Source organism: Cetorhinus maximus, unplaced genomic scaffold, assembly GCF_964194155.1.
Source record: "Cetorhinus maximus unplaced genomic scaffold, sCetMax3.hap1.1 HAP1_SCAFFOLD_1709, whole genome shotgun sequence".
Lineage (NCBI taxonomy): Eukaryota > Metazoa > Chordata > Chondrichthyes > Lamniformes > Cetorhinidae > Cetorhinus > Cetorhinus maximus.
The window spans coordinates 4,538-71,250 of NW_027597649.1; the positions used below are offsets into that span (position 1 = coordinate 4,538).

The window sequence follows — 66,713 nt, forward strand, 5'->3', positions numbered from 1 at the left end:
GGTCTACTCCTGCTCCTATTTCTTGTGAGTCCTTACAGGAAGTGGGGTGTGAAGTATAGTCAAGGTAGCTGTGGGAGTCAGTGGGCTTATAGTGAATATTAGTTGATAGCCTATCCCCTGAAATGAAGATAGAGAAATCCAGTAGCGAAGGGATGCGTCAGAGATTGAACACGTGAAAGTGAAAGAGGGGTGAAAATTGGAAATGGATGAAATTTTCCAGTTCCAGGCGACAGCTGGAAATGGTACAATGCAGTCATTAATGAGAGGTGAGGGAAGGGGTCTTAGTATGACTGGAAGAAAAAATGTTTCGACATTCCCACAAAAAGACAGATTGGTAGGACCCATGTGGGTGCTTGTAGCAAGACCTTCTATTATGGAAGAAGAGAGTGAATATAAAGGAGAAGTTGCTCAATGTGGGAAGAGATTCAGGATGGTGTTGATGGGGATTGGTTGGGCCTCCATTCAAGGAAGAAGTGGAGAGCCCTTCTGTCCTGGTGATGGATGGAGGTGCAGAGGTATTGGATGTCCATGGTGAAAAGGAGATTATTAGCGTCAGGAAACGGGAAACTGTGAAAGTGGCGGAAGGCATTGGAACAGTCACGAATGTAGGTGGGAAGAGACTGGACAAGGGGAAAATAATTGAAGTAGGAAGAAATCAGTTTAATGTGGCAGGAACTTGCTGAAATGATAGATCCACCAGGGGAGTCCTGTTTTTGGCTCTTGGAAAGGAGGTAGAAGTGGACTATTGGGGTTGGGGAACTATGAGGTTGGAGGCTGTGTAGGGAAAATCTCCAGAGGAAATTAGGTTAGTAACAGTATTAGAAATGATGGCTTGATGATTGGCGGTGTGGTCCTGATTCAGGGAGAGGTAGGAGGAAGTACCAGAGAGTTGGCATTTGGCCTCTGCTAGGTAGAGGTCAGTTCACCAGACAACAGTAGAATCACCCTTGTCAGCAGGTTTAATGACAATGTTAGCATTGGACCTGAAAGAACAGAATGCAGCAGGTTCAGAGGGAGTCAGGTTAGAGTAAGCGAGGGAGCAGAGAAATTAAGACAGCCGATGTCATGTTGGCAATTCTCAATGAAAAGGTGGAGAGTAAGAGGCCAGTGGGGGCGGTCCAGGTGTGGGGAGAATACTGGTGATGGGTTAAATGATCCAAATTGGGGGGAAGATTCTCATCCAAAGAGGAGGAAGCTGTAGCAAAGGGAACAGAAAAGGAGCTCAGCATCAGGCTGAGCTCAAAATTCATTGAGTTAGAGGCTAAGGGAATGAATCTGAGGTCTTTGTTGAGGGCAGCTCCTCAGGGTTGGAGCGGGAAAGGTCAAAGTGTATCGTGAATACTTGGCAAAAGATTAGATTCAAAGAGGGCATACGATCGGAAGGGAGGAAGGATCCATGAATTGTTGCTTGCAATCTTACCCATCTGAAAAGAAGATAAAATGTTTTTTTGTTAAAGCGCTGGATGAGCCAAAGGATGAAATGAAACTGCAGGCCAGGACAGCTTAGAGATTATGAGCTGCTTGAGAGAGAGGTCAAGCATGTACATGTGGCAGTGCTTGGTGTTGAGTGTAGATTTCAGGATGCACAGAGAACACTGGTTCAAGACATGCTGAAGGTTGATGAGATATCTGTAATTGTGGGTAGATCCAAAGCATGAAGGGTGGAGTTTCAGTTGGAACCTGAGTCAGCTGCTAAGGATGGAGATGTAGCTGTGGAAGCGAATTTTGGTAGATACCTGATCAAACGCGAGAAGGGAAATAGAAAGTAATGAAGGTGAACAAGGTAGAAGAGACAAACAGAAATTACAATGGGGAGGAGGGCAGAATTTCTTCAAAGCGGGTGTTCCCGGAAGAGGAGTGGCAATCACTTAAACACTAATACAAAAACAAAATACTACGGATGCTGGAAACCTGAAATAAAAACAGAAAATACTGGAAATGCTCAGCAGGTCTGACAGCATCTGTGGATGGAGAAGTGTTTTGTCTTGGGTTTGGGATCTAGGCGAGGTTTCTTTAGGGTTTGCCTGTTACCCTAAGAATGTTGCCATAGACTGCTATTTGTAAAAACCATTCTTGCTTATTTACAGATCTATTTACATCTCAGTGCTCTACACGAGGTTGTTCTTCCGCTTCCCACCAGCTCTATCTCTTAGTCATATGACATTGCTTCAGCAGTTACATAGTGTCAGGCACTCCTGATATGAGCCCTTTACTCTAAATCTCCCCCCAAGTCTTTATCCAACTATATACATACTCCTACGTCTCCCAACAAAGTTTCAGACTTCACAAAGTTAGTCTCTGTGGTGCCTTGACCAGTCTTCTTGATCTGGTCCTGGTTTCATTTTGAGGTTGAGGATGAACTGCACTCTCTCGTTCTGTGATAGGAGTGTCTTCCACCTGGGTGTTTGTAGAGTTTCTACTTATTTCTGGTCCCTTGTCTCCATCTGGATCCAAATAGTATATCCAACGTTCCATTGGTTTCCATCCCAATGGTATCAAGGCTCCTTGGTTCCTACTGATATTTCCCTGGTCCATAAGACCCCAGTAGTGGTGCACTTTCTATTACAATGCCTTCTTTCTGTTGACCTTGTATCCACACTCTCTCCCTGGGCTATAGCACTTTCGAGTCTCGTGCTCTGTTTCTGAAGTTGAAATTACAAATGTGACTGTCTCTTTGTTGCTCCTCATGCTTCCTAACTCTCTCACGATCATCTGAGGTAATGTTAGGTTGCAGTGTTTGTTGTAAATCTGGAAGTTTTGTTCACAGCCATCTTCCCATCAATAGTTCTGATGGCGAGAACCCTTTTTTTAAAGGTGAGATTCTGTATTTCTGAAGGGTTAATTTAATATCTTTGTTATTTTTTATCAATTCCTCGATTGTTCAAACTCCTCTTTCTGCTTTTCCATTTGACTGAGGATATCTAGTCACATGCACAAAACCACATTCCTGCACAAAGTTATGGAACAGCTCACTAGCAAACTGAGGACCGTTGTTTGACGCCACAACGTCTGGGATGCCATGTGTTGTGCAGATTCTTCTTAGCGATGTAATGACTGCCTCCACCATGGTGCTATGCAGTCTACTCATGTCAAATCACCTGAGTAATAATCGATGACGATGGTGAAAACTTTGTATTTGAACTCAAATCCCCAGGCTCTCCCCTGCCTTTGTAGGAAAGGTAAATGGTGCCAGTGGTTTGCTCTGCTGCTCCCTATGCACTGCACACGTAAGGCAATTTGTGACTAACTCTTCAATAGAATGGCTGATGCCTGGGCACCAGACTGACTGTTGGGCTCTTGTTTTGCATTTTGGTATTTCCAAGTGACCTTGATGGATTTTCTGAAAAATGTCCAGTCAAAGTGTTTTGGGGGTGGCCAATCTGTCATGACGAACTAAGAAATCATCGATGATTGTGAAATGTTTTCTCTGTTTTGTTACAATCCCAGCTGAGTTTACCACTGGACAAGCCTGATCCCAGGGTGGAACCCAGCTTGATAGATCCTAACTTTTATTTGTTTGTAAATACGTGGAGAGTAGCTACTGAACAGAGTCACAGGAGTCAGCTGATGAACTTTTAACAAAAGAATAAAACATTTATTAAACAAGAAAAGAGGAACTATATTACAATACTACTTCACCCACAACTATACCTTTACAGATATGTACAGAATTGTAAGGATAACACAAGTTACAAAAGCTATCTCATGTTTTAATGTTCACAGTAAGCATACGGCCCATGTAAACCAATAGGCACCCTGTGGTCAGACACAGCACACTCTGAAACCAAGTGAGAGATGCCACTTCAACCAAATGCTATGGATCTCTCTGCAACTCTCCCCAGATGCTTGTCACGCTGTGAGCCAACCAATCTCACTGCACTCTGTCTTTCACACAAGGGTTTCCAATCTCCACTCTCCTAGACCTCACCTTGGAATCTTCTCCCAAACCGACACTTCCCCTCAGATGCCTTCCACAAGGGTTCACCTCCAGGGTTTCGAACTCTCCTTCTGATGTTCCTCTTCCCTGGGTCGCCACATGCATTCAAACTGCCTTCCACACACTCTCTCTCACCAACGCAGCCGTCAAAAGTACCACTGCTTCACATGCCCATAGCAGAGTTACAGACCTTCAGTTGTCTTGTTGGACCTTCTTGCCTCTTGCAAGCCATTCTTGCTTTAAATCTGCTTGCTTTAAATCTGAAGCTTGGAGCCTTTCTCTTTGCCCTTCACTCTTAACTTCATTGAACAGGGCCTTTTCCAGGTTCCTGTCCTTCCTTTGACTAGAAAGTCTGCTTGAGACTTTCTTCTGTTTCTGTCTCACTCCTTTGGCATTGGGGCCTTTTGGTTCTTTTGGGAAATTTGCATCTCCCACTTCCAGTGACCAGTCTCTCTGGGGTCTTGGCTTCAAACTGAACTTAAAACTGCTGTTTCTTTAGTCTTTGTGTGTGTGTCTATAGGAGGAATCTACCTCTCTGGACCCCTGTTGCTAGGCAGCCCAATTCTCTGCTCTTGTTTGTTTAGACTAGCTGCAAGAGTCGTAAAAAACTTCATTAGAAATGAAGGCACCTTTTTAACATGAAACTAAAACTCCATTTGACCTTTCTTAATACACAGATACAGAAATACAAATCAAACTTAAACTTTAAAGCTAAAATTCATTCCTAGCACTTAAAAATACCAATATAACTTACTTAAACTATCTCTATTTCCTAACAGTTTGAAGTATTGACAAAGTACTGGGTTGTTAGGAGTGTACACTGGCCATTTGTTTTGGCAATACAGGTCGAGTGTCCTTTATCTGTATATCCAAAAACCGAACATATCCAAAAGTCGCACTTTTTTAAAACCTCATTGACCTTTAGTGCAGGAAGCCTGTGACCCAAGCCGACAAAAAGCTCGCTGACCGCACCTGACCTTTAGTGAGGGAAGCCTAGTTGTTTGTCTGCATTGTTTACCTCGTGAATTTAATCTGTACTGTTTACTTTGTGAACCCTCTCCTACAAACAGAATCGCAGATATGCTGTGTGTGGGAACATGTTACAGATATCCTGTATTTATTATTCAGTGATGCATCTTACTTTTCTAACCATTTTATTTACTTTAGATTATAGCTAGCCTAGGCTTCGGCCATTGTAATGTGAGTAGGACTAGGCCTATATGCGGTATCTGAAAACAGAAATTATCTGAAATCTCAATTGCAATTTGCCCTGAACCTTTTGGTTAAAGGATAGTCGACCTGTACTCTTAATTTTGATGCATTCATCATCCTGCTGTTGTGCTTACTTAATTTCTTGTCATCTCTTCTCAGTGGTTGGTAAGTATTTGGTAATGAGTGAAGTATATGCTTCCATTTCCTTAATAAAATTTAAATCTTTTAGCATTGACTTCTTCCACTCGCTTTCTTGATAATGCATCCGCTATCGCCTGGTACTTCCCTTGAGCATACGCAGTGAATGAATCATATCTCATGAATCTCAATTAAAACATTGAATTCTCGGTGCCATTTTTGCAATTTCCTTTAGGTTAAGAGTAATCAAAGGTTTGTGATCGGTTTCAATTTGAAACCTTAATCCCAATCAGAGAGCTTCTCATGCCCATGAGGCTGGTAATGCTTCTTTCTCAATGGTTGTATACTTCTCTGTGTCCATGAGAGACCCCAAGGTGTAATAAACTGGTCTTTTTTTTTTGAACCTGAAACAGCACTGCACCCAAGCCTGTAGATGATGTGCCTGCTGCTACAATTTTTGGCAACTCTGGATCATAGTGCGCTAGAACTTCAGGCGAAATCAAGAGATTTTTGATTTTGTCAAAAACATTTTGCTGGTCCTCATTCTAACACCACTGTTCACCTTGTCTCAACAGCTGTTGTAATGGCTCGTTGATTTCCATCAAGTTTGGTAGGAGCTTGCCTGCTTGATTGACCATCCTAAGGAATCTTTGTAATTCTGTGATGTATTTAGGTTGTGGGAACTCTCTAATGACCTTGGCTTTCTATGGATCAGCCGTAATTCCTGAAGTTTGCATAATGTTCCCTGAGAATTTTATCGTAGGCTTTGCAAATTCACATTTATCATTTAATGTCAAACCTGCTTGTAGGACTTTGAGGATGGTTCTTACACGACAGTCATGTTTTTCCTTTGATGAGTTGTGAATGAGAATGTCATCCATATTGCATATTACTCTTTCCATGCCTCCAGGATCTGAGACATCATTCGTTGGAGGATGTCAGGTGCAGAAGCAATTCTGAATGATAACCTGTCAACACGATAATGACCAAATGGGGTGATAAAGGTAGTTAACAATCTGGATTCTTTGTCCACAGGCAACTGCTGAAAGTCACTGTTTGTGTCTAATTTTGTGAAGAGGGTGCTTTTTAAAATTTGGTGAGACTTTCACGACTGATGCCATTGGATGGATCTCACGCTCTATTGAGTTGTTTAATTGAGTCAGGTCCATGCAGTTTCTAATTAAACCATTAGCTTTGGTATTGTCACCATTCCAGAACACCACTTCATTGGTATGGTTACTGAAGAGATCATTCATTGTTATAACATGTGTTCAATGTCGCTCTTGACTTTGTCTAAGAGTGGATGAGGATCTTCCTTGCTGTGAAGGGACATATAGGCTTAGCATCTGCCATTAGGGTTATGCGATATTCTGTTTTCAGCTTTCCTAAGCCAGAAAACAAGGATGGAAATTTATTTCTGAATACATCACTAGACTGCTAGTCAACAATTTCATCAACCTTGTAAATGAGCCTCAGCTGCAAACATGTTTTTGTGCTCAGTAATGATGACACCTGGTTCTTTATCACATACAGGGGTTCCACAATTTCTTTATCCCTGTAACTTAATCTTGCCTTTCACTTTTAGCGTAGTTCCTCCTAGACCTTGTAACTGGATGGAGGATGGTTGTAATGTGATATTTTTAATCCAGTTAACTTCATCAGATAATACTGAAACACCTGTCCCAGTATCTAGCTCGAGTTCTGTAGGGTGCCCATCAACTTCTAATTTAATGCTCCAATAATTATTTTCTGTTTTGTTAACTTCTCCTAAGAAGGTTATTTGTTTCTTCCATGGCTGTTTCGCTTGTTGGATTTTACTTGTTTTCTTTGTTATTTTCTCATTCTTCCTATGAGTAGTATGAATTTTGGATTTCATACTATTTTAAAATGTCCTAACTTCCCACAATTGTGGCAGTCAGCTCCCCCTGCTGGGCATTCCTCCTGCTTCAGTTGGGTTTTCCCGCCAACTGAGCGCATCTCAAGATGGCGGTTGGCGCATTTTTTCCCGATTTCATGGGGTTTTGGTTCATTGCACTCTCTTTTCTGTCTGACATATTGAATGGCTTCACTCATTTTTCTCCAAGGGTCATCACTTTTCCCATGAACAACCATTCTGTTTGCTTCCTAAGCTTAGTCTGTTGCACTATTTGAGAGAGTTAAATCTTCCCTCGTTTGCAAAAGATCTTTCATCCAAGACCCCAGCCACCATATGATTGCATATTAATTCATCTCTGAGAATCCAATAGTCGCAATTCTCCATGAGTCTGTAGAGGTCATTGAAAATTAGTCCATAGATTCGTCTGGTTTTTGCTTCCGCCGTGAAGCAGCTTACGGAAGGCGGAAAGTCACCATTGAGGGCCTGTTCACAATGGATGATCATTGAGGGAGTGGAGAGGAAGGTCCAGCTGTGTTTGGGAGAGGAAGATGTACTGGGGGGTCGGAGAGGAAGAATTGACTGGGAGAGGAAAGTGTGTTGGGCGGTGAGGTTGGGAGGGGGGAAATGAAGGTGTCCTGGGGGGGAAAGAAAGTGCAAGATGGGGTGAGGTTGGGCAGGGGGGAACTAAGATGTCGAGTTGGGACAAGGCTGTGGGGGGAACAAAGGTGTCGGGGGTGAGGTTGGGAGAGGGGAGAGAGTACGGGAGAAGGAGGGGGTAAAAGGGGAGAAGACAACAACTGGGGAAGTAGGTGTAAGGGGGGAGGAAAGTGTAAGGGAAGGAGTTCTGAGGGGGGAAGGAGTCCAGAGAAGAGGAAGGAGCCCAGGGGAAGGAAGGAGCCCAGGTGGAACAAGGAGTCCAGAGAGGGGAAGGAGTCCAGTGGGAGTAAGGAGTCTGGGTGGAGGATGGAGTCCAGGAGGAGGAAGGAGTCCAGAGAGAGTAAGGAGTAAGAGTGGAAAAAGAAGTAAGGGTGGAGGAAGGAGTCGGGAACGGGGATGGAGTAAGACTGGAGGAAGGAGTAAGACTGGGGGAAGAAGTAAGGGTGGAGGGAGAAGTACGGGTGGAGGAAGGAGTCCAGAGAAGGGAAGGCGTAAGGGTGGCAGAATAAGTAAGGGTGGAAGGAGTCAGGAAGGGGAAAGGACTAAGGGGGAGGTGGGGGAGTCTGGTTGGGGGGAGCAGTTCCAAGGGGGGGTGGGGATTCTGGGGAAGGGGGAAGGAGTCCCAAGAGGGGAAGGAGTGAGTCTGGAAGGAGGGACATCCAGGAGAACATGCAAGGAGGGGTCCGTTGAGTCCATGACTGCCTCCCGGGGAGCAAACTGAGGGAGGGTGTGGTAGGAGGGAATGGTGAGAGTAACCGGAGACAGAATGAGGGAGGGTGTGGTAGGAGGGAATGGTGAGAGTAACCGGGGACAGAGTGAGGTATTAGGGTGGGGGAGTGAGGGTGCAATGGTATCGGTAGAAGGGATGGTGAACGTGGTTGGTGGGGACTTGGAGGCAGACATGGACCCTGGGGGTGGGAAGGAGGTCGTCACGGTGGTTAATGTGGATGGGGGTAGGAGTTTCGGGAAGGAGGGGAACATATATATTCACCTGGACATCCCCGAAAGACAAAGGTTGTGGCTGGTATGTCACGGTGGGGAGGTGATGCCAGGGGGGGTTTACAGTAATGGGGAGAGGAACTGGGTGGCTGGGGGAGGGCAAAGGATGAGGGAGGCACGAAAAGCTGTAGCAGGACCATGCTGTCTGAATATAAAGTGAAATGAGAGTTGTGGTGGGTGAGAACAGGTGCTGCATGTGAGTGTGGTCAGTGGATGGGCGGAGATGCAGGTCAGCTCAGATGGACAACTGAAAGCGAACCCCAGCAGACAGCATTGAAAATGCTCAGGACATTGAGATGATTGTGATGCGGGAAGGATCTGCGTGCGTGAGAGAATGCTTGCACAAGGTTCTGAAAAGCCCTGCCAACAAAAGCCACACAGACACTTCTCCCTCTAGAATCAGTCATGGTCTGGCTGCGTGCAGTTGAACTGTTAGTGGGGGGGATGCAGTGGGAGGACTTGCGAAGCCAGTGAAAGAAGCTGAAAGACACCATTACACATTATTCAGTAAATATATTTCCAGGTAGTAAAGTGACAAAATGCGTTCATCCGTGCAACCAACTCAGATCAGAATTTCTTAACTTTTGAACGGTTTAGACTTCTAGTTGCCACCCTGACATCTGCAGCAGGCGTGGGGACAACCTGTGCAATGGTTGGCTATGTTGCTTCTGATGACTTTGGTTGGGTCCTCTGGAGAGCAGGGGCTTTGGGGGCCCTGGTTTGCTTTGGCTCCTGTGGGCCAGCTGCTCCCTCTGTAGTGACAGAGGACGAGGTTGGGGCTCCTTAGTGGATGACCCAGAGGTGTCCAGCAGCTCTTCCCTTTGGGTGCCCGAGGTCCCTGGCCTGACTCCTTGAGGGGAAGGAGCACCAGGGGAGTGTTGAGGTGCCCCGTTTCCCTCTCGCGTTGGCACTGCAGCAACTTGCCCGTGGCAATTGTGATGGAGTGCAGGTCTACCCGTATCTCCGTGTTCTGCTGGGCCAGGGTCTCCATGGCAACTGCCATCCTCCCAGTGGAGACCTCCATACGTGCACCACTTCATCAGAAGGCAGGTGGACACTGTCCTCTGACTTGGAAGCCCTTAACAGAGTGGCATGCAACAGCTCTGCGTAATGTTTCCCCATCTTCTGCTGACTCTTCAGGATGAGTTCGAAGCAAAATCCAGAGGCTCATCATCTGACTCGGACCTCACAGACGCCTCTTTCCCAGCAGTCCTCCGAGTGCCAGGGAGCTCGGCTGAACCTGCCTCCTCCTGCTGTGGACACGTGTTCATGCGGTGAGAACCAGATTGTGAACCTGAGCCTGCTCTAGGTCCCACTGAGGTGTGCGTCTCTGTGCTGGTGGAGGGTGTGGATAAGTGCCGTGACGGGTCTTCCAGGTTGCTTATTTCCAGCTCTTCTATGGAGGAAGGGTATTCATGGCTGGTGGAGAGGATGTAGATGGAGCTGAGGGACTGGCTGGCTGTGCATGTCGGTCACTTGGCAGGGCTCGCTGTGAACCAAAGTAGAGAGAATTTGTGCCTTTCAGCACAGTCAAAAGCAGGAGAGAGAGAGATATTTGTGTTGAGAGAGGGATGATGTGCAGGATCCTCACGAGGGTGTTCTCCGCCAACCTCTCTGTCTCCACAGGCACGGTCCACATCCTCACCAGTTAGCACAATGGCACAGTCCTCAAAGTGGCCTCATGTGGGCCACTCCACCCCTGGTTTGGGACCTCTCCCTGCTGTTTTGAGCCAGCTTCTCCCGCATGAAAACAGATGGAGGGTGTATGAGCAGGACACATGGCACTGCGTGGGATGTTTGTGCGGTGAGTGGAGCCGTGGACAGGATGAGGGTGTGAGCTCCAGAGGATATGAGCCTGATGGAGATGTGAGGGTGTGTGTGAGAGTTAGTGGTGTTGTCCCATGAGGTGTGAGATCCCTGTGGATGTGTGATGGGTTTGTGGGTGTGTGAGTTGAGAATGATGAGAAGAGTGAACTACCTGGTGGGATGGATGAGACCATTCATCCTGTAGCGGCACTGGGTGGCTGTCCTCTTTTGCAGGGCATTGGTGTTGACCAACACTGCCACCGCCTCTTATGCTGGATTAGCGATGTTGCTGCCCATCCTGTGACCATAGGGGACATCGTGGCAGGTTTCCACTGCCTCCAAAAGACGCTCGAGGGACACATCATTAAACCAAGAGGCTGCAGTCTTCTTGCCTTTCAGGGCCATGTCTTCCTTGCAGCAGTCATGGACTGGAAGCACAGAGGTGTGCATGTGGCTGCACTTTAAATATGGTGCCCCCGGCATGGTGAAATGGCAAGGTGACGGTGTGGTGGGCAACTGAGAGCCCGCCCACCATCAAAATGGCATGTTTCCGGAGAATGCATAATTAATGAGGTGGTATTGGGGCGATACAGTGTGAAAAGCCACCACTGAGGCCGGCGGGTAAAACGTTCTTTTTCCGCCCTTAGCCATGTGTCATTGCATCACAATTACATCAGCAGTTTCATCAGTGTCAGGTGCTCCAGATGTTACCCCTTTGCTCTACAAGAGGCCGTGATTTTCCATGACCAGTGGAGTTGGGAGTGTTCTGTGGCATAAGTGGACAATATGGCGAGAAGACCAAAAATCAGTTTCACAACGTCGTGAAACCAGTTTGCGATCGTGCACTCAGCCCATCGATGACAGGCTGCGTTCCCTGCCATTGGATGCCGGGGACCTCACTGTAATACATCAGCATATCATTACCAGGCCAGCCCGCCGGAGTCACCCCCCTTGGCTGGATCATCTGCCCACATCAGCAGGAAAACACGCAGGTGCAGAACACGTCTTAACAATTGTGATGTGCAGAAATTTGGACTTACCACCAGGGCCTTGCTCACATCGCGGGCATCTGAGGAGCAGAGGATGCTCGAGCCTGACAGCAACGGGATCCTGGAGTTACTTCCATGGCATGCTGGGTGGATTCTCATGGACATGGGTCTCCTGCAAAGCAACTCATGGAAGATGAAAAGTCACCGTTGACGCTCACAACGAATGATGGTCGAGGGGGTGGGAGAGGAAGGTCTAGGATCGACTGGGAGAGGAAGAGGTGTTGGAGGAGTGAGGTTGTGAGGGGGGAAATGAAGGTTTCAGGTTGGGGTGAGGTTGGGAGGGGGAAGGGAGTACAGGGGAAGAGGGGGTAATGGGGAGGAAATGGCAACTGGTGAGATGGGTATAAGGCGGGGTAGAATGTGTAAGGGAAGGAGTTTGGAGGGGGAAGGAGTGCGGAGAGAAGAAGTCGTCCAGGGGGAGGAAGGAGTCCAGAGACTGGAGGGAGTGCAGTGGGAGAAAGAAGTGCCAAGAGGGGAGGAATTCCAGGGGAGGAAGGAATGTGGGGTAGTGGGGGTGGAGGGGTAGTCCAGCAGGAGGAAGGCAGAGAATGGAGGGGGTCCAGGGGGAGGAAGGAGTACAAAGGGGAGGGAATAAGGGTGAAGGAAGAATTGAGGGTGTCTGAAGGAGTCAGGAAGGGTGAAGGGGTAAGGCTGGAGGAAGGGGTCGGGAGGGGGCAAGGGTTCAGGGTGGCGGAAGAAGTAAAGGTGTCTGAGGGAGTCAGGAAGGGGAAGGAAGAAGGGAAGGGAGGAAGTGGGGCGTGTCGGGGGGTGGGGTCTGGAGTGGAGGGGAGGATGTCCAAGGTGAACGTGCAAGGGAGGGGTCTGATGGGTCTATGATAGTCGCCTGGGGGGTGAACTAAGGGTAGGTGTGACGTGAATGACCGAGAGCAGAGTGAGGCAGTAGGGTGGGAGGGTGAAGGATCCGTGTGTGTGGGAGTGTGCTCTGAAAGGCCCTGCCACACACATGCTTCTCCCTCTAGAATCACTTGTCAGTCAGCTGCTCCCTCTGCAGTGACAGAGGATGAACTTGAGGGCCTCACAGGCAAAGGGGACTCGGAGGGAGAGGACAGTCTCTGAGATTCTTGAATGGATGACACAGGGTGTCCAGCTGCCGCTCCTCCTCCCTTTAGGTCCCCAGGGGCCTGGCCTGACTCCTTGAGGGGAAGGAGCATCTGGAGTGATGTTGAGGTGCTCTGTTCCCTCTCGCGTTGCCATTGCAGGAACTCACCCATGGCTCCCACGATGGAGTGCAGGTCCGCACACATTTCCGCATACTGCTGGACCAGGGTCTCCATGGCTTCTGCCATCCTTCCCTTGAAGACCTCCACATACATGTGGGCACCACTTCATCAGTGAGCAGGCAGACGCACTCCTCCGACTCACGTGCCACTCTGTTGAGGGCTCCAAACAGCTCTATGTGATGTTTCCATGCCTTCTTCTGACTCTCCACGATGAGTTGGAAGGCCTAATCTAGAGGCTTGTCAGCTGACTCAGACCTCACAGATGCCTGCTTCCCAGCAGTCCTCCGGGTGCTGGGGAGCTCACACGAACCTGCCTCCTGCTGCTGTTGACATGTGTCTGTATGGTGACCACCAGGTTGTGAACTTGAGCCTACTCTAGATCTAGGTAGTGTATGGCAGCAGAGTCAAAAGCAGGAGAGAGGGCACTCACATTTGCATTGACAGAGGGATGGTGTGGTACAAGATCCTTATGAGAGTGTTCACAGCTGATCTCACCCTCACCGCAGGCATGGTCCATGTCTCACCAGTCAGTGCGATGGCACACTTCTCAAAGTGAGTGAATGGGCCTAATGTGGGCTACTCTGCCCCCTCGGTCTGGGACCATTCCCTGATGTGAGCAGGCTTCTCCTGCATGGAAACAGATGGAGAGATTGTGAACAGGATACATGGCATTGCCTGGAATATCTGTGTGGTGAGCAGAGCCATGGACAGGATGAGGGCATGAGCTCGAGAGGGTATGAGCCTGATGGAGATGTGAGGATATGTGAGAGAGAGTTAGTGGTGTTGTCCCTTGAGGTGTGAGATCCCTGTGGATGTGTGATGGGTTTGTGAGTGTGCGAGTTGTGAGTGTTGAGAAGAGTGAATTACCCTGGCGGAATGGATGAGACTATTCTGTAGCAGCACTGAGTGGCTTCCTCTTTTGTGGAGCATTGCTGCTGACCACTGCCTCCCAAGGTTGATTAGTGAGGTTGCTGCCCATCCTGCAGCCAGAGCGGGGGTAGTGGACATCACAACCAGCCTCCACTGCGTCCAAAAGGCATTCGAGGGATGCTTCATTGAACCCAGGGCTGCAGTCTTTTTGGCTTTCATGGCCTTGTCTTCTTTGCAGCAGTCATGGGCTGGAAGCACTGAGAGGTGTGCTGGACTTTAAATATGGCGCCCAGCATTATGAAGCGGCGAGTTGATGGTGTGGCAGGCGAATGAGAGCCCACCCGCTGTGGTTCCCAGGAATGCATAATTAATTCAGTGGGTTTGGGACGATACGGCGTGAAAAGACACCATCACGGCCAGCATGTAAAATATCATTTTACCTGCCCACTATCACACTTAGTGCAGATTTGGGACGATTCTCCCCAGAGTTCATGTATCAAGAAACATGCCACAACCCCTCCCTTTCCTTTGCAAGTGTAGGAGATTCAACACCTGTCCTTTTACCTCCACCATTCTCAATTTCCAAGGTCCCAAACACTCCTTCCATGGAAACAGTAATTTACCAGTATTTCTTTCGATTTAGTATACTGTATTCACTCCTCACAATGTAGTCTCCTCTACATTGGGGGAGACCAAAAACAGGCTGGCTAACTGCTTTGGGGACGACCTCCTTCAGTCCACATGAGTGACGCTGAGCTTCCAGTCATCTGCCATTTTAATTCTCCACCTTGCTTCCACGATGACTTATATCCTTGGCCTGCTATATTGTTTCAATGAAGCTTAACACAAGCTTGAGGAACAATGCCTCATCTTTGCACTGGGTACTTTACAGCCTTCTGGACTCAACAGAGTTCAAAAATTTTAGATCACCAGCTCTGCTCATATTTTGTTTTGTGTTTATTTGCTGGTTTAGTTTTGCTCTCCCTTACTTTGTGATTGGATGGCAGCTATCTTTCCATTTGCAGCTCCTCTAGGCAGCTCTTTAGTTTCTTTACTTCTCCCATTACAACCCTTTGGCCTTGTACCATGCAAATGTCCTGCAATATAACCTCTCCTGCCCTCCACCCTAATTCAGACCTTCCCTTTTGATCTTCTTTCCACCCTCCTCCTTTCACTTGCTCACAACCTATTAGAATTCTAACTATGCTCAGTTCTGATGAAAGGTCACAGAACTGAAATGTTAACTTTGCTTCACCAGACCTGCTGAGCATTTTCTGTTTTAAGGTGGAATCAGATTTATTTTAAGCAGATGCCTCATTTTTTTTATTCATTGGATGTGGGTGTTGCTGGCTAGGCCAGCATTTATTGCCCTTGTTCAGAGGGCACTTAAAAGCCAACCACATTGCTGTGGGTCTGGAGTCACATGTAAGCCAGACCAGGTAAGGACAGCAGATTTCCTTCCCTAAGGGGCATTGGTGGACCAGATGGGTTTTTACAGCAGTTGACGATGGTTTCATGGTCATCATTAGACTTTTAATTACAGATTTCTATTGAATTCACATTCCCCCATCTGCCATGGTGGGATTTGAACCCAGGTCCCCAGAACATTACCCTGGGTCCCTGGATCACTAGTCTAGCGACAATACCACTATGCCATCACCTCCCCCTATCCTGAAGTACTAAAGCACTCTGAAATCACATTACATCAAAAAGATCAACAAAAAAATATCAAAAGTTATTAGTTTCATACATAGGCTTGCATATTTCTTTGTTCAAAGTTTTAAATTCAACTCCAATATTTTACTGGTTTTTAAATAAGTCCAGTAGTGATAGTATCTAACTCCTTGTGATCTTGAAGACATTAGGAATAACTCAAATCATAATGTAATTCACTGGGGGCATGGAGATGGACATTGGTGGGTTAAGGTGACGTGGGCTCTTGTGAGTGAGGCACAATCTTTAACCCAATGGTAGATTTTGTTGGGATGTTTAGAGATGGCACTTCTTTTTGCACAAACGGCCAGGAGCCACTATAGGTTTCTGGAGAGGCCAGTGATTTTCTGCCCACATCCTTTTGTGGTGGATTCCCTAGGAATCCCTCCAAATTTTAAATAATGCTAAGCTTGCTGAATTCAGTGGTGAGAAAGCTGACTAAAAGTTTCCAATGGAGAATTAACAGCAGCTATAGGGAAATCCAAACCGTATGGTCTGAAGAGTTTTTTGTGCTATTGTCTGAAACAGCAGAAACTAAGGGCGTAATTTTCCCAGAATTGCACCAAGTGCAGTAGTGGGCGGGTAAAATGGAGTCCTACCCACCGACGAAAATGGCAGGTTTTCACACTGTACCACCCCGAGCCTGCCTCACTATTTATTCATTCCCGCAAACCACGCCGTTTCCATGATGAGCAGGTTCTCATTCGCCCGCCTGCCATCACCCCGTTGTTGCATCATGCCGGCTGCAGCCCTTAAAAGGCAGTCACCAGAAAAGCGCGCATCGCTACCAGCTCACCACCGTTGCCCGTGAGACATGGCCACCTAAGGAAAAAAGGACTGCAGACCCCCCGCTTCAATGACGGGTCCCTTGAGTGACTGCTGGATACCATGGAGGCCTGATGGGATTTGCTCTCCCCCACTCTGGCCGCAGGATGGGCAGCAAAGTCACCAACCCGGCTTGGGAGGCGGTGGCAGCGGTGGTCAGCGCAAACACCCTTCAGAGGAGGACAGCCACCCAGTGCCACAAAAGGATGAATGATTTCCTTTGTTCCGCCAGGGTAAGTCACTCTCTTCATCACTCCCAACTTACACGCTCACAAACCCATCACACATCCACAGGGCCCTCACATACTGCCAGTGCAAGGGACATCACCATTCACTCTTTCACACACACCATCATTGTCCTTATCCCGTCCATGGGACCACTCACCACCCACACAGGCCAGGCAGGCATCCTGATACACTCCACCCATCTCTATACATGCAGGACAAACTGGCACACAACAGGATGGAAAGGTTGCAGACAGGTGGAGGGATGCCGGAGATCAAAGTTCTGACAGAATTCAAAAACAGCCATCCAGCTGGCCAGCGATCTTACTCCAGCTACCCCTTCTGCTCACGGAGTCAGCCAGGGGCCCTCGGGCACCCATAGGGAGGAGGATCAGTAGGTAAACACTCCGGGGCCATCCACCTGTGAGTCTGGGAGTGACCGGCTCATCTGACTCCCGTCTTCCCGTGACCTCCGCAGCTCCAGTTTCACAGGCCAAGGAGGGTACCACTGCCACACAGCAGGACTCTGAAAGCAGGCCGCGCCCTACCAAATCTCAGCCCTCTAAGAGGACGCCCGCCAAAGTCATCACAGAGCATCACAGTCAACAGGCTGCCTCCACCTTCACTGTGGATGCCCGGGGAGCACCAAGATGTAGCGGCAGGGTTAGGAAAATTAGGTAAAAGTAGTTGCACGGCCCTCCATGTCCCCTTGGCGCCAAGTCCAGCAGTAAGTGGCAGATGTGAGCCACCAGGTCCCTAGACATGCGCAGTCGTCGGTGACACTGGTTCTCAGTCATCTGCAGGAATGCAGGCGGCGTCTATCAACTCTGGTTGTTGCTAGGCACTGACCAGCCACGGCTGGCTGTCACTCCTGGGCAGTGTGCAGGAGCCCCTGCTACCCCTTCCTCATGAGGTTGCTGCTCCTGCCTTTGCATATCCAGGACCCTCAGTCGCTCTCTCCTCCATCTTCTAGTCTCTGTTGGCCATCAGGCATACAGCTAGGTCACCATGATCCTGATGTGGGCCTCTTGCAGTGTGAAAGAGAGAGAGACGTGGCTATCATGGCTGTACTTAGCACCTTTCCTGGCCCTGTGTGACCGCCCCTTAATGCTTTCTGGAGAGTGGAGGTCACCCCTGGATGGCCAGAGATGAGTGGGCTGCATGGCTGCCCTGTCAACCTGCAACCTGGGGGACACTGGTCTAAACTGGGATGCTGAGATTGCAAGGGGCTGTGAGCGCCTCCAACAGTGACTGCTACATGGCTAGCGTTGGCGAGGAGATTGTACAACTTGTGCAGTCCAACTGCTCCATGGTGCAATAAAGTGGTGGCAGAATCAAAGTCTGTGCAGGGGTGTGGGGGCATTTGGGGGGGGGGGGGGGGGGGCGCGAGGTGGTTGAGGTATGGAGCACTCGGTCGCCCTTTGGTGCCACCGCATTGCTTGCATGGGCAGGCAGGCTAGTAGCCCGACCCCAATCATATCACTGTGGCTGCTCATGATCTGTCTCAGTTGCAGAGGCATGGAGAGTTTCTACAGGTGTTGTAAGTATGTGACCACTTCCCTCACTTACCCTGACCCCCCCCACCCCACCTCCATTGGCTGTGTGCGGGGTGCAATGCCAGGGCAACACTTGACCCCCCCTACCCCACCCACCCTGCTCAACAGTCACCTCCGAGGCTGGCCAGCACTTGCCCTGGACACCCCTCCCCTCAGCAGTCACCTCCGAGGCTGGCCAGCACTTGTCCCCAAACACCCCCCCACCCGCCCAGCAGTCACCTCCGAGGCTGGCCAGCACTTGTCCCCAGCCACCCTCCCGCAGCAGTCGTCTCAGAGGCTGGCTAGCACTTGCCCCTGAACACACCCCCCGACCCCACCTCAGCAATCGCCTCCGAAGCTGACCAGTACTTGACCACCACCCCCCAGCACCTGAGGCTGCTAAACAATGGGTGAGCTGTGGAGAACGCTGCTGCTCACTCACCTCAGTTCCCCCAAAGTGAAGGCCGCCTAGTGCACGTCACCTGCGTGCTGTTGTGATACACGCTGGTGTGCTTTCCCGCCAACGTGGATGGAAAATACCGCAGGGTTCCAAGAGCCTGGTGGGATGTCCTTTTAATAATATGCTGATGTATTACAATTAGCTCCCCATCGACCGATGGTGGGAAATGCAGCCCGCCGTTGGTGGGCTGGGCAGACGATCGCGACCTGCCTTCACGCTGTCGTGAAGCAGGTTGCGCCATATTTTCTGCGCAGGCCACCTATCACGCCCGTCACCAGCATGCTTAGAAAATTCCACCCTAAGTTAAGAGAGTTACGAGTTTCCCCATATAGTAGGATATTATATATATTTGGAACAGTAATAAATATACTTCTGACATGACAAATTGCAACATCTTTTATGTACAAAGCAAAATACTGAGAAGCATAAGAGTTTCAAATTTAATGTTCTTTTGAGGAAAGGTAAAGAGACAGAATTGCTCTACAGATTTGTTTCCATTGGCATGTGCGTAAAATAGACATTAATAAAATTGACAAATAATTAAGTTTTGAAATCTTAATTGCAAGTTCTGACATGGTACTCGACTCAGTTGTTACTTTTGATGCTGAGGTCGTGTACAGATTTGCACTCGTCTGATATTTCAGTGGCTCTCAAAAATGTATCAGAGCTATTAAAAAGATAAAAGTGACTTCATCTGGAAATCAACTTTATTTACTTCACTTGGGAAGTACATTCTCAGCTTCACAAAGTTCTCAATATACACAAACCTGCATATCTTAATTATATATGAATTAATCTAATCTCCCAGAAGTTATGAAGATGGAACATATTCATGTATACAATTGCCTCTAGAAATGTCAATGGTTTTATACCATATCAACACTCTGGGGTACAGAGGGAGTCTGTGTTGGCAATTTTTTTCTAAAATATAGCAAGCTCCTGGGAGAAGGAACAAAATGGCTAAGTGTTCTCATAAGGCAGGAATAATCTTGAGACTAAATAAAATTCAGCTACTTTTTATATTTCTTCTGTAATATAAAATTTCAAAATATTGATTGAAGTTTTGCAACATTGCCCAATATACAATGGAGACAGAAAGAAATCTCTTTAGATATACAAATAAACGATTTGTCCCATGATCATTTAAGGATGCACAAAGAAAAGCAGATAATGGGAAGGCATATTACATATTACCACTATTCATACAGAATATGCAGTGATTAGAACATATTGAATGGCCACATTTAAAATATACCAAAACAACACATTAAAGTAAGCATTAGCAATACTTCTGGCCACAACTGATATTTCAATAATTTTGAAGACGTATGGAATGGAAGTGAACAAATAATTCATTAGTGAATTACAGTACTTGTGATATTTATTGGTTTCCCTTTGTGCTTTGACATTTCTCAATACAGTGAGACATTTAACAGTTCTGCAAAATTAAATTATAGCATTTTCCATTTTAATCTTGCTAACACAAAGATTTCCACAAATAGGCATGGTAAGAATAATTTTTATTGCGATATTAAACAGCGCATCTTCAGCCATTACAAATTTTATAGACAACTACATAAATCACAATACATAATATATATTTTACCATATGATATTTACACATGCAGTTAGTGCTGACATCATGCTACGTACCGTTAGTTGTAATATTACACTTCACCTACAAAATAATAATGTTTCCTTGTAGGAAAATACATCTGAATAGCTGGAATGTGCATTATGCTGCACGTCAGCAATTTAAAGTTGACTTAATTCAAGTTCAACTGGTTATACAGACACTCTTAAATGATCCCTTTTCCCCTTAATGAATAGATCACAGAAGATTGAAAACAGATTGAGTGCAAGCCCTATAAGAGCGCATATCTAAATACATCCAGAATTTTCATCATTTCAACAATAACTTTCAGCTTGGCTCCTGTCAGAATTTACTTACAGTATTTTTTCTAGTTTCTTGGTTGGAAGCCATGCACAAGTAAATAGTGTAACTCAGCTGCATTTTCAGCGCTTTAAGTTTGTTTATTTTATATATATATATATATTTATATATGATATGTCAGTGTTTCAAATAAAAACAAGTCTATATATTTCATTTTGAGGAAGATTTTTTTTGTCAAGCTAAGTTTTGTAGCTGAAATGCTAAGAGACCATTTACATTCCTTGGAAAATTCATATCTTATAATTTAAAATGAAAATATTCTGTACATGTTTGTGCCATAAGATTGATTTGGTGAACATATTTTGAAACATAACTTTACATCTACATACAAACTGAAAACTTACTATACATTCCTGAATTGTGCACAAGTAATCTGAAATGTTCCTACTGAAAAAACCAAATTATGTACAAAGTACACAATGTGCAGCAAAGCAAGACTGCTATCATAATTTCCTAGTGATAATACCCAATAACTAAAGGGTCATCTGATTTAAACTAGCCAAATACAGTTGGACAAGAAAATGCTTTTCAAAACAGTAAATATGATTAAAAGTGCAGTAAATATACAGATAAGTAATCAAGTAGGTGCAGGGTAGTTGCATTGTACAACCAAGCATAGATTGCTAAAATATATATTTCGGTAAGCTAAAAATAGAACTCCAGTGTTCTTAATAAAAATAGTTTACAAGGAACAGGTTTTAACTACAAATGGAGTGGTAACACACATTTACTAAATTAGCAAGAGGCAACACATTTGGCTTAAGCAGTAAAATAATAATTAAAAACTCAACATTGACTTATGGCTAGTTTTGAGGAATTAGGAGTGTAACTTTTGTTATGATGTGGTCATTAGGATTTATTAGCTGACCCAGAAGAACGCCGCAATTTCATAGACATACGACTCTTGCTAGCACGAGGTGACATTGGAGAGGCTAAGTCGATCCCGTCCGCCCCCTGTGCTGCAGGACTTTCGGCCTGCTGATTCTCTGGGCATGAGCCTGCAAGACAGTGGAAGGGAAACATTATTTATATATGAGATACAGTTGTGACTTCTTCTGTCAATCATTGCTCTTTGTAAAGAGATTTTATAAAGCTAACTCTCCTGAGGCTTATATTAAATATTTTCAGGATTTTACAAGATTTTTTGTACTGCAAAAAGTACAGAAATGATTGGAGAATTAAATTAATTAGCTCACATATACGTAATTCCATTGATAAAGGAAATAGGATATGCATGCTCCAAAGAAAAGTAGTAAACACACATTATGTTATGTGAGCAATCAAATCAGCCCACACCCAGAAAAATGCAAGAGCAAGAGATTCATTCCATGTTAGAAAGTGACTATGCAGTGTCAAGTGAACCAGTCCTGGTTTAGTAAAACATAAAAGGAGAAACGGGTTTTCTTCTGCAGGGCTCCATACATCAGCAGAATTCATTAATGTATAAAAATCAAACGGCTTGGGCACTACAACACTGAGATTAAACCGGAAAGATATTTTTCCGTTCTGGGTAGAAATAGAAATATAGAAGGTAAAAAAGTAAAAATACATTCAATAAGATAAAACAATGTAGAAAATACCATAGCAAAAATTGCCAACATAAAATTAAAAATAAAAATATAAACTAAACACGCAACAATCTAGAACTACTGGTTTAGCACATTGACACTGAACTGTGCACTTATTGCCACAAATTACAACACATCTGAAGCAATATGGAAGCTTGACTAAATCTGCAACACAACTTATTGCAATTAAGCTTAATTAAACTAAAGTCAAATTAATTTGGACTGATGAGATTCAGCTCAGAAACTGTATTCTAACAATGCCATAGTTGTTAACTACGCTTTACTTAGAGACATTTTAAATTTAGGTTATGCAACACTCGGTGCATGACTCAAAACACATCCAAAATAGGTTTCAAATAAAAAGCAAACACCTCAACTATGCAATTTAATTTCCATCCATTTTAAACAAACAAAAAATAATTTTATTTCAAAGCACCTTAGCAAGAAGAATATTTTATGATCCTCTGCAGTCCAAATTAAAGCATTATTTGGACTGGAAGTGTAATTTAAAGAAACTTATTCAAAATTATAGAAATACATTGCTTGGTTCCCTTTTTAAACAAGATGTAAAATAAATAAAGTATTTATATCAGTTACGAGTATATTTAGGAACTAGAAATGACAGGCTGAAGGAAGTTTTTTTAAATTTTGCACAGCATACCATTCATAGCTAGCGTGAAAGACCTTCCGTTTCAAGCCTTTGCCCTTTACCTTGATGAGGCCAATGTTTTCTAGTGGAGGTTTGGGAAGAAGAAGAAATATCACAGCATTTCTTTCTTTAAAGTGAAGAAAATGAAGCAAAAAAAGTGAATAGGACAAGAAGAGGAGAAAAGGGAAAAAGAGAACAGGTGTGAGAAATGACACAAATACTAAAGTTGAAGGGTATTAATAATTAATGTCCAGAACAGAGATAATGAGCTGATATCCTGATGCCATACCTCACTGGCTTGTACTTGCACACCTAAACAGAAATTATAGCTGACAATTACATTTAGCGATAAAACAAGATATTTTGGGAACCATACTTATCTTGAATATTAAATACTCTTTAAAAAAACAAGAGGTATTTGGTAGAAATGTGCTCCTAGATATTCTTTACTTTTATTTTTCAGTCTATGAAAGATTCAGGTTTAGAATACTAAAATGTTATGGTTGGAGCAAGTGTGGTAGGTCACTACTGACAATATACAGATGATCCATTAAACACAACATCCAAACTAGAAGTCTACACATTCAATTTATTAAAGGGAAACAATAATGGAATAAGTACCGACAGATAGAGCATCGACTCCTGCATGTGTTATACAACAGTTAAGCATATCTGAGCACAGAGCAAAAGACTCAATTATAGATGTTTATTAAAAAAAAAAGCCTTGAATTGGCTCAGGATTCTCATTTTAATCCAGCATTTTCAATCTGGGTTCGCAGATTATGTAGGTTGGTGTCTCCATGGGCTGTGATTCAATAGAAGTCAATGTTGTTAGGATCAAAACACAAAATTCCATGTTATATTTAAACCTTTGCCTGCTGACCTCTACTGAGAAGAGCATATATATATATATATATATATATATATATACACACACATATATATGAAAAGACAAATACAAAATGATGTTTTCAATTTTAAAACTTGTGGGACACAAACTGCATAGACACCACACAAAATAATTTACTGCTGCGCTAATAATTTCCTTACTTATTACTATACAGCTAATACTTGCAAGTAGAGACAAAGATGGGATTACTCAGATACATTCCACACTATTCAAATTAAATTTTGAATTAAATTTAACATACTGGTATGAAAAGGGGAATTGCTATGAATCCTAGTTCATTTAATCAATTCAAGCTAGAATTATCATGCTCCATATCAGAGACACCAACATGATCACATTAGCTCTACAAGGTAGAAGAGGTATAACCAAAGAGATTAATGTGTGCATTTTGATGAACTAAAATTTAACAATCACTACACAACCATTATGGTTAAATCTTGTGTGGTATTGCATCTCTTGGGCTATATAAAATGTACATGACATAATCAGAGGAATATCACAATGCAAAATCAAATGGAAAAAAAAGTCAGTCTGAGATCAAGGTGCTAAAATCTGACATATGGAGGGTATCTTTTGAAGAATGAAGATCACTACACATTAAAAAAATAATCTTCATTCATAATCTTTACATATTGCAAGCAACAAAGGAAAAAAAAGTTTACTCAGAAGAGGAAGGATCAATTTATTTATGAGCCAAGGGAGTTAATACTGAAACTCTGCAAAACTTTGCAGCCAAATCCAAAAGAGTTGTTTGGTGAAAAGTCTGAGAACTTACCTAAGTGACGTCTTACATAAGCCAAATAAGCTCGAAAAAGCTGTTAAACCAGCAACTGCTTTGTGGAGAATGTTAATTTACTTACTGTAGATGAAATCTTCATTATTTTTTGAAGATAGTACATCTCCAAATAGCAGCAGAGCATTCCATACAGCTGCATGGAGAAAATATCCCATTAAATCTCAATAGACCTTGAGCTCTTTCCCTGTCCCCATCTCCAAAATTAGGTGTAGAGATTGTTCAGAATACATTCTCAGTTCCTTCCAGGGGACTTCATTTGAGCATATTTTAAATCCTAACAGTTTCATAATAGGATGGAGAATAAAGCAGGAACCACAGATGGAGTAAAGAAAATGCCTCAAAGCATCTCACAGAAAAGTCTCCAAGCACAGCACTCGATTTTGCTTTGGTAGTGTTGATTGAAGGAGGAATAATAACTGAGACATTAGGGAAACTCTTCCTCCGATAGATCTTTAACATCTACCTGAACCATCAAACTATAGCCTACTCCTGAATTTATTAAAGAATGAACAATACTAGGCATTGAAGACTATGGGTGTAGGTAGCAATTATAACTTGAACATTTTTAATGCTGAAATTGCCACCTCAACTGGGTTAAAATTGGCATCTGCAAAGGTGATAATTCTGTCTTATCTTCTCGTCCTTCTGCAAACACCCAGAGGCTTAGTAGAGAACAACTTGCACTTTTATAGCATGACTAGTACTATCACAGTCGACGGGGATCTTCTGGAAATATTTAGATTGACCAATATTGTGACTGGAGGAACTTCCAGTCTTTAAGGCCCCAATGAATTTTCTATGAATATATGCTGGCTGACTGCTTATCAACACAAATCATGGATAAGCAAGAATGTTATTTAACTTAGAATCTGCCAGGCCAAGTCCAAATATCCCAAAAAAATCTTTACACTCAAACTTAATTTTATTGCTGGCCACTTGATCAGTGAAGCCTAAAATGTACAACTTCGATGTCCTGTTTCTCTCCAACCTGAGCTTCAAACTGATGTATCCTAATCACAATGACAATTTTATTTCCCTTCACAGCATTGCACAGCTTGACTGTTACATCACTGGCACTGTCGTTGAGACCTTCCTCCACACCTTTGTTTGATGGCCCATGTGCTTTTGGGGGAAAAACCTATATTCCATGTTGGGGTAATGGCCCCTTTAAGAACTAGGAGTTGATTTTGGACAAAGCACCTGGCTTCCAGTAAATGATCATGTGACCAAACTGCCCTGGTGATAAACAACAGAATAGCAAAGGGTCAACATGAAGTTAATTATAGGCATGAGTAGATTGTGGGTGTGGCTCTGATCTCAAGCAGGGTTTTCATTTTTAAAATTTAGAACAATCAGGCTGCCGAGCAGAGAACATCTTTTTCCAGCAGAGTTCAGTTGAAATTTTGCGGTTGACTAAAAGAGCTTAAACCGCTTGTTAACTGAAGAACTCCTAACAATGAGTTGAACTTCTAGGGATAGCCCAAGCTGGAATAGCCAAGCTAAGGAGAGAAAGGGAACAGAAAAAGTGTTTTAGATGCAAGAATCCAAGTTAAAGAATATTAGAACCAGGAGAGCTGTGACCCAAGGTGGAAATGCTTAAGACGCTAGCGACTCCAGTGTTTAATGGGGAATCTACAACTGTGGGACGGTTGGGGGAGATCTAAAGGGACAACCTTGCCAGAAGTAAGCGGAAGGCCCAAGAAATCTTGGCCCTTATACGAATCTTTGAAACAGTACTCAGACCAGGAAGTTAATCTTCTGATTTTGGATAAATATCTGACTTGTGTTTCGGGGGTGTAAGTCAAATGGATGTAGAATGAAAGTTGAGGTAGGAAGTTCTGTTTAAAGTACAAGTGTTCATTGTACTTCTAATATCTTTAGCATAACTAACTACTTAAGATAGTGTAGCTATTAGTATTTATGTTCTTTGACTTTTGTGTAGTAAAATACTTTTGATTTAAACCGTGAACCTTGTGGCTTCATTCTTTTAGTAAATACATGGGTTTTTAGATTCTAAAAAACAACTTTTTTTATTCTTTCATGGGGTGAGAGTGTCCCTGGCTAGGCCAGCATTCATTACTCATCCCTATTGCTCGTGATGGGCAATAAATGATGGCCTAGCCAGCGACGCCCACACCTCGTAAAAGAATATCTTTTTTTAAAGAATCCAAAAACTCAGGTATTTACTAAAAGAATTAAGCCATAATAAACATATTGGTCTCTGCTGAGATCATAGCAATTGAGGGCTCTAGCGGGACTGCAAATTCACAGACTGTAATGGGTGTGCTGGCATATCAGCCAAGGTTTAGGCTAACAGGAGTTCACAGTAAATTTTATTATACTAAGTGGACAACAGGATGGATTTGTCAATTGCTAAGGCTTTTCTGGAGAGGGAAGATTTATCCCTGGGTGTTTTGCAACAATTGACCAAGGTAACATTAATAGAATCAGCAGGAGAATTGAAGCTGGAGATGAACCAGGCACTAAGAAAGTCGAAATTGTGGATATTTTGACACAATATTTGGAATTGGAAGAGGCTAAGCCAGTTAAAATGCAATTGCAGATGAGACAACTTGAACCAGATAGAAAAAAGGCAGCAAGAGCATGGCAAATGTAACTTAAAGAACTTGAATTAGAGGCTCAAAGAAAAAAACCAGCAAGGGAGGAAAGAGACAGGGACAGATGGTGGAATTTTCCATCTCCGTTGGATGGGGCGCCATGGTGAGCGTGAGCAGACAATATGGTGGGAAGGCCAAAAATTGATTTCACGCCATCGTGAAACCAGTTTGCAATTGTCCCCTCCGCCCGTCAGTGGTGGACTGCGTTTCCTGCCGCCAGATGTCAGGAACAACATTTTAATACATCTGCATATCATTGTAAGCCCTGCTCGCCGGAATCATCCCCTCACGATGGATCATCCGGGCAGTGTTTCACAAGAGCATTTATAAGGTGTGCACCTGGCAAGCTGCACTTCAAGGGGAGCTTGGAGATGAGTGCACACTAACATTGCACAATAATCTTGAGGGTCGCCCTTTGACTTCAGGGTTGAGATGCTGTGCATTCAGCGAGGGCACAGGCAAGTTGCTTTTTCCTGGCCGGCAGACAGTGCAGTGTCGGGGCAAGGGCTGCACTGCATTGCAGCGAGTTGCGGGGGGCAAGATAGCACGCTGTGAGGCAAGTTGGGGAGGGGTGGTGCAAGGCAGCCTGGTCTGATGGTCGTGCACAAGTACATGGGGGTGTGGTTGGATAGTGAGGGAAGCAGCCACATACTAGAGACACCCGGTACAAAGTGACCATTCCTCTGCAGCTGAGATAGTTCAGGCGCAGCCACATTGACATGCTTGGAGTCAGGCCTCTAGCTTATTTGTCCACTCAAGCGACACAGAGGCATGAAAGTGCCACCAAATGCTCCAGAGTTTTTCACCCCTCTGACACAGACTGCAAACTAATGAATGATTTAGTGGACTGCAGAACAACTGGGCAAGTTCTACAATCTTCTTGTGAAAGCTGGCCATGGAGCAGTCACTGGTGGAGGCACTCCCATCGTTGAAGCTAACAGCGCAGCCTTGCAGTGTGGGTTAGGAGAATGCCTGCGCCTGAGCTGAGAGCACAGTATGCAGTCCAGTGGGCGAAGCTGCCGCCAATCAGTCAAGTGGAGTGGGGTGGGGTTTCGGGCAACCATGCAGCGCACTAAGCTCTGGCCATCTAAGTGGTAGCCAGCATTCTCTGGGATGCGTTAAGACTCCTTCAGACTTAACCAAGAGAGGTTCTTAGTACACCATGCAAAACCATGTGTCTCTCTCTCATCCTGCAGGAGGACAACATCAGGAGCATGGAGTCTGGTGACCTAGCTGTTTTCCTCATGGTTTACAGGGAGTGGAGACGAAGGAGAAGCCTGGCTGGAGAGAGGGAGGAGCAACACCCTCAAGAAGGGGCGGCTGCAGCTCCCGCGCATGCCACTGAAGAGCCAAAGCGAGCCATCATTGGTCAGCACCTAGCTAGACCCAGGGTCCATAGATGGCACTTGTCATTCCTGCAGATGACTGAGAATCAGTGTCGCCAAAGACTGCGCCTGTCCAGGGAGCTGGTCGGTTACATATGCCACTTACTGCTGGATTTGGCACCACAGGACACGCAGGGCATCCAGTGTCAGTGACCGCAGCACTCAATTTCTACACCAACGACTCCTTTCAGGGTTCCACAGGTGACCTCTGTAGGATGTCACAAGATTTCACGCAGAAATACATCCATGAGGCCACAGACGCCATCTTCACGAAGGCACACAACTTTGTGCATTTCGCCTGGGGTCAGGAAAGCCAGGAAGCAAGGGTGCTGGGATTTGCCCAGATTTCAGATTTTCCACAGCCATTGACCGCTCAGATCTCGGTGGCAACAAGTGGTCAACTACGTCAACTGCAAGGGCTTCCACTTGCTGAATGTTCAACAGGTGTGTGACCACCACAAACGCATCCTACAGTTCTGCACACGGTTCCCAGGGAGACTCCTACATTTTCAGTAGGTCTCAGATCTCTGACATCTTCCAGGACCCAGGGAGGCTGCAGGGTTGTCTCCTTGGGGTCAAGGGCAATCCGCAGAGGATGTGGCCGATGATGTCCGTGTGGCAGCCTCAGAGTGCAGCAGAGGGAAGGTAGAATGAGGCTCATGCTGCAACTTGCACTTTGGTGGAGCAAATGGCCGGAATGTTGAAAATGAGTTTCCAATGCCTGGACCGGTCTGGTGGAGCTCTGCAATGCAGTCCACAGAGGGTGTCACGCATCGTCTGCTGCACCCTTCACAACCTGGCACTGAAAGGGGGAGAGAGCTGCCTAAGGGGGAGGTGGAGACAAGCAGGGTGTCGACGGAAATGAGGGTGAGGTCATCAGAGGCCAGGACGATGGTGATGAGGCCATTGCACAGGCGTGCTCTGGAGGCCCTCATAGCTGCTAGTTTCCTGGAGGATGACGACGAAGTGCAGTGAAGAGACACCATTGATCCTCACATTGCATCTGTGAACATTCGACTTCTGTCTGGCTGATGGCAGCGCACACGCCCTCTGTGATAAGGCTCCTGTCATGGAGACACAGCGGATGCCCATAGTCCCTACATTCCAGGAGGATGACGACGAAATGCAGCGGGGACACTCCATAGATCCTCACATAGTTTATGTGAATGTCTGACTCCTGTCTGGCTGATGGCAGATTGCTTGCGCTCTGAACAGGGTCACATCATGGCGATGCAGTAGGGAAACTTTAATTCCTCCTGATCCTATGGCATCCTTCATGAGCTGAATCCTTCAGGCCCACACTGTCACCGGACACAAATACTGATGAGATGGGAGGGCCAGCCGCACCTCAAAGGTGCAAAGAGCGCACAGAGAGAATAAGGGAACTCTGTGCCACTGACCCAGGGTATTCTGGCAGCAATGATAAGCCCCATCGAGGTGCAGGCATGACTGAGAAGGTTGCACAAAGCACAGGGTAGAGGCCCTGGACTGAAACACCTGCCTTTATCTTATGCAGGGTCCAAGGTTCCACATTTGAGTGACACGAACACTGTTCATCATAACCAGGAGACATAGGCAAGGAGAAATTCTTGGGAGTTTATTTACAATAGTGAACATTATGTATAACGCCCATGCTCAGGCTGTGCAATTACATCTTAACTTTCCTAACCCTGCTGCTACATCTTGGTGCTCCCCCGACATCCACAGCAGAGGTGGAGGCAGCTTGGTGACTGATACGCCCTGTCTGTGATGACCATGGCAGGCCTCCTTGGCCTGTGGAGCTGGAACCGCTAGGGTCATAGGAAGACGGGATTCAGATGGGCCGGACACTCCCAGTGTCACCTGGGTGGATGGCCCTGGGTTGTGCACCTGCTGATCCTGCACCCTATGGGTGCTCGAGGGCTCCTGGCTGACTCCTTGAGAAGGAGCTGGAGTGAGATCAAGTTGCCTTGCACCCCTCTTGTGTACACACTGTTGGAGGACAACTATGGTGTCAGCGTTGGAGTTCAGCAGTGTATCAGTGCAGGAGAGATGTCCTGGATCAAGGCCACCATCCTGCCAGTGTTGACTTTGGTGCGTTGGCATGATGGTGCAATCACCTTGGACTGAAGATGGACGGACTCCTCCATCTTGCCTTGCAATCTGAGGAGTGCAGTTGTCATCCTTTCCTGCTGTTCCTGTGATTTACGCTGCAGCTCCAAGAACTGATTGAGGACCGAGTCTAGAAGCTCATCATCTGACTCGGACTCAGCAAATCACTTGCCTCCAGTAGTCTTCCGAGTGCCAGCGACCTCGGGTGCCCCTCCTTCGCCTACTGTGGAACAGATTGTGTGCTGTGCTCACCAGATAATGAACCCAAGCCTGCTGTACACGTAGGTCCCACTGAGGTGTGTCGCTACACTGGTGGAGCACGTGGGTGAGCACTGTGACGGGTCTTCGAGGGTGCTGTCCAATGAGTCCTTAACTGAGGTGCTGGAGCCAGGGCCAAGGTTGTCTGAGGGTAACGTGGCTGATGTGAGGAAGTGGAGATTATTAGTGCATGGCTGTCGCGGTACAGAGAACAGTGGACTCACAGTTGAGTTGCCAGAGGGATGATCTGGTGCATGATCCTCACTTGGATGCTTGGTGCCGACCTTGCCAACGCTGCAGAATGATCCATGTCCTCTCCAGCCAGCTCTAACACACGGTCTTCGAAGGGAGTGAGGACCTTGATGACTGGCACTCCACCCTCGGTCTGGGGCCTCTCCCTTTTACTGTGCGTGATCTTGTCTTGCACAAAGACAGATGACGAGTGAGAGAGCAAGGTGCATGATTGGCCAAATGAGAAGGATGTCAGATGTGCGTGTGTGTGCTGAGTGGAGCCATGCGCAGGATGAGGAGGCGTTCTCCAAAGGAGATGAGGCCAGATGGAGACGAGAGAGTGTGTGAGTGAGTAATGTCCCTTGAGTTAGCAATGAGTGAGATGCCAGTGAATGTGTGAGGGGCTTGAGTGTGAGAGAATTGAGAGTGATGAGATGGTTGACTAACCCTGGTGGCACGGATGAGATCATTCATCCTCTTTCTGCATTGGATGGCCGATCTCTTGTGGGCAACGTTGGCACTGACCACCGCCTCCCAAGCTGGATTGGTGATGTTGCTGCCTTTCCTGCGGCCAGAGAGGGGGATAGAGGACATCACAGTGGGCCTCCATGGCGTCCAAAAGGCATTCCAGGGACGCATCACTGAATCAGGGGGCTGCAATCTTCTTGCCTTTCTGTGCCATTCCTTTTGTGCAGCAGTCCTGAGCTGGAAGCACTGAGAAGTGTGTGCGCGGCTGCACTTTAAATATGGCGCCTGGTGTGAGGAAGCGACGAAGCTGCAACATGGTCAGCAAATCGGAGGCCGCCCGCCAGCAAACAGTGTTTCTCCCAGGAATGCATGATTAATGAGGCGGGATTGGGATGACATGGCTTGAAAACCTGCCATTGTGTCTAGTGGGTAAAACATCCTTTTTGCTGCCTGCTACCGGCACTTAGTGCGAATCTGGGACGATTCTGCCCAAACTTTCAAAGAGAAAAGTCATCAGAATATTTGGTAGATAGAGAAAGGCTTCATTCACTTGGTGAAGGAAGAACTGGTGGTTCGAATCCAACTCAATTTTGATTTGGTGAAGGATTTTCGCCTAGTGCCTAAATTTACTTAAAATGGGGTTGAAAGATATTCTACCTCATTTGAGATGGCAGCTACACAGCTATGGTGGCCCAAGGAGACATGGGCTTTGATTTTGCAAAACATTTTGGTAGGCAAGGCAATTAATGTTTATTCAAGTCTTTCAGAAGAGCAATTTTCCGATTATGCGACTGTTAACAATGTGGCACTTAATGCACATAACTGATACACCTCGGTAACCAGCTTAAGACATTGGACTGTCAGGAAAAAAAGGAACCAGGTATTAGTGGAATATGCTAGAGAGAAAGAGGTGTTGTGGGACTGGTGATATCATTCAATGAAATTACATGAGACTTTTGAAAATGGGAAGAAAGTCATGATCCTAGAAGAATTTAGCAACAGAATTACAGTAGCTATTAGGTCTCATTTGGAGGGCGGGAAAGTTTCCAAAATAAGGGAAGTTACAGTTTTAGCCAATGGGTGATATCTTACAAACAGCTAGGGAGCTTTAAATCTCTATTTATGAACCCATAAGAAAGATGAGGAATCAAATTTGGAAAATATTCTGGCTTTAAGGGAAAGGCTGAGGCTGTTATGGTTCATAAGAATGATGATATTGATAATAAGAATGATGGTAGCAAAAATAAAAGTGATAACGAAATCCATATGTTTTTATTGTTGTAAGATGGGGCATGTAAAAGCAAGTTGTTGGAAGCTTAAAGGAAAACAAGTTGCAGTAGTATGAATATCTAAGGAGTCTTCAGAAGACTATCAGTAAAAGAGTAAAATCAGTAAAAAAAGTAATAAAACCATGGCAATAGTACAGTTGCAAAGTGTTCCCTCAGAACCTACTACAGTGGTGGATGTAATTGGCTAGGATAATCAGGGAGATTCTGCCTTATGTACTGACGAAATGAGTCAGGTTACAGAAGGTTATAAAAGTTTTGTTTCTAAAGGAGAAGCATTTCCTTACTCCTCTAACAAAATAAATATTTTGAGTGATAATGGATCAGTTCAGTCATTGATGGCGGCAGATGATATGATTTATCTTCCAGATAGTCTAGTGATAGGAAAGGTACTGATCGGTGGTATATTAAAGGTACAAAATAACTTAATACAGAGGCACTACTGTAGGACTTGTTCATAGTTTGCCTTTTTCTAATTCATTCAAGGGATGTGGGCTTTACTGGCTAGGCCAGCATTTATTGTCCATTCCTAATTGCCCTTGAGAAGGTGGTGGTGAGCTGCCTTCTTGAACCGTTGCAGTTCATGTGGTGTGGGTATACCCACAGTGCTGTTAGGGAGGGAGTTCCAGGTTTGAAGGATTCAGGTGTTTGGTTCGCCAGGGCTTTTTTTAGGAAACTTGGATGAGAATATAAATCTTAAAGAATGAGGCTGACTTATTTAGTTGATCATCTTTAATTGTAGCCCAGTGGATTGATCCTGGTTTGCAAGGATTATTGCAGACATCATATTCTAAGGAAGAATCAGAAAAGGTTCCTGAATGTTACTACCTGAAAAATAGATTAAAGAAGAAATGGAGACCTCCTCAAAAGACCAGTGGATGAGGAATGGATCACAGTTCATCAAATTGTCGTCTCCCCTGGTTAACGCAGGGAAATTTTAAAAATTGCACGAGATTCCTAAATGACCTGCCCGGAATAGGAAAGACTCAGGGTGGGATTTTCCAGCCCCTCCCGCCGGCAGGATCTTCTGGTCCTGCTGAAGTCAATGGAGATCTGAATGGCTCTCCGCCTCTGCTGCGGGGGAACCTACCACGGTGGGGCCAGAAAATCCCAGCCTCAGGCTAAAATAATGAAATGTTTTTACTGGCCAGGATTGCATAGGAATGTGGTTGACTCCTGAAAGACATGTCACACATAGCAAATGGTTAGAAAACCTCAGCTGTCAATTAAATCAACTCCATTGATCCCTACACCCTCTTTCGATGAATTGTTTGGTAGGGTTCTAGTAAATTGTGTGGGACCTTTACCTAAAACCAAATGGGGTATCAATATTTTTATCTACCATGGATTCGTCTACAAGGATCCCAGAGGCTATTCCTTTAAGAAAGATTATTGCAAAGAGGGTAATTGAAGGCTCAATTCAGTTTTTCACTAGGAATGAATTACCCAGAGAGGTTCAATCTGACCCAGGATCAAATTTTATGTCACAGGTATTCCAGAAAACTATGTGCAGGTTAGGAATAAAACAACTTAGATCAACTGCATATTGCCTACAATTGCAATGGACATTTGAAAATGCCATCAAATCTTAAACATGATGATCAAAGCTTATTGCCTTGAATATCCAGAGGATTGGGATAGAAGCTTGTCATTTTTACTGTTTGCAATTAGGGATGCACTTAATGAATCAACAGGTTTCAGTCCCTTTGAGTTAGTCTATGAACACAAAGTAAGAGGACCACTTAAATTTATTAAAAAGAGAAATTTATGGATCAGGAAGAGGAAATTACTCCCTTAGACTAAGTGCCCAAGTTCCAAGGCAGACTATCACTTCGAGGCTCTGCTACTCTTAATGACCATGCCCCAGAGCTTAAATGTCAATTTGCCCAAAATACCATTTCCTATGTCCTATTCCACACTAAGGGCAGAATCTTAACACAACGGGCCTACATGCAGCTGGGGAATCCATTTGTAATTGAAGTGGGCTTTACTGTGGGTCTTTTAACATAGCCACTGCATTAACATTCCATTTCCAGGCTTCCTGGCCAATCAAAAAGCACGGGTGAGTTGACACCACATTTGTGAAAGGCAAAAATTCCAATCAAAGGGATCCGGACAGGCCAGAATGGCTGAACAGTACATTTGTTCCTAAGGCTTCAGCAACTCCAGGAATGAGAGACTTGGGAACGCTTCCCCTGACCATCACCCACCCACCCCAACTCCCCCCACCACTCACCACCCTCCCGGCCCCTACCTCTCAAACCACAGGTTTCTGATTCTTAGCTGGAGGTCCTGGTGTGGGATCTGAGGGACTGAAGTTTGCAAAAGATGGGGGGAAAAGGTAAGCCTCTCAAACCAGGTGGCCAAGGAAGTGAACAGCAGGAATGTGGCCCCTTGAACCTGGAAACAGTGCACCAAGAGGATCCAGAGCCTTAGAACGGCAGGAAAAACGAGTGGCATAACACTTTTGAGGTGCCAAGCCCCACACACTGACTTTTCCAGCATTCTCCTGCACATTGCTCCTTAGATGAATACGCTTTGTAACACAGTAATGCCTCTGTTACTCTCCACTAATGTCCCTTCCTCCTCCCCATTTAATCTATTTCTCACACATAGTTCTCTGCTTTCTCTCTTTACAGGAGAAAGTGCAGAACTCCAGGGAGAGGCAGAGAACCAGGGCGGGGCACTCCAGTGATAGCTCTTAAGGACCAATGGTAATGCATGCCTACCTGGTCTATTGGAAAGGTGGTCTTGTTTCACGTGGGTGTAGATATCAACAACAACCTGCCATGAAAGCCTAAACTTCCCGAAGGAGTAGTGCTCACCTGTCAAGACACATGAGCCTTTACACCCTGTTTTGGGGTCTTGCCACCTTTGAGCTGTGCTCATCTCCTCTGTCCTGTGGAGTGGCACGTGGCTGAGGAGAAGGCAACTGCTGCTGGTATTACTCCTCTTGTTCTTTATCAAAGGTTCAAGGTAGAACTACATAAGCTTCTCCCATGCCACAGCAAAGCCTGAAAGCAGGGAAGCGCAGATCAAGGTGAGTGAAATCCAAGACAGGTGAAATGACTGAAAAGTTGGAAATCACCTGTCAAGCAGTGAAAGCACATTCTCAGAAGAAGTGCTGTGAGCACCAGCTCTTACCTAGGTCTGCAGCTAGTCAGTTTCATTGTTTGAAGGCTTCCCAGTCTGCAGTTTCACTTAACAAGCACTCCTTGCTGCGCTCTCGCCTGGTTCACCCTGGCATGTTCCGCTGGGGTTTCTGATCTCCTGCAAATCCATCCAGATTAAACCTGGCGGTAAACAGGATCGTGTTGGGCTGAACCCACTCCTCCTTGCCAGTTAAAAAATTCTATCCCAAGTCTCATTGCCCCATCACTTTTGGGCTTTGCCAAATTCTAATGCCTCGCTAACCCAATGCTACAAATTCAAAATTCCTGGGCTTGCCTACAATTTCCACTTAGCTTTTTTTGCTCCATGGCTTTGTAGCTCTTCCAGCCCTACATACCAGTGCCTGCTCATCTTACCCTAGCCTCATTTTGCCTTCTCCCTTCCCATGCTTTTTGTCATAGAAGTTCCAGCTGCCTCTTGGATCCTCCCGAAAACCTACCACTTTGCTCCTCTCTCCTCTCTTTTAAAAGCCTCTTCCAAATCTAGCACATTAAACCTGCCTTCAGTCCATCTCCCTTAGCTCTTCTCCATTCACTGTTCATTAACTGCTTTTGCTCTGTGAAACACTTTGGAACTTATGAATATTTTAAAGATGCTATATAATTGCAAGGTGTTGTAGTATTGTAGGGGTCACTCCTGATCCTTTACTCCAATTTCTTCACTATACAGTGATAGTATCCATTGAGAAACTTTTGAAGGCCAGAGTTTTACTGTGCTGTTAACTTTGAAATCTTCAAAAGAAAACAAATAGCAGCTTGGATTTATATACTGCTTAACATTGTAAGAGGAGTCAAGGCGATTAACAGGAGCATGAACAAACAAAATTTGACACCAAGCCACAAAGAAAGGTTAGGGCAGATGATGAAAAATTTTATCAAAGAGGGAGGTTTTAAGCAGTATCTTAAAGGAGGAAAGAGAGGTAAAGAGGCAGACAGGTTTGGGAAAGAAATTCCGGAGCTTAGGTTTTGGCAACTGAAGGCACAACTGCCAATGGTGGAGTGATTAAAATCAAAATCAGAGGGGTTCATGAAGCCGGAATTGGAGGGGTACAGATATCTCTAACGGTTGCAGGGCTGGAGAAGCTTACAGAGTTAGGGAAGCGCAAGGACATAGAGGAATTTAAAACAAGATGAAAATTTTAAAATTTAGGCATTGCTTAATCGGGAACCAAAGTAGGTCCGCAAACACCAGGGTGATGGGTGAACAGGGTCTTGGAGTTGAGTTAGGACATGTGTAGCAGATCTTTGAAAAACCTGAAGTTTATATAAGATAGAGCATAAGAGGCTGGCCAGGAGTGTGTTGAATAGCCAAGTCTAGAACTAACAAAGGCTTGGATGAGTGTTTCAGCAGCAGGTGAGTTGAGACAGGAGTGGAAACGAGCGATGTTATAAAAGTGGAAATAGGTGTCATAAGGCACTGCTGAGAACTTCTCCAGATGAATCAGGCAAATTTGCTGTTGATAACAGGACAGAAGAACTGCAAACATATTGCAGAATAAGCTACGGAATGAAGTGAGAGAAGTCTTAGATGTAAAGGGACAATATTTTGAGTGCTTTTCCTCAAGCCCATAATATCCTACTTGTAATTGGAATTTTCAAAATTGAGACAGGGCTGTTATTTCACAACTGGGATCGTTCTTCAATATCTCATAGCAATATTACATGCAGCACAATAACTAATTCAATTAAACAAACAAGTTTTACTGCTACATGGATTTGGACTTCTTGTATCCCGATATGAATATAACGTATCAGTTCCTTATTCTATACTTGTGTTGAGCAAGAAAAACTGTTGATAGCAAGAATTTTGCTTATGATTATGGAAATGCCACAGTCTACAATAAATGTGAAAATCAGTGACTACGTATACAATTCACTTAGACTTCTTATGATAGTAAATCCATCAGGATGACAGTTTTTCACACAAGCAGTTTGTATCAATTGTGGTTAATCATGTTTTGCGGTATAATTTAGTGTAGTGATTATTCTGGTTCTCTTCAGAAATGACTTTGAATTGTCTCTTTGAATTACCTCCTCTTAATAAAAAGGAATACAAGGCAGATTATACCTTCTATATGCACAATGATGGAACTAAGTTCCTGATTTACTATTATGTGTAAATAGACTAAAATACTCAGGAGGCAGGGCTTTCCTGCTTGTCCACACACTTCATTTCAATTTTTCCATTTGTTATTATAGATCTGAGTAGCAGGCTTAAAACCCATAATGATGTCAAACACCTGCAGTTATAGTAGCCCTTGGGCACCCCATCTGTTCTTTTCAATAATCAGGCCATCAGCTGAAGGTTGCCTAGGGCAGAATGCCAAATTGAGATTGTAAATCTTTCCTTTGTGGTACAGCAAGTAAAATAATTTTCAGAAGGAGAGGATATCTGATGCATAGCTTCCACAGTCAGTGTGGACCAATTAGAATCAGAGGTTTCTAGTTTCCTCATTTCATAGAATCACAGGAACTTATAACACAGGAGGAGGCCATTTGACCCGTCATGCTGTGCTGGCTTCTGGAAGAGCAGTTATGTTTATGCCCACAGAACAGTAGTCATTCTGAGTCCCATGGCCATGCTTTATGTCTGTAGCCCTGTAAGATCCTCATCCTGAAATCCCTATCCAAATACCTTTCAAAGTTATCTATGGAATTAGCTTTCACCACCTTTTCAGGTATAATGATCTAGATCTCATTAACTTGGGTGAAAATAATTCTCATCTCCCTTCTAGATCTTTTGCCAATTATTTTAAATTTATGACCTGGTACTTGACTGACTCAGCAGAAGGAATGGATTTTTTAAATCTACTTTGGCAAAACTGCTCATCTTAAAGCCTATAATAGGTCACCTCATAACCTTTCCAGTTCTAAGAATAACAGCTCTAATTTTTCCACCTCTCCACATTAGCATCTGATAAATCTACTCTGTATGGTTTCGAAGGCTGTTATTTCTTTCTTAAGGGGACACACGGAGACGAGACTATGCCAGAGTGAGATGTAGACAGTGTGTAGTTGGGAATTTGGTTCAGGTGGTGAGTTCTGGTAAGTTTTTTCTCAAGTTTCAATTTAGATTAAGAGTCAGGCTCTGACATAGAACTTTCAAGCTTCAAATGAGTTGAATAGCCTGGTTAAACAAGGAGCTGTATGGTAGTGGCAGTTATCTGTCAATCAGATGAAGTTAGTTGGTTCAACAGGTGTTAATTACAGTAGCAGGAAGCTAAACTAGCTAGTGACTCATCTGAAGCTCTATATAGGCAGGCAGGTTCTTCAAACTGCATGGAAATGGGGCTATGCCAGAGTGAGATGTACACAGAGTTTGGTGCAGAGGGGTAAAGAGGTGCAACATTTTCTAATTATTTTCAGCCTCCACCTGTTGGGAGAGTTTTCTTCCTCTGTCTCCAAGCTGGTAAGTGCAACTTTCTATTATGTTATCTGTGTAAATTACTAACCAATTGACTAATTAGGCCATAAGATGTAGGAACAGAAGCCATTCAGCCTTTCGAGTCTGCTCCGCCATTCAATGAGATCATGGTTGATCTGATAATCCTCAACTCCACTTTCCTGCCTCTTCCCCAGAAACCTCGATTGCCTTACTGATTAAAAATCTATCTCAGCCTTGAATATACTTAATGGCCCAGCTTCTACAGCCCTCTGCGGTAAAGAATTCCACAGATTAACTATCCTCTGAGAGAAGAAATTCCTCCTCATCTGTCTTAAATGGGTGACCCCTTACTCAGATTATGCCCTCTGGTCCTAGAATCTCCCACAAGAGGAAACAATCTCTCAGCATCTATCCTGTCAAGCTTCCTAAGAATCTTATATGTTTCAATAAGGTTGCCTCTCATTCTCCTAAACTCCAAAGAGTACAGGCCCAACCTACTCAACCCTCTCCTCATAAGAAAATCCCTCCATACCCAAAATCAACCTAGTGAACCTTCTCTGGACTGCCTCCAATATCAGTATATCTTTCCTTAGATAAGGGGACCAATGCTGTTCATAGTATTCTAGGTGTGGTCTAACTGATGCCTTGTATAGTTTTAGCAAGACTTCCTTATTTTTATACTCCATTCCTGTTGAAGTAAATGCCAGCATTCCATCTGCCTTCCTTATTACCCATTGAACTTGTATGTTAGCTTTTTGGGATTCATGCACAAGGACTCCCAAACCTTTTGCGCTGCAGCCTTCTGCAGTCTTTCTCCATTAAAATAATATTTAGCTCCTCTATTCTTCCTGCCAAAGTGCATAACCTCATATTTTCTCCACATTATATTCCATCTGCCACTTTTTTGCCCACTCACTTAACCTATCTATATCCCTCTGTAGGCTCTTTGTGTCATCCTCACCACTTACCTTCCCACCTATTTTTGTATTATCCGCAAATTTGGCGATAGTACATTCACTTCCTTCATATATCAATATATATTGTAAATAATTGAGGTCCCAACACTGATCCCTGTGGCACTCCAGTAGTTACAGATTGCCATCTGAAAACGCCCCCTTATCCCAACTCTCTGTCTCCTATTAGTTAGCCAATCCTCTATCCATGCTAATATACTACCCCCAACACCACAGGCTTTTATCTTATTCAGTAGCCTTATGTGCAGTACCTTATTAAATGCCTTTTGGAAATCCAAATATGTTACATTTACTGGTTCCCTTTTATCTATCCTGCTAATTACCTCCTCTAAGAATTCTAATAAATTTGTCAGGCATGATTTCCCCTTAAATAAGGTTGGACAGAGATGGCAAGACTGATGTTGTGTCATGGCTACGGTATGTGGGGATCCATGGAATGCATTGCAATCCCGGACAACCATATCTCCAGTAAGTGTCTGCAGCTTAAGCAACTTCGGCTCAGAGTTGCGGGGATGGAGACTGAATTGCGGACATTGTGGGGCATCAGGGAGGGGGAGAGTTACTTGGACACTTTGTTCCAGGAGGCTGCCATACCTCTTAGGTTAGGCAGAACTTTAGAGTTGGTCAATGGTCAGGGACAGGAGGGTCTGACTGTGAGTCGGGCGGTAGGAGGAAATTAGCATGTAGAATGGAGAAGCCTCAGCGCCTGACTTTGTTCAACAGGTATGAGGTGTTTGCTACCTGCGTGGATGAGGAAAAGGACTGCAAGACGGATGAGTGGACTTGGCCATGGCACCATGATGAAAGATGACATTCAAGTGGGGGGAGTGAAGAGGAAAGTGGTAGTGATAGGAAACAGTATAGTCAGGGGGATAGATACTGTTCTCTGCAACTGCGACTGGGAGCCCCAAAAGGTTGTGCTGCCTGCCCGGGCCCAGGGTTAGGGGCATCCGCTGGTCATTGGAGAGGGGCTTGATGTGCAAGGGGAAGGATCCAGTTGTCGTGGTCCACATGGGAACCAATGACAGAGCAGATCATCATTCTTGGTTCTACCCAAGAGAATTTTGAGGAGTTAGGACCCAAATTAAAAAGAACATCAAAGGTGTTCTTTGGATTGTTACCTGGGCCATATAGAGTCAAGCAGGTTATAGAGTTAAATGAATAACTCAAAGAGTGGTATGGGAAGGAGTTTTCAAACATGGGGCACTGGCACCAGTGCTCAGGGAAGAGTGAGCTATTCCGTTGACAAGGGCTCCACTTAAATTGGGCGGGACCAGTGTCCTGCCCAATCATATAACTAGGGCTGTGGGCCGGGCTTTAAACTAATGGGTGGCCGGGGGTGGGGGAGAGAGTGGCGGTGGGGTGTGGGGAAGAGGGTTCGATTGAAGGAAGATTTAGAAATCTGAAGGGAAAGGTTGAGGTATCAGAACAGAATAGCAATGTGGGTAAAGACAAGCAGAGTGGGACAGGAAGGAACGGAGTTTAACAAAAATTGTACATCAGCAAATAATTTCATTGCAGCGGATAGATGTAAAAAAAAATGAAATTAAAGGCTCTTTATTTGAATGCAGAAAGCATCTGCAACAAGACGAATAACTCACCTCCTGATTCCCCAAAGCCTGTCCCATCTACAACGCACAAGTCAGGAGTGTGAAGGAATACTCTCCATTTGTCTGGATGAGTGCAGCTCCAACAACACTCAAGAAGGTTGACGTCATCCAGGACAAAGCAACCCATTTGATTGGCACCCCATCCACAAACATTCATTGCCTCCACCACCGGCGCACAGTGGCAGCAGTGTCTACCATCTACAAGGTGCACTGCAGCAACTCACCAAGCCTGTTTAGACAGCACCTTCCAAAACCCACAACCACCACCATCTAGAAGGACAAGGGCAGCCAACACATGGGAACACCACCACCTGGAAGCTCCCCTCCAAGACACTCACCAACCTGACTTGGAACTATATTGCCATTCCTTCACTGTCACTGGGTCAAAATCCTGAAATTCCCTCCCTAACAGCACTGTGAGTGTTCCAATGCCATATAGCCTGCAATGGTTCAAGGCAGCAGCTCAGCATCACCTTCTCAAGGACAATTAGGGATGGGCAATAAATGTTCGCCTAGCCAGTGACACCACATCCCATGAACGAGTAAAAAAAAGGTTGAGCTCATGGCACAAATGGTTATAAAAGTGAAATAAACACTCCAGGCTACACAATATTTCAGAAAAATAGATAGAATGGCAAAGGAGGAGGGGTAGCTTTGTTAGAAAAGGATGATATGAGGATATTAGTACGGGTAGAAATTAGGAATAGCAAGAGTCAGAAAACACTGGTGGGAGTAGGTTATAGCCCCCTAACAGTGGTTATACTGTTGGGCAGAGCATTAAACAAGAAATTATTGGAGCTTGTAACAAAGGATCGTGAGGGACTTTAATCTTCACGTAGATTTCGACAATCAAATTGGCAAAATAAAAGCAAAATACTGTGGATGCTGGAAATCTGAAACAAAAACAGAAAATGCTCCAAAAACTCAGCAGGTCTGACAGCATCTGTGGAGAGAGAAACAGAGTTGACGTTTCGAGTATGACCCTTCTTCAGAGCTACAGAGAAGTAGAAATGTGATGAAATTTATATTGTTTAAGGGGGGTGGAGCAGGTGAAGCTGGATAGGAGGCCAGCGATAGGTAGGGGCAAAGGAGAGGTTGACAAAGATGTCATGAACAAAAGGACAAAGGGAGTGGTAAGGGCTAAAAAAAGTGCTGATAGCAGCATTCAGATAAGGAAGTAGAATGTGATAATAGCAGGACAATGGTAAGCACTCTGAAAAGAACAACATGAACAAGTAATAGATGGCCCTTGTGGGGGTGGGGTGGGTGAGGTGGTGGGGGAAAAAAGGGGATCGAAAATGGGATAAAAAGGGGGTATAAAAAAGGGATAAAACAATTAATAAATGAATGAAAATAAAAATAAGTGGATAAAAAATAAAAATGAATTTTGAAAAAAGGGATAAAAAGGGGTGTAGATAGAGGAGAGAGTTCATGGTCTGATTGGCAAGACTGGTCTAGAAGATGAGCTTATTGAATGTTTTCATAACAGCTTCCTGGAATAATACATTAAGGAACCACCTAGGTATAAAGCTACCTTAGGTCTAGTATTATGCAATGAAGAAGGGCTAATTAGTAATGTCGCAATAAGAGATCCACTGAGAAATAGTGATCACAATACCACTGATTTCCAGGTTATATTTGAAAGTGACATACTCCAAACATGAACAAGTAAAACTTAAACAAAGACATTTAAATAGGTATAAAGGGACAACTGGCTAAGGTTACTACTGGGTAAACAGACTAAGAAGTATGGAGGTAAATGAACATTTAAAAAATACAATTCAAAATGTTCAACTAAAATACATTCCATTGAGAAGCAAAAATGCAGCAAGACCGACCCATCCGTGGCTCTTATACTATTAAATTCCTAAAAGAAGACGCTCACAATGTTGCAAATACAGTAGCGGCCTGAGGATTGGGGATGTTTTAGAAACTAGCAGACCACCAAAAGGTTGATAAAAAAGGGAAAAAGGAGAATGAGAGTAAACGAGCCAGAAATATAAAAAAAGATTGTAAGAGCTTTTATAAATATATAAAAAGGAAGAGAGTTGGTCCCTTAGAAGCAGGGACAGCAGAAATTATCATGGAGAATGAGGAAACAGCAGAAGCATTGAACAAGCATTTTTTGTCTGTCTTCACAGTAGAAGACACATGTTTCATACTAGAAATAGATGATAACCTGGTGACTTAAAAAAGGTGAGGAAATTAAAGAAATTAATATTGGCAGAGAAGAAGTATTGGAGAAACTTAAGGGACGAAAATCCGACAAATCCCCAGGGCCCGATGGCCTACACCAATTGGCTTGAAAAGAGTTAGCTGCAGAGATAGTGGATGAGTTGGCTATGATTTTCCAAAATTCCTTAAATTCTGGAATGGTCCCATTAGATTGGAAGTTGGCAAATGTTACTGCTTTTCAAGAAAGGAGGGAGAGAGAAAGCAGTGAATTACAGGCCAGTTAGCCTAACATCAGTTGTTGGGAAAATGCTGGAATCTGTTAAGGAAGTCTTAATAATGCACTTAGAAAAGCATAGTATTTTTTGAACAAGTCAACATGGCTTTACTAAAAGGAAATCCTGTCTGACAAATTTAAAGTTTTTTGAGGATATAACTAGTAGGGTAGATAAGTGGAAACCAATAGATGTAGCATACTTGGATTTCCAAAAGGCATTTGGTAAGGTGCCACACAAAAAGTGAAGAGGCAAGATAGGGTCTCATGGAGTTAGGGGATAATATTTTAGCATGGATGGAGGATTGGTTAATGCATAGAAAGAAGAAGTGGGCATAAATGGTGCTTTTTCAAGTTGGCAGGCAATGAATAGCAAGGATCAGTGCTCGCACCTCACCTATTTACCATCTATATGAATGACTTGGATGAAGATGCAAAACTTAATGTGTCAAAATTTGCTGATGATACCAAGCTAGGTAGGGAGGTAAGCTGTGGGGAGGAAACAAGAGGCTGAAAAGAGATATAGGCAGGTTTAGTGAGTGGGCAACAAGATAGCAGGTGGTATCTTGGTCGTAATAGAAAAGCAGCATTTTTTTAAAAAAAGGTGTGAAACTTGTAAGTGTTGACGTTGAAAGAGACTTGAATGTGCTTGTACAACGAAAGCAGCAAGTTGGTATGCAGGTGCAACAAGCAATTAGGAAGGCAAATGGCACATTGGTCTTTATTGCAAAGGGATTGGAGTACAAGAAGAAAGAAGTCTTGCTACAATTATAGAGTGTTTTGGTGAAACCACATCTGGAGCACTATGTGCAGTTTTGGACTCCACATTTAAGAAACAATATACTTGCACTGGAGACAGTACAGTGAAGGTTCACTAGATTGGTTCCTGGGATAAAGGGGTTGTCCTATGATGAGAGGCCAAGTAAATTGGGCTTTTATTCTCTGGTGTTTAGAAGAATGAGAGGCAATCTCACTGACATGTGCAAAATTTTGGAGAGGCTTGATAGGGTAGACGCTGATTGTTTTCGCTGGTTGGGGAGTCTAAAACACAGGGGCACAGTTTCAGGATAAGGGGCCGATCATTTAGACTGAGATGATGAGAAATTTTTTCACTGAAAGAGTTGTGAATCCTCAGAATTCTCTACCCTGGAGGGCTGCGGATACTCCATTTGTAAATACATTTAAGTCTAGGATAGATTTTTGGTCTCTCAGGGAATTAAGAGACATGGGGAGCGGGTGGGAAAATAGAGTTGAAGCCCAAGATCAGCCATGATCATATTGAATGATGGAGCAGGCTCGACAGGCCTTATGGTCTACTCCTATTTCTTGTGTTTCTCGAAGTGCACACGGTGCCCAGAATTATTCTACAATACTCCAGCTGTGACCTACCCTGTTTGATTTTGCATTATATTCCTCTATTTAAGCCATGTGCTTTTTTAATCACTTATTTCTGTGATAATCCTGTAAATCAGAGGCTAGCCAAGGAAAGTGTACAAGAACTGTCTGCACTTGTATTAACACGTCAGAGTGATAAAAGAATCTGATTTGTGTTGTTTGCACAAGTGACATTTCTAGGTATCCCAATTTCTGAAACCTGGAAGGCTGTTTACAATGTATGATGTGCTCCAGGACCCAAATTCTGAGAGTTACCTGCTAATTGATACACAACCATATTTCAAATACCTCTGGTAATGGTTAGCAATGCTTACTTTCAGTACCAAAGTCAAACTAGAGGGCATGCTTGACAAAATATCATATTGACATGCAAAGAATCAATTCAACGTTATATCTGCTTGAGATCTACTCTCAGCAATGTTGCGATGCTCTACATATCTCTGTGGTTTCGGCTAATCTACCAATAAGGCACAACAACGAAACTAGATTATGAAGAACTAATTACAACAGTAGTACAAGACAATGGCTTGAAATCAGCATAAAGGAAAGGTCCCAAAGTTTCTGAAGCTTGAATAGTCCACCCACTAATCATTTGCTCTTGCTTTTATTTCACTGGCATTCAAGTAACTTGTGCAATTTCAGCAGCTGGGCTGATCATAACTGAGGTAGAGGCACAGATAGGGTAGCAGGTCTGTGAAGCAGTAAAGCTGAAGAGACTGTGCATATTATGAATATTTCTCTTGCAGAGGGTCAGGGAACTCTTTGTGATTGTTCAATGTTCATTATTTTGGCTATCTGCCCATTGTATTGACCGGGCTTGAACTAGAAGCAGTAACTTTTGTAAGGCAGGCCGGACAACTCTTATTGCAGATTACTGATAGGCTACTGTAATAGTTGGACAAACCAATTAACCTGTCCTTGCCAATTCACTAAGTGAAGTACTTGGAAAGAAGCATATTTCTTATGCTTTAAAGGGAATGCTGGATGCAACAGTGGAGCAATATCTAACAAGGTGGTCTATGAGTGTTTCATCACTGGAAGCCTTCAGCTGAGGAAAAATCTACCCATACCAGTTGCAATGAATGACAGGTTTTGAGATACCATTGTGTCAACAAGTTCCGACATTATGGGATTCTCAGATCACAAAGGTGGCTGCGTAGCACGTTGTGGTAGGTTTGGCCAGAACTTTGCCCACTGAATTGAAATTGAGCTTCTCGAAAGACAATGTCTTTGGAGGGTTTCAGTTGGGATTTCTTTAGGGTTACTGGATGGCATAGCTGGAATTCCAAACTTTTGCGAAAAAGGATTACAAAGTTCTTACTGAATGGTGGCAGATTTTTGTTAAACAAGTACAGATTCAGCATTTTTTTGTTTAAGGTGTTTAAGAAAATTAATGCATGTGGTTAAAACAGTGTTGCTGTAACCACACCTGTGGCTAATGAACAATTTCCATTGGGCAACATTTGGCTAAGAGGATGAATGGGGGAAAAAACTGCAAGGCTGTGTACACTTCAGGAAATATACAGAAGAGAATAATACGCTAAACAGCAGATAGAAATCCAATGCAAGCTGGTCAAGTTTGTGTAAGGGCAGAATTGTCCCCGAATTGCATGAAAGACGGTAACGGGCATGGAAATTGACACTTTTCCCGCTGGCCGCAATGGCGGGTTTTTGCACTGTATTGGCGCTGTCCCTCCTCATAAATTATGTATCCACATGAAACTCACTGGATTGTTGGTGGGCAGCCTCCAGTTTGCCCGCCCCGACATGACCTCACTGCTTCCTCACTCCCGGTGCCATATTTAAATGGCCACAGTGCACACAGTTCTCAATACTTGCAGCTCAGGACAACTCCATTGAAGGGATGGTCCCAAAACCTAAGAAGAGTGCTGCCCCCAGGTTTAGTGATGCCTCAATTGAGCACCCGCTGGTCACCTTGGAGGCCTGCCACAATGCCCTCACTACCTAAATTGGCAGTTGAGGCTGCAACGCTCAATTAATTTAAAGATACTTGGATCTGCATCTGAGGCGCTGTAACCTGCAAAGCTATGGACCAGATAGTGGAAAGTGAGATTAAAATGAATGGCTAGTTTCTTTTTAATCTTTTTCTGGCCGGCACAGACATGATGGGCTGAATGGCCTCTTTCTGCACCGTAACCGTTCTCTGGTTCCATCAGGAAAAGATGTCAGCTGCAATCCTCAGATTGCAAGGAGTGATGGAGCAGTCAATCTGCATTCAGTCTGAGGAGATCACACCATCATACCAACGCTCTGAGGTCAGCACTGGCAGGATGGCGGCCGCCATGGACACCTTGGTCCAGGACATCGGTCTTGCGGGCTAAACTCCATCACTGAAGCCCTAGCTGGCCTCCAACAGTGTCAACATGAGGGGGTGTGGGGCAGCTCCATTTCACTCCAGCTGCCCCTTCTCCTCAAGGAGTTAGCCAAGGTCCCTTGAGCACCCATAGGGAGGAGGACAATCAACTGAACACTCCAGAGTCATCCACCCAGTTGACTCCAGGAGTGTCCCACTGATCCAACTCCCCTCTTCCTGTGACCCCATCGGCTCCAGCTCCAAAGGCTGAGGAGTGTGCACCTGCCCTACAGTAGGACACTCAGAGCAGGCCGGGGCCCTCCAGAGGATGCCCGCAAGGATCATCACAGACAGCAGGGCACAGCAGTCAGCAGGCTGCCTCCACCTTCACTGTGCATGTTGGGGAAGGATCAAGATGTAGCGATAGGGTTAGGAAAAGAAAGAAATATAAGGAGCACAATGGTGGCACAGGTGTTCACAACATGTACATAATGTGCACAACTGTAAATAGAATATGACCCCATTCCAGGTATCCTCATGTTTACCTTTTTATTAAGAGCTGTGTTGCAGTCAATTAGGTGACACACCATGGACCCTCCCCCCATTTATTGCAAATGTCACTATCATGGGCATGTGGTATGTGTAGTCTGCTTATATTTCATAGCTGTGTCTGGCCGTTTTCATATCAGTTTCGACACCAGTGATACCTCATCCGTAATGTTATCGCTGCTTGTGGAAGGCACGTTGTTCACATGCTTTGCAGGGTTGTCTCATTTTGACTCTTGGCTGTGTGACAGAGAGGCAGAGGTATTCTCCCATGTCATATGCAGGATTGAGAGGTGAAGGTGTAGTGTAGGTGGTCAGAAGTATTAACGCATGGAGAATGGTGATATGTCCTAGAAATCCATGCACTCTTGTCATCTGCCAGGGCTTCCATGCTATGAGCCCGTACTCTAAGGAACTATGCATTCCTGTCTGGCAGCTGCACTTGTGATTTTCTGACTGTAAATCTAATAAGCTGAGCAATAAGTGTGAACACCTTGCCACCTTAAGCCCACGGGACTCTAGCCCTTTCAGCCAAACTAGTCTTCTGGCTCTCGAACCTACAGGCTTGAGCATCTCGAACCATGTAGTTGTGTGTGTTGTGGCCATGAGGCTCACGTTTCAATGTGCGGTTGCAGCTCTGTGCATCCCCTTATCTGACCACTGGCCACAGTCACAAATGCCAATCCCAAATGGTCACATGCAGTGGATCATGGATCCATTGAGCATGAGCGGGAACTACCAGTTGTACCTTGAGATAATGTTGATGGGAGAAATACGGTATGAGCAATAAACTACTGAAGCTTAAGTGTGCGCTACATTGGAAACTACGCATGACTCTGAGGGCTTCATGGTGTCAGAGATTTTTCAATTTGCCTGGGCCAGCGCTGCCCATGAGGGCACAATGTCCGGTTAAAAAGGAGGCATGTTAATTTCAGCTATGCCAGCTTTTGAAAATCGTTATCCTCAGGTGGTCCACATCCATAGTAAGGTAAGAAAAAACGCAGGCCACCATGCCCGAGTGAGAGTGCTGGATGTCAATGGGATTGAGAAGAAGATGACAGTAAGGACTGACTCATTTGTACATGGGTTGAGACCTGCCAAACCTCTTTGGCTGCCTTGGCCCAAGTCTTACACATCTGTTGCACCATCGATGTCACTCAGAATGCGTAGTCACGTTGCTGGACATGGATCGCCTCGGAGCGTAGTCCGATTGAAGGCTATCACCTACAAGCCCACTCACGATAGTGGATCAGCTCCTGCATCATGCAGGCTACCGACATGACTAAGATGTTGCAGAGATGCTTGAAGAATCAGCACCTTTGGACCTTTGATGGCAACACACCCTCCTCCAGACAGCACTTCACCTCAGTGAGGAAGCACGCTCCCAAGGTTTCATCAACCTTCAAAGGATCATGCCAAGGGGAGCCTGATGTAGAACTACTGACTCTCATTTTGAATTGCATAGTTGAAAAGATAGGAGTCACAAATCTTCTGTTCATGTCGGCCCCTCATGTAGGTCACTTGTCCAGGAGGATATTCACTCCATCTCTTCATCCACCTCCTTGAATTGTGTGGCGATGAGGCCCTCCTATGCACACCTGCCGTGTCTGGCCTGTGCTATGGCCTCTTCTTTTGCAGCGCTGGCTTCCTCGAACATCTCTGCCATCCCCTTAGAGGTGCTTTCCATTGGGCAAGTCACCACCCCATCCTTGCAGTGCCAGGTTGTGTAGTGCACAGCAAGCCAGGATGATCCGTGACACCCTCTGGGGAGTGTACTGGAGTGCTCTGCCAGATCTGTCCAGGCATCGGAATCACATCTTCAGCATCCCTATGGTGTGCTAGACCAATGTTTGGGTAACGGTATGAGCCTCGTTGTACCTTCTCACTGCATGAGGCTGAGGCCGCCACATGGGCGTCATCAACTACATCCTTTGCAGGTATCCTTTGTCTCTGAGGAGCCAGTCCTGGATCCTGTGTGGTCCCTCCAAGATCTGCGATCTACTCAAGATATATGTCGGGGATGCTCCCTGGATAGCTGGAGCAAACCTGCAGGATTTGTTTTGGTGGCACACACAGTGAGTGGATGCCTTCCCTGTTTATGTATTGTAGTGCCTGCTGCCAGGGAGCTTAGATAGCCACAAGCACAGTCGATGGCACCCTGCACCTTTGGAAACTTGGAAATCTTTGCGAAGGCCAGTGCTCTGGCGTCCTGGTGTGCTTGGTCTCTGTTGAGGTGGATGTAATTGTGGACCTTGGCAAAAAGGGCATCTGTGACTTCATGTATGCATTTTTGTGTGGATGCCTGAGAGATCCCACAGAGATCCTCTGGAAGGAGCCAGTAACAAAGTTGAGTGGCACAGAAGTTGAGTGCGGCTCTAACTTTCACAGCCAATGGCAGTGTATGTCCTCAGAATCCATGTGGTGCCAATTTGTGCAGAGTGTGGCAAATGTGAGTTACCAGATCCCTGGACATGCGGAGGCATCGGTGACACCGGTTCTCAGTCATCTGCAGATAAGACAGGTGACTTCTGTTCACCCTGGCTCTAGCAAGTTGCCTATGCACAATGTTTCTGCTCTTCACATCTTCTGCATCTAGAGGGGCAATTATGCAGCCAGCAATGAATCCAGACACCATCTTTCTGGTGGCCTCCTCTCTGCAGTGTCAATGAGAAATAGACAACAGTCAGGACTCGTCTGCAATACTAATAAATGGCTTATGAGCGATTGTGTGTTCATGGCCCTGGTTTCCGTATCGCCAACTGCTTGCCACAGAAAGTATCTACAATGCGGCGAGTGTACCAAGGTGCTCTCCCTCCCCCTAATCATGAGCAACTGCTATGAGATTGCTTTGGCCAGGCGCCCGAATGTGCTGCTTTCAGCCCAGGCGCTGGCATCCTCATACACAGCACTATAATGCTACCAAGTTCGGAATATATATGAGTGTCAATTTTTAAACAGTCTATGCAATATGTTGAAGGCGGCCCAAGTTTTGCTTTCTGGGAACCGTCCAACACCACTACCACAACATGACTGAAATGCTTATCTAGGTGCCCAATTGCACTTAACTTCATCATCGCTCTGGGGAAACGCCACACTGTGAGTGAGGGTTAAACCCAGGAGATCAATTACTGCCACTTTGCGCGATTAGTGTCACATGAATGCACACCATTTCAGGAAATCACCAAAGTGATTGAGAGGTGTCATTGAGAGACCACTAACATTCCCCAGCTGTGCCCATTTGTTCATGTGGGTATGCACAGTTCAGTTGGGTGGCCTTTTAATCACAAACCCCCCCCACCACCAGTGCAGTCAGCTGGCACCCAAGCGCCTGAAGAGCCCCCAGCAGCAGGGTTTGTTCGCATTATACTTTTAATCTACACAATTGAGGCAGGTACAAAGATGGTAGTGGTGGTGAGTTCTCACTTCCAGATCAGCTTGGACCTTCCCTGTGCGAGGATGAAAACCAACCCTCCTACTTCGTCACCGAGGAAGCGAACGTTAAGATTACCCTCCCTTGTAGGCATCTTAATCCTCCCCCTGTACCCCTTGATCCCACTGATCTTTTGGAGCATACCCATTAGTTAGCCCATGGACATTTCAGAGGTGGAGGTGCCTATGGTTCATGTCTACCTCAGCCCTCAACATCGTGAGGACACTTGCACTGTTAAACATGTAACCCCAGACACACCCTAAGATTCCATACCCCTTGCCCCTCCTTTGCCAAGCAAGCCCTCACCCTGCAGGCTTTGAATTTGCCAGAAGCCACTTCCTCCCCTTCCCCAAGCAAGCCCTTGCCCTGCAGCCATTGAAGACACCCCTACCTTACCGCTGGTCTGGTAGGTTGACACTTCTGTGTTAGCCCCCCTGAAACCGAGATGGTGCTGCCAGTGTGAGCGCTGCCCAAAACAAGGTAGGTGAATAGTCCTCAAACTGAGGAGCGAAGTGCAGGTCGCCAGGTGCACGTCGTTTATGTATTGTTGTGAAACACATCAGCGTGTGGGTGACCTCATGATCCAGCCTGGGGGTGATTCTGGTGAGCAGGGATTATAATTACATGCAAATATATGGAAATAACATTCCCAATGTTCAGCAGCGGGAAATGCAACTCACCATTGACAGCAGGAGCGGACGATCGCAAACTGGTTTTACGAGGACGTAAAACCAATTTCTGTGATCTCGTGAGATTTTTCGCTCCCGCCCACTATGATGCCCGTTGCAAAAGGAAGCGGAAAATCCCAGCCTAAGTCTTAGGAAATCCTATTCACGACAAAGAGCAGTAAATAATTTTTCCAACAAATACCTGTTGTTTTTTTACCCATCAGCCCATTTTGTATCCTTGACTGAGATTGAGTCTGAATTCCCTCATGGCTGAGTTTAACAAATAACCCTTTGTCAAGTGACTTTTGGAAGTCTAGGTGGATTATATTGTGGCACTTATCACAGTTAAGTTGGAATGTTACTTCCTCAAAATAGTTAAATTAGTCAGGCTGGATTATCCCTTCCAAATCCATTTTCACCCCTATTTAGGAAGTTATGAACCACCTTCAACAGATAATAAATTCAATCAATTTACGCAGCAGTGAAGTGAGATAACTTCTGTAATTGCCGGTGTCTGATTTTGGAATATTTCTGTAATTGAGTATTGCTGAAAAAGAGACACATTTTTTGTTGAAGCATTTTGTCTTGCACTCATCAGGACAATTCACAAGAAAATACTGATGTCAGGGGAAACAACATATTTATATTGAGTGCTGATTGGTTAACTCCGATTGGTAGGGACATTGCCATTGAAAATGCACCAGCTGATGGTGATTGACAGTTAACTACCAAGCATTGTTTGAAATTTAAACCAGGCAGCTTTATGGATTGGTCAGAACATTGCCCTGGGGAATGAACCAGCTGTCACTTATTTTCCTTAGCTGAAACAGGCACAATGTGTGTACATGTTCTTAGTGTCTGCAAAGAACAGGGCCCTGTCTATTAATATATGTAGCTTCCACTACACGCAAATGCACCACCCTGCGAGCCCAACTAACAATCTTAAATTAGTTGTCAGCATGATTCTTAGCACATTGTACTTGCTGGTGTCTGATTTCTGAATATTGCTGTACTAGCCTACTTCAAATCTAGACATCTCCTTAGCATTCAGTGATTCCCTCAATGATAACCAGTACTTTATAAATTTCCTCTCCAATTTATCATGGCATGTTGGGATAACTACCATTTACCATGATTTGTTTTTTAGTTTGTCTAGAACTTCTCTCTCATTGATATTGAGGTTACCAATTTTGTATGATTTATCTATGTGGAGGATGTGTTGCTAATGTTTTCCCTTGGAAAAAGTAATCACTCAATATTTCCTGTTATGCTCATCCCCTGTTTTGAAGCCATCTTTTTTTTTAAAATGATTCTCACTTTGTTAATTTATTGACTTTTTTTTGGCACTCGCAGTAGTTACTTTTTTTGTCTCGGTCTTCCTGACACTCTGATCACACTTCAAGATGTTTATCTATGTAATTTTGGTTATCCCATTTGCTTTCTCCCTGCAAGATTTGTAGAGGCAATTTTGCCTCTATTTTGCTTTTGAATCTTTTTTATTGGTCGATGTAGTCTAAGCTTGCTGGTTCGAGATATGTATTGATCCTGCATGGTCGAAATTGGGTCTTCTATAACTAATGTTACCTCCAATGTTATCCACTCATCTTGCATAATCGCTGTGCAATAAATTACAATAAATGTAGTTCATCATTCCATTTGTCTTGATGATTACCACTCCAGTAACTGATCATGTTGAGCCTCTGGATGTCTTTTTACTGCAATCATAGCTATTGCAACATGATTCATGGAATACTTATTTCACCCAGTTTTCCTTCCGATAAGTAGTACTTCACATTTGCACAGAATGGGTGGAATTTAATTCTGCCTTCGGGAGTGAGCTGGGAGATGGAGGGGACCTGCAGAATTGGGGGGGGGGGAAAGCCCGGGGTGAAGTACTCATTGCCTTTCCGATCCTATGCAATTCACTCGGGGATGGGGGAAAGTGGGGGACAACCTTGCAGTCCAAAGGCCAATTAAGGGCCATGTCCTGCTGCTGGTATTCTACCAGTGATTTTGGGGGTGGTGGGGTTGGTGCCTGTGGTGGGTCCAATGCCACCTGGGGAGGCCATCAGGTACCCAGTAAAAGCTGGCGGCCTTCTTGTGGGCTTGGGAGGTGATGGGGGCGAGGCTCTCTCCTGATCAGGTACTCTGTGCCCATGCACAGCATCCCTGGTCAATGGTCACGCCATCTGAAAGATCCCCCTTACTCCCCTCAGTGGGTGCTGCTTAACTGGCCCTGGCGAGCCCTACATACTTATTTCCATTCCTGGGCCTACTCCATTGTTGGTGCTCTTAGCCAGCTGCAGTACCAGTATTGACCACTGCCCCAGTTGGCCCGCAGTACTTGGAGGCAGGGTCTCCACCCTTAAAAGGAATGGAAGCCCCATTGACAGACACTTAATTGTCTGAAGTGCATAGATTTCCTCTGGGGCTTAAATTCAGCCCATTAAATTTAATACCTCTTTTGTCCCATCAGAAACATTTTGTCAGACTTACCTTAGGTTATCTCGTCATATTTAAGTGGCCCTCCTAGGGCCTCTCAAGTTTTTCTGAATCATTAGTGAAAATTTGAAACAGTTCAGCTTTCACACCATTCCTCTTAGCACTCACTCTGCATTTTCCCATACTCCAATACAACTACATGTTTTCTTGCTACTTGCTACCTTTAGGTCAATTTCTTTTCTACTCCTACACATAGAACATTTGAAATTCATACAAAATTAGGAACATATTGCACATTCAGATTTTGCACACTAAATAGCCTTTCCTATTACAAGGTACTTGCTATGTGAAGGGACATTGTTTTAAAGTTGCTCTATTCATTTGGATTTGTTCCTTCCATCCAATGAATTTGCTCCTGCAGTTTTCCTCATTCATCCAATGAACACAACCTTTCTTATTGTTTTCCGACATTGTCTTCTTCTTAATTTCCTTAAAAAATTGTTTTCAACTCAGTAAACTATTGATTAAAGTTTTATCCTACTTTCCTGCTCCAGTAATAGCTTAAAAAATTCTTAATTTATCTATCATCTTTGTCAGCTTGAAATGTGGCCTCTGGAAACCCCAATGCATTATATTTAATACACTTTACAACATTTCATTACAGGGTCAAACCTTCAATCATAATGACTATTGGTATGCAAGTATCTTCCAGCATCTCAACTTTATTACTAAAAAGTGGGTGAAATACAGCCTTGTTTCTGAAAGCTGTCTCCTATTAGCTCCAGGTATTTACCTTACCTTTTGAAAGATTCTCATCATTATTCCTTTTAGCTATGAGCAATCTGAATTGCACAGAATAAGTACCTACTTGGCCTGCAACGATTTCCTGATTTGATAAAAAATTTGACATGAGTTGCATCACGTCACCCTGACAGTCTATGATAATTCCAGTTGTTCAGTTCTTCACTTGTCATGGTTTTCCACCCAAACTCAAACCTTCCTTTATCTGAAGTTGTATTAACATGTAACAACATTATTGTAATTTTTGTAAAGTTAATGGAAAAGAAATGTCTTCACTGAAAAAAATAAAAACCACAATGTATTGAAGAAAAATGAAAAATGTATGAAGAAAACAAATGTTGGAATAAAGACTTGACAAAAATGAACACAAAAATGTAGCAATTTCTCTTCTTTGCAACATAGAAATAGCATAATACACATTGGAATAAAAATTGCCATAAGTGACCGAAATATAAATCAGATCAGATTTGATTCAGCATGAAGCCTGAGAGTTACAAAAGATTGAATGGAACAAGAGAAGAAAGAATGATTTGAAGCAAGAGCAAGATAGATTAAAAGGGAGCTCATGAAGAAAAATCTCAATTCCTTGATGCATTTCATTTACAAGCAGTCAAATCAAACAACCAAAAACAAAGTGTATGGACTAGCTTATAGCACACCCTGTGTATTACAGTATACATAATTTTGGAAATCCTGCACAAGACTTTGTTATATTAAGGATGTTAGGGCACTAATCCACAAATTACAAATGTAAAACATATTAGCTACTTCCACCTACTGAAGATGTTAGAAAATGTTCACCAATAGGTGAAGGTAAACTCTGATGAAATACCAAGCTATACTTGAGCAGTAAAACCCCTGGTGTGTTCTGAATCAGCTAATCTCAGAGCAGGGTCAGGGGCACTACAACTAACAGCAGGATCCTGAAAGAAAACAAATGTTGAAAGGACATTTATTCTTGATTTTTATATTTTGACAACTGCTGGAAAGATGAATGTGTGGCTGTTAGGTAAGAATAGATTGGTCTTTGCAATGATGACTCTCGCAGTTAAATAGATTCTAGCCACTCTCAGTCTAAGCTCAGACATTATGAACGGCTACTTGGTTAAGGCACTGGTGGTTGCCAGTGTCCCTTGTAGTCCAAAACTAGTCATTGCCTTCAAAACAGGAGGAAAAGAAAATAAAGTGAAGAAAAAAGAATGTCAGGCACTGAGGCTATTTTTTTCAGGAGTTACTTCTGAAGTTACTCAAATTATAAAATATTCAGGAGCAGGAGCAGTACCTAGAATGAAGGATAGGAGGGGAGCGAAATCGACTAAGTTTAATTAATTCATATATTTTAAAGAACAACTGTAGATAATTCTCTCTTTGCTTGACATTTCAGATCCTTCCACTGGTAGTGGTCACCACTTAGTCTGTCTTAATTCATCATGATTGCTCATTTCCCCGTCCTACAAGATAAGGCAACCCTTTTAAGCGGTTCTGCTGCTGAGTTTATACCCGCATTTCTTTTTTTTTAAGCAAAACAAGTTAAAAAAACACTATACACAAAAATAATCTAGAAAAGAGCAAGCTGCAGTTGAGTTAGGCTTCATGTTTGAAGTTTTCATTAAAATGTCCCAGAACAACTGAAAAATTTACAAATACATATCAATAGGAAATACTGCTATGTACTTAGCTTCTGGATGCACATTAAATTCAGTACAACATATGTATTTGTTGCATTTTTTCCCCCCAAAGAAACCAACTTATGGGAGAGTAAGAGCTGGCATGATTTTCACCTCAATCTTGTCACCCTGTCACCAACACCAATGTGATCATGTGGTAACATCGTAAAGACCAATTGTATTTTATTCTGTAAATAAACTAAACTTTGTAAAATATAATTCTAAGCAGAAGGGAAAAGAAATAAATTTATAAAATCATTGGTGATATTTTGTACCAATACAAAGGAGACTGCATCAGGTTATAAAATGAGACCACAAGTTAAGTGATGTCTTGAACATTTACTATTTCATGTTTTGGTTATACTGCTACTTAGCAAAAATCTTCATAAATGCCCTCAATCACATTGATTATTTCCATTTGAGCTGTGGGAAATTGTGCATATTTGAGCTTGTGATAACTTCCTGGTGAAAGTTTTCATGAAATATGTAAACAATACATTTAGTGTACGGTAATGAGACAGTATCTAGTTACAAAAGGGCCACTGTATTTTAGATATTCAGGGATAGTTTTAAGATACTTTTGGAATTCATTCAAAAAGATAGCACAAGTGCTAGAAACTGAAATTAATTTGGTGAAAGTATTTTTTCATCTTAAGATAGAAATGAGCATAGTTCTTGTTATGTTATTAATGACATTAATTTAGTGAACCAATTAGGCAATGTTCATTAAGCTAGCTCAAACCTAAAATACTTTTTTTTAAACCAATATGTTAGAATGACAAATTTTATATCTGCCTCTTCCTTTTTGAGAGTAAGAATGTAAAATAGTCAGATATGGTTGCTATACTTGTGTTTGGCAAAATGGTATGACATATTCTGACTTGTGCACTTTAATAATTTTCAGTGATCATGGTTCATAGTCATAATAGTACAGGAGACCATTTAGCCCAGAGTCCATGCCACCTCTCTATAAACGAACCAAATCAGTCCCATTCCTCTATTTATCCCCTCAGCCCTGAAAACTTATTTCTCTCAAGTGTCCATCAATTTCCTTGAAATCATCCATCGTTTCTGCTTCTACCAACCCTGCGGAGCAGCAAGTTCCAGGTCATTACCAGTCACTGCATAAAAAAATTCCTCCTTGCATTCCCCATACATCTCTTGCCAAAACTCTAAATTTGTTTTTGTTCTTCTATCACCACCTAATGGGAACAGCTTTTCCGATATGACTTATCTTCTGAGTGGTCCATCATACTGGCACAAAGTGGTTTTTGAAATATTTGGAAATACAGCTCAGTTGCTTTTATTTTAAAAGGTTTACTAGTTTAAAAATAGATGGAGGTAATGTATTTCCTTAAATTTTAAGACTGTGCCCAATAATAGCAGCTTATTCTTTAACTTCTCCAAAGACTCTTATCAGGTGAATTCTTTATTTTACAAAAAGCTATGATTAACTTTTATTGTTGTTGATCTGTTTTTGAATATTTATTGAAACAGTGCTATTGAAATCATTAGGAAGTCTGCTTGGGGGAATTACAATGTGTGGGAGCTAAAATAATAGATGTGTGGTTATTTGCTTGGAGGGCTTAAGCCATCAGGTAATTTTAATTTTATTAATTAACATTTCTTGTACATCATCAGGTTCAGTAACTTTCCTCCAAGTCACTTCTCATTAAAGCCATCAGCACTCATTACTTTAAAATAATTTTGAAAGATGTACAAAAGGGAAGCAAACAATTCTTTACGGTGGGATTTGTAAAAAAAATTATAGATAATGAAATGCTTTGTTTAAACATTGTTCTAGTTACAAATCTCACTAATGGTTTTAGCCCATCTAAAAACTTACTTTCTGTATAATATAGCACACTTACTGCTGACATTAGTTCTAAATAGTACTATGGAGTACTGTTATATATAGAGATATACACATGCATCAATGCAATTGCTTTTGGTTCATGCAAGAGGGAAACAAAGAGTATAGCGATGTTATTTGTCCAAATTAGCCTGGATTGTTAACATATTTCAGTGTTGAAAGGTTAGTATGATGTGCAGGTCTGGTTAGTAAACTCTTTAGTCCAAGAAAATACTTCAAAATAAAGGACTTGAGGAAATCCCTTTTAGTGTGAACAGAGCATCAGAAAAGTTTGCTTTAAACTGTTAAGTGTTTAGTGCTCTGATAGGAAGTAACCTGAATATAAGTTCTCTCACTGAATCTTACCTTTTGATTTATAGAACTGACATTTTAATGATCTAAAAGGGGAAAATAAAACAATAACATAATCACTTTGATATATGGTAGATATGTACAGGATAGGAAGGCTGTGTTTGCCATTTCTATAAATTTCAAAAATGGTTGATATCAATACCAAATGCCCAAAACAAACCTACGAATACCAACAGTGATGCAACATTTTAATTCCTTTTTGTTCCATTTTTGGTCAAAGCTTTTTTTTTAAAAAAAAAGCTTGTTGCACTTTTAGGAAATGCTGTCAACTAAACCCCAAGTCTAGGTTTTTTTAAAAAAAGGTGGAGACAAATCATCTTCACCCAATTTAAAATAAAATGCAAAACTAAAAAAGCCCCTTTCCTGAATGAGAAACTATAGATTAAATAGTTAAATAAGGATTAATTTAGCATTCCACAGAAAAGGGCAATTTCCCTTGCATATTTTGGTGAACTCTGAAACCAGCTGTAGATACATTGATTTATATTCACTTCATAATTTTTCTACAAGACTCAAGATGAATTGTAGATATCAATTAGTTCATCCAGGCATTCTAGATAGTCAACATCATAAATAAAGATAGGAAAAAAAGTATAGCAGATAAGGTGGTCTTTAAGAAGTGACAAATGTTTGCAATTATGGTAACAAAAATGCTGCAAATCAAAAATATAGAACTGTGACTAATATGGAACTAATTTGGAAATTAAATTATTACAAAGTCAAACTCAAGATAAAATATTTGCTGTTACCTGAATCGGATGGTAAGTTGTGACAAGGGGCTGGACAGAAGACCTGGGCAGCAAAATCTTCAAAAGTGGTTGGCTCCTGGTGGTGTTGTACAATTGTTTCCAGGTATCGAGCTCTCTCCTCATAGCTGACATTTGAGTTAAGCATAAATCAATTAAACTAACCAACGTATCAAAGGGAAAAGTAGGCAATTATACACTTTAATCATAGCTATAAAACTTGTGTTTTCATCATAGGAAATGTTTGGCGAAGTCCTGGCTTGGAACATTAGTAGAGTTTATAATGGGAATTTTTGAAATGTAATGGATGCACAAGAAAAATCAGAATAACTGCAAGTTTCTCTCCTGCATTCTAAACAACAAAATAAAGCAGCATTGGTTAAATGTGGGGGAAAGTTCCCTCCATATTCTCCCAAAAATGTGCTTCAATTTTCAGAGAAGGGAGGCTGTACCCTTTTAGGAAAGATGGGACGGCATTAAAGGAAGTGCAGAAAAGATTCACGAGAATATTTCGAGGGATGAAGAACATCAGTTATGTAGATAGATGGGAGGAGTTGCACTGGTTTTCTTGGAAGAGGTTGAGAGGAGATTTGAGAGGTATTCAAAATCATGACAAGTCTGGACAGAGTAGATAGGGAGAAATTGTTCCCATTGGTGCAAAGATCAAGAACCAGACGGCACAGATTTAAGATAACTGGCAAAAGAAACAATGGCTACATTGAGAAAAAAACTTTTTCACGGAGCGAGTTGTACTGATCTGGAATGCACTGCCTGAGAGGGTGCTGGAGGCAAGTTCAATGGAGGTGTTCAAGAGCAAGTTGGATTATCTGAAAAGGAAGAATGTGTAGGGCGATGGGGAAAGGGTGGGGGAATGCACTCGGTGAATTGCTCCTTCAGAGAGCCAGTACAGACATGACAGGCCGGATGGCCTTTTGTTCTACAACCACTCTGTATTACCACTGACATTACTAGTTCTCAGGCTAATTATTAAGGCCTCTCCGGATTATATAATGTTACCTCGCAATCAAATCCTGAATTATTGGAAGTGTTATGCTATAGATCAGGCATGTCCAACCTTTGCATGTGAGGGGGTCACGTTTCAATTTCTTTCTGACTCAAGGGACCGGTGAGCAAATTTTGGAAAGACAAGGCTTGGCACAACATTAAACATGAATTTTTTAAAAAGCTGAGGTATGAAAAGAACCAACTTGCTGAGCAAAAAAAGTTTCAAAGCAATAAGTTGATTATTTATTACTCATTATTAAAATAAAGATGACCATAAGAGTGCGAGAGGGAGGGTGTGTGTGTCTGACTCACTCCTAGTCTCAGGGTGCTCCGTCACTCACCTTCACCCATTGTGTTGATGAAAGGGTGAATGGGAACCGAGACTGGGTGGGAACTAAGACTGGGAGTGAGCCAGCCTTACACATATACTCTCCCTGCTCTTCACTCTCTCACCCACTCTCAGTCTCACACATGCCCCCTCCCCCTGCATCCACCCAAACCCACTCCTGTGGGCCTTCTCTCCCTTCCCCCTTTCTCGCGCGCACTCTCCTTTGCCCCTCTCTCTCACACACACTCTCTCCCTCCCCCTTCTCTCTCTCACACACACACACACACTCTCCCTTCCCCCTCTCTTACACTCACACACTCCCCCTTCCCCCTCTCTTACACTCACACACTCCCCCTTCCCCCTCTCTTACACTCACACACTCCCCCTTCCCCCTCTCTTACACTCACACACTCCCCCTTCCCCTCTCTCTCACACACTCCCCCTTCCCCTCTCTCTCACACACTCCCCCTTCCCCTCTCTCTCACACACTCCCCCTTCCCCTCTCTCTCACACACTCCCCCTTCCCCTCTCTCTCACACACTCCCCCTTCCCCTCTCTCTCACACACTCCCCCTTCCCCTCTCTCTCACACACTCCCCCTTCCCCTCTCTCTCACACACTCCCCCTTCCCCTCTCTCTCACACACTCCCCCTTCCCCTCTCTCTCACACACTCCCCCTTCCCCTCTCTCTCACACACTCCCCCTTCCCCTCTCTCTCACACACTCCCCCTTCCCCTCTCTCTCACACACTCCCCCTTCCCCTCTCTCTCACACACTCTCCCTTCCCCTCTCTCTCACACACTCTCCCTTCCCCTCTCTCTCACACTCTCCCTTCCCCTCTCTCTCACACTCTCCCTTCCCCTCTCTCTCACACACTCTCCCTTCCCCCTTCTCTCTCTCACACACACACTCTCCCTTCCCCTCTCTCTCTCTCACACACACTCTCCCTTCCCCTCTCTCTCACACACACACACACACACTCTCCCCCTCTCTCACACACACTCTCCCTTCCCCTCTCTCTCTCTCACACACTCTCCCTTCCCCTCTCTTTCTCTCACACACACTCTCCCTTCCCCTCTCTCTCTCACACACACACGCTCTCCCCCTCTCTCTCTCTCTCTCTCTCACACACACACACACTCTCCCCCTCTCTCACACACACTCTCCCTTCCCCTCTCTCTCTCTCACACACTCTCCCTTCCCCTCTCTTTCTCTCACACACACTCCCCCTTCCCCTCTCTCTCACACACTCCCCCTTCCCCTCTCTCTCACACACTCCCCCTTCCCCTCTCTCTCACACACTCCCCCTTCCCCTCTCTCTCACACACTCTCCCTTCCCCTCTCTCTCACACTCTCCCTTCCCCCCTCTCTCTTACACATGCTCTCCCTTCCCCTCTCTCTCTCACACACACTCTCCCTTCCCCTCTCTCTCTTACACACGCTCTCCCTTCCCCCCCTCTCTCACACACGCTCTCCCTTCCCCCTCTCTCTCCACACATGCTCTCCCTTACCCCTCTCTCTCCACACATGCTCTCCCTTACCCCCTCTCTCTCTCCACACACACTCTCCCTTCCCCTCTCTCTCTCACACACACTCTCCCTTCCCCCTCTCTCTCCACACATGCTCTCCCTTACCCCTCTCTCTCCACACATGCTCTCCCTTACCCCCTCTCTCTCTCCACACACACTCTCCCTTCCCCTCTCTCTCTCACACACACTCTCCCTTCCCCCTCTCTCTCTCTCACACACGCTCTCCCTTCCCCCCCTCTCTCACACACTCTCCCTTCCCCCCCCTCACACACACTCTCCCTTCCCCCTCTCTCTCCACACACGCTCTCCCTTCCCCCCCCCTTCTCTCTCTCACACACTCTCCCTTCCCCCCCCTCTCTCACACACTCTCCCTTCCCCCCCCTCTCTCACACACTCTCCCTTCCCCTCTCTCTCTCACACACACTCTCCCTTCCCCCCCCCTCTCTCACACACTCTCCCTTCCCCTCTCTCTCTCTCACACACACACTCTCCCTTCCCCTCTCTCTCTCTCACACACACACTCTCCCTTCCCCTCTCTCTCTCACACACTCTCCCTTCCCCTCTCTCTCTCTCACACACTCTCCCTTCCCCCCCTCTCTCACACACACTCCCTTCCCCTCTCTCTCTCTCACACACACTCCCTTCCCCTCTCTCTCTCTCACACACACTCTCCCTTCCCCTCTCTCTCTCACACACACTCTCCCTTCCCCTCTCTCTCTCACACACACTCTCCCTTCCCCTCTCTCTCTCACACACACTCTCCCTTCCCCCCTCTCCACACACACACTCTCCCTTCCCCCCTCTCTTACACATGCTCTCCCTTCCCCTCTCTCTTACACACGGTCTCCCTTCCCCCCTCTCTCACACACACGCTCTCCCTTCCCCCCCTCTCTCTCACACACACTCTCCCTTCCCCCTCTCTCTCTCTCTCTCACACACACACACTCTCCCTTCCCCCCCTCTCTCTCTCTCATACACTCTCCCTTCCCCTCTCTCTCTCTCACACACTCTCCCTTCCCCCCCTCTCTCACACACTCTGCCTTCCCCCCTCTCTCTCTCTCTCACACACTCTCCCTTCCCCTCTCTCTCTCACACACACTCTCCCTTCCCCTCTCTCTCTCACACACACTCTCCCTTCCCCTCTCTCTCTCACACACACTCTCCCTTCCCCCCTCTCCACACACACGCTCTCCCTTCCCCCCTCTCTCTTACACATGCTCTCCCTTCCCCTCTCTCTCTCTCTTACACATGCTCTCCCTTCCCCCCCCTCTCACACACGCTCTCCCTTCCCCTCTCTCTCTCACACACACTCTCCCTTCCCCCCTCTCCACACACACACTCTCCCTTCCCCTCTCTCTCTCTCTCCACACACACACTCTCCTTTCCCCTCTCTCTCACACACACACTCTCCCTTCCCCTCTCTCTCTCACACACTCTCCCTTCCCCTCTCTCTCTCTCACACACACTCTCCCTTCCCCTCTCTCTCTCACACACACTCTCCCTTCCCCCCTCTCCACACACACACTCTCCCTTCCCCCCTCTCCACACACACGCTCTCCCTTCCCCCCTCTCTCTTACACATGCTCTCCCTTCCCCTCTCTCTCTCTCTTACACATGCTCTCCCTTCCCCCCCCTCACACACACTCTCCCTTCCCCCTCTCTCTCCACACACGCTCTCCCTTCCCCCCCCTTCTCTCTCTCACACACTCTCCCTTCCCCCCCCCTCTCTCTCTCTCACACACTCTCCCTTCCCCCCCCTCTCTCACACACTCTCCCTTCCCCTCTCTCTCTCACACACACTCTCCCTTCCCCCCCCCTCTCTCACACACTCTCCCTTCCCCTCTCTCTCTCTCACACACACACACTCTCCCTTCCCCTCTCTCTCTCTCTCACACACTCTCCCTTCCCCCCCTCTCTCACACACACTCTCCCTTCCCCCCTCTCTTACACATGCTCTCCCTTCCCCTCTCTCTTACACACGGTCTCCCTTCCCCCCTCTCTCACACACACGCTCTCCCTTCCCCCCCTCTCTCTCACACACACTCTCCCTTCCCCCCTCTCTCTCTCACACACACTCTCCCTTCCCCCCTCTCCACACACACACTCTCCCTTCCCCCCTCTCTTACACATGCTCTCCCTTCCCCTCTCTCTCTCTCACACACACTCTCCCTTCCCCCCTCTCACACACACACACTCTCCCTTCCCCTCTCTCTCTCTCACACACACTCTCCCTTCCCCCCTCTCACACACACACTCTCCCTTCCCCCCTCTCTTACACATGCTCTCCCTTCCCCTCTCTCTTACACACGGTCTCCCTTCCCCCCTCTCTCACACACACGCTCTCCCTTCCCCCCTCTCTCTCACACACACTCTCCCTTCCCCCCCTCTCTCTCTCTCTCTCTCACACACACACACTCTCCCTTCCCCCCTCTCTCTCTCTCTCATACACTCTCCCTTCCCCTCTCTCTCTCTCACACACTCTCCCTTCCCCACCCTCTCTCACACACTCTGCCTTCCCCCCTCTCTCTCTCTCTCACACACTCTCCCTTCCCCTCTCTCTCTCTCACACACTCTCCCTTCCCCCCCCTCTCTCACACTCTCCCTTCCCCTCTCTCTCTCACACACACTCTCCCTTCCCCTCTCTCTCTCACACACACTCTCCCTTCCCCTCTCTCTCTCACACACACTCTCCCTTCCCCCCTCTCCACACACACGCTCTCCCTTCCCCCCTCTCTCTTACACATGCTCTCCCTTCCCCTCTCTCTCTCTCTTACACATGCTCTCCCTTCCCCCCCCCCCACACACGCTCTCCCTTCCCCCTACACACGCTCTCCCTTCCCCCCTCTCTCTCCACACACACTCTCCCTTCCCCTTCTCTCTCTCCACACACACTCTCCCTATCCCTTCTCTCTCTCCACACACTCTCTCCCTTCCCCCTTCTCCCTCCACACACTCTCTCCCATCCCCCTTCTCCCTCCACACACTCTCTCCCTTCCCCCTTCTCTCTCCACACTCTCTCCCTTTCCCCTCTCTCCACACACACACTCTCCCTTCCCCCTCTCTCCACACACACTCTCTCCCTTCCCCCTCTCTCCACACACACTCTCTCCCTTCCCCCTCTCTCCACACATGCTCTCCCTTACCCTCTCTCTCCACACATGCTCTCCCTTACCCCCTCTCTCTCCACACACACTCTCCCTTCCCCTCTCTCTCTCACACACACTCTCCCTTCCCCCTCTCTCTCTCTCTCTCACACACGCTCTCCCTTCCCCCCCTC

The 66,713-nt window shown here is 44.8% G+C and overlaps 1 long non-coding RNA gene across 1 annotated transcript; it reads right to left on the reverse strand.

Moving 5' to 3' along the window:
• Positions 1–19,213: 19,213 nt before the first annotated feature.
• LOC144676575 (uncharacterized) lies at positions 19,214–60,705 on the reverse strand. Its single transcript, XR_013575367.1, has 3 exons — positions 60,579–60,705; positions 59,824–59,855; positions 19,214–21,495 (listed from the first exon to the last, which is right to left on the reverse strand). It is a non-coding gene; the product is annotated as an uncharacterized LOC144676575 (long non-coding RNA).
• Between the last annotated feature and the right edge of the window lie 6,008 nt (positions 60,706–66,713).